This window comes from Motacilla alba, chromosome 2 (assembly GCF_015832195.1).
Source record: "Motacilla alba alba isolate MOTALB_02 chromosome 2, Motacilla_alba_V1.0_pri, whole genome shotgun sequence".
Lineage (NCBI taxonomy): Eukaryota > Metazoa > Chordata > Aves > Passeriformes > Motacillidae > Motacilla > Motacilla alba.
Genome location: NC_052017.1, coordinates 67,748,129 through 67,809,076, shown reverse-complemented (window position 1 = coordinate 67,809,076; position 60,948 = coordinate 67,748,129). Strand labels below are relative to the sequence as shown.

The following is a 60,948-nucleotide window of genomic DNA, read 5'->3' as shown; positions in this document are numbered from 1 at the left end:
AACACCCTATTTTCTGAAGCTTGGTGCTGGTATCTTGCCTTTGGTATTCATGTGGTCCATTTGATTATTTACCTGTGATTCTATACAAACACAGAGGCAGATAGTAGGTGTGTGTGTATCACTCTGCCAAGCAGGACCCGAATCCAATTGTACATTGCACCCCCAATTAGGAAAATGGGCACCATCCAACAGTGATACCTTGGAAGGGAACATTCAGGAACACTTATGTAATTCTCACAATCTAATTACAACAGATATAATTAATAAGTGGCTGTAATTCAGAAGAAATTATCCAAAGTTGCTGCTTTGTTGTATGGAGTAAATAGAAATTAAGAGATTCGTCAGACTTCATTTTTCTCAATACCAGACACCTATAAAATGTGTATAAATTACTAAAGATGCTAATTTAAAACAAACATTTTGTGAACATGAAAGTTATGAACTTTCTAAGTGATCTGCAACACTGATTTAGCTTTTCTAAAAGTTAACCAAAACCACACAGGAGTCATTCCCTAGAGGTAATGCTGATTTACTCTCATTACTCACAGAGAGCAGTGGTTTATCTCCCATTGCTGTAAGAGGTTTGCTGGCATCTACTGATCAAGGCATCCCTGTTTCTGCTGTTTCATCCATCAACAGGTTACCACGGGCTGCATTTTCCCATGAGGAAAGCAAACACGTCACACTTTTCCATAGAAAAGGAGTCATATGAAGCCATTAATGGAAAAAGACATTGGGGATTAGACCCACAAAGCTCAAAACAAACATCTTTTGAGCTGAATGTGAAGTCAAGTGAATGCTTTTTTGTAGGATTACATTAACAGGGCTCCCAGGAACTACTTGCCCTCTCACTCAGGATGTTTCACAGAAAGAATAAGAATCACCACAACAGTAATTAAATATTTCTATTTATTTTTTCATTGATACAGTATTTCCTTTCCCCCAAATAAAAAGAATAATTCATAAGATATTTATTGAAGAGCTATCAAAATGAGTGCTGTAGAATCTCTTGCTTCCTTTAGAAGACAACCTGCTTTAGTATTATTCAGAAACATCACTGATGCCTACAGAATAATGAGCCTTTTTCCCCAACCCAAACATCCATAATGGATCCAAGGCACATAACAGTGTATTAATTCTGGGAACCAGGTTTAACCTAGTACTCAGAACAGAGACATACCACATGAAAAGGTATAAGAATTACTATTTGAAGAGAAGTTTATTAATGATGAGGGCAGATTAGGCTACTTCCAGATGGTGAATTACTCTACTGGTGAAGGTCAGAGTTTTGATTTCTTCTGGAAGAAGCTGACAATAGCATTCATACATTCATCAGACAACCACCTCTCTGTCAGCACTTCACACTCTCTACTGTTTACTGCATGGAGCTTCTCCTTTTCCATACTTCGTAACAGCTGCTTGGACACTGCCAAGGACTGGAGGAGAAAGAGAGGAACATTAGGAAGGTAAGTTTTCTTTTCTACACTTTAATGCTTCAGGAAATAATACAAAACCCACACTGGAATCCTAATCCAAATGCATTAACATCAGATCTCTTAGCTTTTAGTCAACCTTTTTGCTGGAAGTATTTATTGCATTTTATTCCCCAGACTGCTTAATAAGGTGGAGAAGGTTCACAGGAAGCAAACCAGCAGTTTGCTGATAAGTGCTCATAATCAGAGTAGATGGGCAAAAGAAACAAAACCCACTGAACTGTCTGCAGTGTCAAATGCCACTCACATTACCAGCAACTGGCACAGCTGTCTCCCCCTGCCCAAAGAAACACAAGACCACCATGACTTCAGTAGTCTTGCAAATCCTAAACTAGGCAGCAGGAACACTGAGTTCAGCAAAAATTAAAGCTGAATAAAATAATAAAAGCAGTGCTTAATAAAAGCAGTGTTATCTTGAGTACCCAGAGTGCACACACTACAGTAACATTGCAGAACCAGTGGTAAGATTCTTAAATATAAAATATTGCCAAAATAAAAACATGAAAGAAGTCACCCAAGGCACTCACAGAGGCACTGCACAGGTGGATTAACCAGTTAATTTGTAAAGCTTTTCAGCCACTGCATCTCTGTTGGCAGTGCACTGTCTTAGATGCAGACAGAGTAGAAGAGAAGGATCTGATTCCCAGCAGCAGAGGGACAGATCTGTGCTTGAAGGAAAATATATTGAGCCTCATTATTTCAATTAAGGATGAAGTGAAACCAAGCAACAGGATAGGTTTGGCAGAAGAACTGGGAATGCTACAGGCTTACAAGGTGGAGAAAAAAAAAATTAAAAATACTGACATTTTTGGGGAGGCTTGCATAAGCTTCTAATCTTGCCCAAACTTCCTTCTGAAAACTGCTGTCAGGGAAGACTTCAGTCACAAGTCCCTGGGCACAGGCTTCTGCTGCAGTCAGCTTTTTATTGAAAAGCAACATTTCACTTGCCTATATAAAAAAATAAAGTGTGATTCAACAAGACACAAGACTTGAGTTATCTGACAGAGAAGCTGCATGCTTCCACATCATATTCTTTTTACTCTCTTGTTTGTTAGTATCTGCCCTCTGAACAGAACACAGAATAGATGATGATTATTATTATTGTAATTATTAAGGAACCTCCAGATATTGTCTACTTCAAAGGCCCTGCTTCAGCAAGGTACTCAGTCTCATCATCCAGGCCATAAGGAAGAGGTTAATCAAGTTTCACGTCCAGAATCAACCCTTGGGCTTCATCACTAGGGACTGGCCTACAGTTCCTACTGTTCACTAGGACTGTACACGTCTTTTTGAGCAGAGCTCCAAGGTTGCAATCTGAAATTACCTCATCATAAATGTGTTTGCTCACTTTTGCAGTGATTCCAAGATTTCTAGAACATGTACTGGAAGGCTGTGTCTCACTGAACAGACTACTCTTGGTACTTGGATGTCTATGAAGCACTTGCTCTTTATAGATTTAAACCCTGCTCAAAAAATACATTATATTAATGCATGAAATATAAGTATTTAAAAGTACCTAGATTTTTTCTGAGGGATATCAAAAGAAGCAAAAAGGATTTATGCTGTTCCAAGAAAAAAAAATTCTGCTATCTCTTCATTTTTCAGGTTTCTTCCTTTGTTTTATTATTTTTTTTCTTTTTACTATAAATTAGTTTCCTTATTTCTAGAACAGACAGAGAAATTAAGAGTATGGACAAAAGACCACACTTGCTGTCTTGGTCGGAGGATACCAACACACAAAGGTACGTGATGATCCCACAGGCGGTGCAGACATTCTTACCTTGGCTAAGCCCATAATTTTTGGAAACAGGTAAGAGGAACATCCTTCTGGGCTCTGCCCAAGTTGACTAAATGGGCTGTGAAACGTAGCCTGGAAAAGAAAAAGGATAACAAAATAAAGGAAACCTTAGATCAGAGCATGGAATTGGAATGCTAGGACTTCATTTACATTTTAAATCTTCTACTGAGACAGAGTTCACCAAACACAGCTGAACTATTGCCATAATGGCCTTCAAATACCATCTGGTAACATTGCTTCATCCTCTCAATGCACCCCAGAGCCAACTTTCCATTTCCACATCCTTGATGAAGTTACATTAATTGAATACAGCACTTAAAGAAACTAAAGTGTAAGTGCAAAACTTTTACAGAAAGGATGTTCATGCACATTTCCCTTAAATGTTATAAATACATATTCCAAATAACTTATGAGGCAAAAAGCATTTCTGCTCTTCAGAAGGCATACCAAGTTTATTCTTCTCCTGAAAAATTCAAGTCACTGAATCTTTTTTCACCAAATGTTAAGCAAATCTAAAAAGAGCCTGTGCCAGAAATGCAGCAAGGACTCATACAAAATAATACCATAATTGCAAGTTAGAACTGAACAGTGAACAATCTGTTAGAACAGAGAACAATCAACTTTGAGAAGGCTTCAATAAACTTGAAGGTAACAGGAAAATTGTCATGAAGGATAATCTAAGTGAAAGGCTAGGTTAGATCCTATAGAAATCCTCCAAGAACTGTTACCAAGGGTTCAAGCGAAAGCTGTCCCAGTGCAGGTAGGAAGGTACTAGCAGACTCTAAATAATCTGCTTGCCATGGACTTTAAACACAAATATATAGAAAGTGAAAACTATGTTAGATAATAATCATGCAACTAATATAATTAGTTTTAAACTAATTAGAGATTTTTCAAAAATACAAGGCAAAAATAAGATGCATTTATCAATGATTATATGTACAAAGTAAAAGGAAGTTCAAATATGAACTTCAAGCCATTCAAGAAAGAAGGATAATGTTAACAGGACAAAATATTTCATGCATATTTGGATTAAACTTCAACTAACTCATGGCTATAAGGAGATGATATGTTGAGGGCAAGTGACTAGACTTCTAAATAGTGTTGATAAAATTGAGAGGTATGAGTAAGAAGATACTACTGACAGACAAGTTAAAGTTTGTTGGGAACAACTTGGTATGTAGCATGTGATACACAATAGGGAAAACTGTTTTACTGGCAACTTTGCAGTAAGGGATCCAGGTGTTAGATCAGATCACAAATATGTAAATCAAATAACACAGTGGGATGTCAAATCAGAAATACAGCCTGCAGAATGTGGAGAAGTTCTTCTGCTCAATTTCACATCAGTAAGATACGAGTTGGAGCGATGTGTCCAGCTTGTACCACTATGCTTAAACAGACTCAGAGCAATTGGAAGGAGTCCTGAGGAATATGACTGCAGGCCACATGAGGAAAATCTGAACAAATGGCAGCTGTTCAGCTCAAAAAAAGGAAAAGACTCAGAAGAGAAGGTAAACCTGAGATATATCTAATAGGCTAAGTACACTGATGGCTAAGGTTATTCCAAGGGAGGATGAATATAGACTGTTCTTTAAACTGAGAAACCAGGAAAAATAGGTTCACCCTGTAGCACAGAAAGATCAGATGAGCAGGGTGAAAGAGAGAGAAGCCAACATTTTTTCTAGTAAAAAAAGAGATGTATGTGCCATAATTGACTGAATAAATCATACACATTATACAAGCATATGTCAGGAGTGACACAGTCTTCAGTGATCTGTAATTAATTACTTCATCGAGTTACTGAACTTCCGTTAGATAATGAACTTTTGCTCCCTGTTTCACACCTAAAAGGGGCCTCAAAAACATCATTTCACACCAGCTTAGAAGAAGGGCTCTTAGAAAAGAGCCTCTAAGCTGGAGTCAGTAACTTGATAAGCATAACTACAGCACGGGAAATTCCATGCATGTTAACCACTGGCTGATGCTGGTTATTAATATAGGTAGGTGTCCCTTGATGTGATATATAAAGCCTTTAGACTTTTCTGAAGTGTTCTTTTTTTTTCAGATTACCCCAAATCAAATAGTATTTAATACAGAAAGAGGCTTTAAAACTGCCTTGGGATAGGCCATGCAATATACTTACCCTGTCAGAAGCATAGACAAGGTCACACAAACCAAGGAGCGTTACACAGATTCCAATAGCTGGGCCATTTACCACTGCAATCAGTGGTTTAGGAAAATCGATAAAATGACCCACAAACTCTCTAGAGAGAAGGGAAAACAGAAGATGCAAGATGTCAGAGACACACCTCAAGTGTTTTTCATCCAATATAAACAAATTGCAAAACACGTAATTAGACACTGCATAACAAAACCCATGAGCTAGAGGGAAACTATGTAATGTATGGTTTTTGAGCATTTCAGAAATGAATTATGACAAAATAAGAACTATTTGAAACAGCTGCATTTCCTTAGCAACTAAGAATCAAACATGTACATGTCAGCAGAGCTTTCCCAGTTCCTGTGATCAAGTTATGGAAGTGTTTTCCTCTTCAGCTACAGTTGCTGAATACAGCACACTGACAAGAGCCCTCTGCCTACACATCCATCCCAACTCCACCCATGGGACAGCAATTCCCTCCACAGACTCTGTTCTGCAGTGAAGCCCCAACAGGCACCAACACTGTGATGCTACCTCAACACAGAATTCCCTAGTGCTCTTCTGCACACATTTGAGAAACAGCATTTTGTTTCACCTGACAGCTGCTTCTCCATCCAAAAGGTGCAAAACGCATTCTCAAAATAAAACATTTTCCAAAAGTGAACAGTGTTGTAAGAACTCCATTTCTCTGGCCTCTCTGTGCATTGGTTGTAGTGAAGCACTGTGCCTGTGTAATAGTAACAGCCCAACAAACACAGGCTTCTCACAAGAGCAAGGTTAAAGACCATAAAGCACACAAGACCCTGCATTGTGCTGAACACCCTACAAAACACGGCAGGCTGGAACACTTGCCAAGTACCACCCAGTAACATCTTCACAACAGGCTCACACTGCATCATTATCACTCTGAGGGGCAACTGTGATCCACAGACAGCTCACCTAACTAAAAGATGCAAAACTGAGTACTTGCAGTTCATCTTTAAAACATAAACCAAAACCACTGATTTTCTGTGTATTTTAGCTTTTTCACCAATTGCAAGTGCCTAAGGAAACAATCCAATTAGCAAGCATCTCTCAGATGCAATTATCACATACAGAAGTAAAAGAGAAGACAAGATCTGCTAAAGTAAGGGAAAAAAAAAGTGAGATGATATCCCAGATCTAGGCCTCATAAAATAAATTAATTTAACAGGTAAATTAAAACTTAAAGGCAGAACTAAGATCCCAGAATTACTGGACAATTTTCAACAAGCTCATTACATCTGTCTCTGTCCAAAGAGACAGCCAGAGAAGGTGTTCTGGCATTTCCTGCAAGTGTAGACACTGCTGGCTATCAAAAACCCCACAATTTTTTCATATACAGTTAAAACAACCTTTTTGTCATTCTACCTGTATGTACTTTGGGGACAAAACAAGGAAATCAAGTCTTTAGCATTACTGTACTTAAAAAGACTTCTAATATTAATCTATTTATTTTATACAACTAATACCACTTCCTCCCACACGATCTTTGTGTTTATGCACGTGGTGAGCCCTTAGACACAGTCACCTAAATAGATGAATCTGGGTCTCTGCTCTTGTTTTCTAACAATGTCTGCAAATTGTATTTTTCCCATTACAGTAACTTATGTACATATGAAACCGAGATGTCCTACTTGAGTAACACTGCTCCATCTTTTGCCATCTTCTCCATTTCACTAGGCTGGACATTAGTGAAATTATTCAGATCATTTCCACTACTGTAGTAGTCTCCATTTCCTGCAAAGAACACATAGGAGTAAATGCACCAATGGTTTCTGAGTAGGAAAAAGAAGAGAAGCTTTCATTTATCACATTTACAAAAGAATTTCATCCCGAGTGTCTAATAACATTAAGTAATTAGAGGGATTTTCTCAAAATATACACAATATCTTAAAGGACATCTAGGGTTTAAATGTATGTTTTGACTGTCAATTTGTTGCAAAAAACAATCAGTAAAAGCCAAAGAATGCTAGCTGTGAAATATTTGATGAGGAAAATTAATTTTCTTTTTTTTTCTGTCTCTGTCAGATGGAAAAAATATTTTATTTCTTTCCCTGCACACTTCCTTAGGGTTTTGTTATTTTTTCTGTCAATTTGCAACCATTCAAACAAATAGATGCAAGAATTTTTTTTAAACAGGACAATGGAAATGTAAGTTGATGCATCTCCCTTCACTCACCTCCAAACTGATAAAGAAATCAAAAGGAGACAGAATAACCTATTTAATATATGGCAGAGTTTCACATTTCTATGATCTATTTAGAAAAAGGCACAGCAGTCTAAGGATAAGACTGACAGCACTGCATTGACAGCACTGCACTGGAAGATGGATTCTTCAGTAAGAAACAGATAAGCTGGTGTTCAATGTATAAGTCAATTTGAGGCACCACCAAAAAAGCAAGAAGCATTTAAAAGCTGACTACTGCATGACTCAATTGCCCAAATCATCCTATGTTTCATGAGGACATTCACAGGATGGGACCTACTTTACACTGCAGTGCTCTTATTCACTGTGTGAAAAGGAACAGGAAGGTTTTGCAGAGGTGTTTGCTGTTGACTCACAGCTATTTAATGTGTTAGACTTTTCAGCTTCAGTTGTGTGAACCGTCTTTCTTATCTTGTAAGGGCTGTGGTGCACAGTCATTGCTACAGAAAGGAAATCCAGCATCCTGGGAATGGGAACCAGGTGCTGGTAAAGCAGACAGCAGAGAAGAATTTGCAAGCAATTCCCTTAGAATAAACAGGTTCAAGCCCAAATTTGCCTCGAATTTACACTACTTGGCTGCCAGCCAAAACTCAAGTTTTGGCTAATTTCCTAAAAAGACATTTTCCTGCAATGAGGACGGGCCAGCCAGGCAGCAACTCAAAAGTAATAAAGCCTTTAGGAGTATTCCACATCCATCTTCTCAGGTGAGAAAAATGTTTTGATGTAACAGCAAGCTTGCTTGAGAATTTAAAACACCAGCTTAAAGAAAATTTGCCAAAACACTTTGGAAAACCTTTAGTCATTAACAGAGGAAAGGATTTCCTCACTTAATTTTACCTTAGTCTAAACACAGGTAGGTATTTCATGTCAGTACTATACTTTGGTACAATACAAAACATACCAGTAATAACTGCTATGGTGGAATCATTTTTTCCAGCTTCTTCAAGCGCTTTGATGAGTTCTCTGTACATCTGCATAAAAGGAAAATCAACAAAGTACAAATGGGATGCTGCAAAAGAATGTAAAAATGAGATTGACACTGACAACAAGGAACTCAAGAGACAGATTAGCTATAATCCTTTTAACTACTGAAAAAATTGTCATGCACAGAAAGTTTGGTATTACATGTGAAGTACTTCAGACCATAAAGACACACGCTTGCAATACTGAAAACCTGCAGTGCAAATCTAAAGGACAAAATAAGGTCCTTTGGAAAAACAAGCACTGACGTGAAAGAGCTGATTTCAATACAGCAGTTTAAGTGGACAAAATAACATACTAAAGAATCAGCAGCAGCGGGCTGAAGACCCTGCTCTTGTATTTCTGCAGCTGTGAACCAGGATGATTGTGATGCTTCCAACAGGATGGACTTACTCATGAAGATAACTGTGAGAAACAGAAGATCACCTACACATATGTGCAGCAGCGCTGAGCCAAAGGCTGCACAAATGCTTTGTTCTACTCAACATGGCAGTCAAATTTTGCATCCCAAACACAGGCCAGTCTTCCCACAGTTTGCTATTTTAATTTAGTCTAGACCAAAATCATATATTAAGTTTGAAAGAAATCAAGAGACACAGAAAAAACTAATCTGTAAAATTTTAGCTGAATGATTTCATTTTGTACTGGATATTTATTCCTTAGGCTGTTGTTGGATCCCTCACAAAGGTCAGACCACCATGCTTTAGTCAGTTCTGTTGAACCCGTAGTAAGGACCCTTTAAAGATTAAAGTAGCTTCTTCAGAAAGAACAAAATCATTAATTAATCCTCACAAGTTCACTTTTTTTACCTGATGGTTGATGGCATTTTTCCTATCAGGTCGGTTAAACATTATCTTTGTGATATTGTTTTTGGTAGTAACTATCAATGTTTCATAGCCATCGTGTCTGCCCTCTTCTGGAGAAGCCTCTTTCTTCTGGCGAGCAGATTCTGCAGAGACCAGACTTGAGACAAGTTCAGCGTATTTCTGTCTGGCATCATCCTGCAATAAAAGAAAAGAAATTAAAAAATAAGGTAGAAAAAAAAAAAAGGAGAAAAAAAAACTTGAAAAAGAAGAAAATACACACAAGATTATGGGAAGGGACAACTGAAATCAGTTACAGTACTAATAAAAGGGGTACCTGGGGGGAGGGGGAGGGAAAGGTGACTGCTTCAGGCAAAAGAAAATGAAATCTCCATTATAACATATTCCAGTCAGGGGGGAGAGGAGGGCAACATGTTGTATTTGAGCACTGCAGAACATGCTACAGGTCACCTTAAAGGCAGCAGCAATAGATTCACAGAATGAAAGTGCATAGATGCTGGAGTGATGATATTTATTTTGCTGGAAAGTGCTCCCATCCATGATTAAGATTACCAGAGAGACCTTTGTCATATTCCCTTTGTTTCTGCTTTCCAGTCAGACATTTCTTCAACAAAATTTTTTATTTTAGAATATGTGTGGCTGAAAATAAGATCATTGAAATGATCTTATGGCATTTTAAAATTGCTTGAAGACAATAGTTTTCATTTAGCACTAACATGACACACAGAAGCCTAAAGAAGCCTGTCTCCTTATTTCTAAAGTAAGCAATGATTTAGAAGAATTTTAAGTACTTCGTTGTTACAACCTATTGGTTTGAAAGGATACCATACTTTGAACAGTTCTATAATCCAGAATGAGTAGCACATGAAATTGTCTATCCACTCTCCACTCTAACTTGAGGACCCAATTCTTTTACTTAAGTATTTCTTGACTACTCCTAAAAGCTGCAGGGCCATCTCAAAAATAACCCTAAAACCCCAAACTAAACAAAAGATCAAAATGCACCCCAAAAAACCCAAAGCAGAACAATATCTTATATTCATGAGATTATGCAACCATATTTTCTTTTAAAAAAAAAAAGAAAAATACAAAACTCCTCTTTTTGACTGAGCAGAAGGCCTAATGCAGCACTGACACATATGATTTGAAAAGCTTGTTTCCTTCATTTAATAGCAGCTGAGGAAACCATGGCAGCTCTATGCAATCAGACTTACCAAAGCCTGCATGAAAAAGGAATGCTTATGTATGTATTGCATCTTTATTCTCCCTGCTCGCTTCACTTGACTTCACTAAAGGTTATGAAAGATACTAAAAATATCAAGATATATTGAGAAAGAAAGAATGAAGAGAGGCTCTCAATACACCAATTTTTTCTACTCTTTTAGCCAACAGCATAAGAGTCTGACTTTTTAAAATGGTGAAGTTATGAATATGCTGAATTCAGAGATTTGTGTTTTGTTGTGAGAGCTGAGAAGCTCAATCCATCTTTCTTAAAAAGAAGAGCAGAATGAACCATAATGCAAAAAACCACTATTTTCATTGGAAGTCACCACATAAGATCACTTAAACAGACACAAGCTGGCAGTAATAATGTAGAACTAGGCTTACACACTAAAAAAAAAAAAAAATCTCCAAACACTAAAGTAGTGAAGTGATTGAGGAATACAGTAGGAAACATTTTGATGGCTGAAGCAGAGATGCCCAACTAGCACGTAATATTTTTAGTCATCAGCCACTCTCTTAAAGACCAGATACTTTAAGTAGAGTAATCTACAAAGTATCTAAGTGAAATTATGAGTTTTGTCACCTGAGACAAATTGCCAAGAGAGTTCCATGCATCCCATTTGGCTTTCTTGACGAAGTCCAGCATACCTGGTTTTGGAGCATTGCAGGGACCTTCAGTAGCCTGAAAAGAGAGAGAAACAGATTTATTAAAACCTTTGATTAAATTTCAGATGATTTGGTAGAAAATATGATGACTGTTCTGAATACTTATCTGATCAGGATACAGAATTCAAATCTGAGAGAGCAGATTGGACAATATTCTGACAGTTCACATACTGTGAGGTTTTCAGTATCTGCTATTTCTAATATTGTATTGGGCATCCAGAAGCACCTAACCAATATGAGAGACTGCTCTCCAAAACTCCCACGCATGTTAAGATCTTCTGCCACAAAACCTGTGAAAATTTTATACTTATAAAGAATGTTAAAAACTTGTTACCTGTGTGAAGAGACCTTTGAATAGGAACTATTAATTTGCATCTTACTTCAAAGTATGCCCTGCTATAAGCAAGGGCATTGGACCAGTTGAACTACAGGAGTCTGAGCTATCCTGAAGTATTCTATAATCAGTTTTCCTGAAGAAAAATAAACTATTGGAAAGAAATATTTCAAGTGTGAAGCAGGAAAAAGAGAGAGAAAGAGGAAGGAAGGAAGGAAGTGTCGGAAGGAAGTGTCGGAAGGAAGTGTCGGAAGGAAGTGTCGGAAGGAAGGAAGGGGCGGGAGGAAGGAAGGAAGGAAGGGGCGGGAGGAAGAAAGAAAGGGAGGAAGAAAGAAGATTTATGAGCTCACTATTATTAATCAATAAAGCTACCTAGAACCATCAGCAGTCTTTAAGGTTTTTTAAATGACTTACTGATTGTCTTCCTCAACATAACAAGCCACAGCCTCTATTGACCCTGCAGTCAATCCTGATCCACAAATACTTCACGAAATACCAATATAAGCCCTGCTATGGGCATAAAGTTATTTCTGCAAAGGTCTCCTTTCATGCTGTGGTAAAGAAAAACCTTCACTCGAACTGTGAAGGAACAGTTCCTTGAATTAAAAATAAACAAACAAAAAGCCCCAAACAAAACCTACAATGACCATACTAAAAGAAAAAAGAGGAAAAAACCACAGAAATCAACTTTCAAATGTCAACACCATTATATTATAGGCCCAGATGACTGTAGATACAAGAAATTTAAGAGGAAGCATTCAGCCTACTCTTTCTTTTCCTAGGCATAAGCCATTTTCCAAAGCTGAATCAATATTACTATATGGAAGGCATCACACAATGGATGTAATTTTGCTCTATTTCTTTGAATAAAGGTTCTACTGAAAGCATGAAAAAACAGGTTTGGTTTCCCTCAGAATTTAGGTTTTAAGGGGCTGACATTTCAGGAACACAATATGAGCACATAAAATGAAGAGCCTGTTAACACACAATACATTTGAACAGCCAGGATTTTAAATAAATTTTACAGGTCCATCCCCTCAGGTTATAAATGCTCCTTACCAAACAAAATAAGTCAAGTCATGCCTACCTGTTTAAACAGGGCATAGAGTTTCAACTTCATTTCATTCCCAGGATCCTTTTTCAAAAGCTTCAGCTGTTCTTGAGCCTTCTGGAAGTCCTTCTGGCTGACCTGCATGGTGGCTGCAGTCATGTGCAGGTGAATCGCTGGAACGCAAACAGCTTGTGTTGGCCTGGGAGTAAGCAGGGGAAAAAAAAAACCCATTACTTGATTTTTGTGAAAGACTAAAGGAGAAACAAACACACTGCTTTTTAAGACATTTAAATTAAATGTGAAACATTACATACAACACTAATCAAAACAACAACAACAAGAAAGATATCAAAAGTCTCAAGAAAGTTGCTTTAGAAGTTTGCTTGTGCTGTGCTATAATTAACCTTTGGAAATGACTAATTTTTATTAATTATTTAAATCTCATTCCCTCGTACTCAGCACCTCGAATAATGCATTCAATTATGAGCCCTTCACTACAAGACAGACGTTTTGGTGCTGGAATGTGTCCAAAGAAGGGAACAAAGCTGGTGAAGGGTCTGGAGCACAAGTCCTGTGAGGATGAGCTGAGGGAGCTGGGGGTGTTTGGCTTGGAGGAAAGGATGCCCAGAGGCACCTTATCACTCTCTTCAACTCCCTGAAAGGAGGCTGTAGCCACGTGGGGGTCGGCCTCTTCTCACAAGTAACAACTGACAGGATGAGAAGGAACAGCTTTAAGTTGCACCAGTGGAAGTTTAGACTAATATCCAGACAGGTGGTCAGGTGTTGGAAGAGGCTGCCCAGGGAAGCGGTGGTGCCACCATGCCAGAAGGTATTTAAAAGATGTGGCATCTATGTGGCATCTGGTGACATGGTTTAGTGGTGGACATAGCAGTACTGGGTTAATGGTTGGACTTGATGATCTCAAAGGCCCTTTCCAACCTAAATGGTTCTATGATTAGCAGCTTTATATGTCCATTAATTAAGATAAGTATGCAGCCTGTCTGCTCTTTGTGATCTTTTCCAGTGTGTGTGCTTCTAACTAGAAACACTCGAATTTGAAAGTGGTTCTCCTTTCAGGGCAGCACAAGTGAAGACTAATTTCAATATGTACTTTGGAAAAGCACTGTAAGTAAACCAGCTTGTACACACTTGAGAAAAAGAAAGGCAGTCAAACTATTCTGAGAGAACAACTACCCACCAGAAAAAGGCAGTTCCATCAAAACCTCCCCCAAAAGTAGCAAACCTAACCCAATTCTATAGTACTTTATAAAAGCAGATTTACTTCAGTAAAGTTTGGACTCAAAAGCCAGGAAGTCTTACAATTTTGATTTATTTCAAGAGGACAAAATCATGTTGTCACACCTTTTTTTTTTTTTTTTGGTTAAATTGCAATATACATTAAGCATTTTGATTATTTTTAAAATGTTAAAATGTTTGCAGTTTATGCATGTATGAACCTTCCTTCTCTATTCTAGTAAAAAGGGAAAAGGCCCAACTTTCCCTATTCTAACTTACAGACACACCTCTCATGTCAGAACATCATATACGATCGATTTTATAATCATTCTCATTTGAAAAATTAATGAGTATCTCAAACAGAGACTGACAGAATGCTTAATCAATTTAATGTTAATATTTCAGTTACAGGACAATCATTTAAAAATCATGGAATTGCTGCCTTTTTATACACACCTAATGAGAATTTAAAGGATGTTCTACTGCCTACCTCAAAAATGTCCTCATTGCTCTTATTCCTTAAAGAAAATTTATTTTCTGCTGAAAGCCTAAAAGTTGCAGGAAGAAAGTGTGAAGAATATAAACTGCTCCCGATTAATTTTATTTCTCTTTAATTTTATGTAGCTAGATGATGTCTTGTAAAAATATTTGTAAGACCTACTGTTTTTATGTCCTTTTACAGCCCTCCTTTGTTAATAAAATCAAAGTTCTGTTATTTTGGAGATACCAATTTTGAATGACAGACATGGAAAGAATATTTTTTGTTATACATAGATTTTCTTTCAAAGTGAAAGGATTTCAAAATTTGCTTCAAAACCTTATGCCAGTAGCAAGAAACCTATCTGAACAATACAAAATGGAACAGGCTATCAGAAAAGGCTGCAAGAACAGAAAGTCCTTTTACTTAAGCTGATCAGCTGTAAGCTTTTATTAAGATAGCAGTGCACCCAGACAAACACAGGATAAACAACTCTCACTGTAACCAACATTCAAGCTGGTGTGTTCAGAAGACTCTGTCAGAGTTTGACAAATTCATCCCTTAAATAGCCAGGAGGTAATTTAGCCAACTTGTGGACTCCATTTCCAGCATCAAAAAAATACCTTCCACAGGAAAAAAAGTGCATCTAAATGGATACAGATACAAGATTTTTAACACTGCATCTCTTTCATCAGTCTGTCCTGGAGTCCCAGAACATGACACTTTCAGTTCTTATTATTCCCAAACGTGTTTTTAAAGCCACATTAACAGGAAGAAGAGATGAGAGTGCTGGAAGAGTAGTTGCTGGTTTGGGTTTGGCTTTCTTTTCCTCCAATTTTGCTAGCCATCTTTGGAATTACTGGAATGCTACTGTCCCCAAGATGATCTGTGTATCTGCTACAAATTTTCTTGTCAGTCTAGGAAGTGACTGAGGTAGATCCTGTGTTTAAAAATGGAGATTTGGGATAACACCATGTTTGACAATCTGGATTTCACTGCAGCCTGGCTGTGGTCAGTATCATAAAAAGGCTTTAAGGATCTCTTTTATATACAATTTGATAATGATCATAAATTAACAAAAGTTGAGGATGAGCAGCTGGGGAGAGGAGGATGCCACAGCAGCTGGTCTGAAGGTATGAACACACATATTTATGGTTAAGGTAGGTTTGGTTTGAGTTTCTTTCTATTTAGCGCATCACAGTTCTCTTCCTTATTAAGGATGCAAAGTAGAGAAGTTAGAAGATGACGAGAAAACAATTAGGTGAATCAAAAAAGTTTGGCTGGGGAAAAGTGGAATGATTTTTCAGTAAATCCAGGCTCAGAGGAACTTTACTGGTTGGTTATATTCACTTTTTGCTACTTAGTTAAATGTTTGGGTAAAATTGTTATCTATCCACTTCAAATACTTCATCTTTCCTTCTTCTTTTCCTCCTTACCTACTGATTTGTAATAGGAAATTGTGCAACCTAGGTGTTCATTAAAGTCTGTTTATAAGAAAAGGCCTTTTATCTTTCATTCTTCCTTGATGCTTGTAGCTCAGTTCTCTGCAGGACATTGATGATTCACCCCATTCCTTCTGCCTTCTGATCTCTACAGACATTTCCTACACATCAGAGATGCTCCTCAATTCTCAACACACTAAGGCTAAGCTGATTACCATGATTTCTCTATTAAAATAACAACAAAGGATGAAAACACAAAGGAAGAATTAATTTATTTCACAATTAATTCATCTTGGGCAGGATTTGATTCTTCAGAGGCACACACAAACAGCTGTAAGAAAGCCCCTCCATCCCAAGTAGATCACACAGAGTGAGGAGATGACACCTCTCAGCATGCACAGCAGCACTGCCACCTCTGGCACTGCACAGGGGTGCCATGCCACAGTCCCAAGGACAAAGGAACAGGAGAGGGCTGCTGCAGTATGGTGTGCAACAGCTTGCTCTCTCCATCTGCTGCTCCCTTGCTGTGACACTGAGTCCTTCCTAGTCACTCACCGAGCAAATCCATGCCCCACTTCAGCAGCCACACAAGACTTTGTGGAAACCATGCAAGGCAGGCATAGAGCCTGGAACCTGACATACAGGCTTTTAATCCAAGCAGAAAAAGAAGCCTAGAAAAGGCAACCAAAAACCCCTCTGTATTCCTCTTTCTCATCTACTCACTGAAACAAAAGGAAATAATTTTCTTCGCAAAGCTTCCTGTTTATTGCCCTGCACCCAGTGCCTAGCTAGCTGCCACTGCCCCACTGCTACAAATTACCTTCACTGTAGAGGCACCCACAGAAGAGTGGTGAGGGCTGGGCAACCTCCCCCAGCTGGGTAAAAAGCCAGCTCCCACCAGAGAGACAGAAGCAAGATGAGTCACAACTTGGCAGTGCAGTCAGAGTCCATGACAAACGCCTGTGCTCTCCTGCAAGACCAGACACTGGGGACTTCGCAAGTTGTACACTCTGAAAAAAGAAATAAATCCTGGGCATCACTGTCTGAACCTGAAACATGCAGGCTGACAACCATTTTGTATCTATTCCCCTGGTTCAGACATCTCTTTGCTGCCATTCAGTCATTCAGGGTACCTTGGAGGCTCATCATTCATCCTATTCACTCTACCTGCTCACTTAAATGTCCCTTATCGCTATAAACATGCAAATGTCTCTTAAATTTAGGACTGCAGTTACACTGAAAGTAATTTCTCACTGTTTATATTATTCACAAAAATACTGCAAAGCCTGTTAAATGCAGACCTCTCACTTCTGTGTAGTTCTGTCCCTTGCATAAGGACTTCAGAAGAGCTAAAAATGCCAATATTTTGTAAAATATTGACTGGTCACTTTCTAACTTTTAAAGCAACACAGCACTTTCCTCAAAGATTAAACAGAAGACAAAAGATCTCTTTGCACAGGAATCAGACACACTCAGCAAAAGAAAGGGATGTATATACCTGAAATCTATCTTCCATTTACTTAGCACAAGTTTTCTTTTAAACATTAGTAGATCCTGGGGAAATAAAGCACATAGAAAAGCAGTTAAAAATCCTATTAGGATTAAAAGCAGCGGGTGGTGCTAGATACACATGGGTTAAAAACTCCTGACAGAAATGGAAAACACTCATTTTACATTATTTTAAGTAGCTTTAGACAGACAAGCAGGAAAAAGAACAGGAAGTTTGTTAGAAGCAAGAATCACATTAAATTGTCACTTGGATAAATCCTGTATCATCTTTTGTCCATTACATACAAAACTTCAGATCATGTGTACAACATCCCTTCTATGCCATGATCTCAAGGTGCTGTCATTTTTTCCATTGCTCTTTCCATGTGTTCCTCATGCAGAACAGCAAAGGGCATGGCAACCACTCCTTGCCATTTCCCACACAGTTTTGCAGCATCATAAAGTGGCACTGTTTCTGCTCATGTTCTTTCCATCTCAAGAGAAAATTACTTGAAATACTGGTTTGCTGGTGCTGTTTAAAGAGTTATATGAGTTAGTTTTTGTTGGGTTTTTTTGAGGGTTTTTTTAGTAACCACACAAAGCAATCAATTCCCACAAACCCCATGGTGCTCAGTGTTTGGTTATAACCCAAAACAAGCTTCTGATTGCATGCCTCTCCTGAATCCCTGCAAAGAAGAGACAACACATGTTTCCCAGCCCAACCCACACCTGATTTACAGGTGCCAGCCAGACCTCAAATTTGTATACAAGGTTCAGGAGCCTAAAACCTATCCCAAGAGCTTCACCTGCCCCAGCACCAGCAAGTGCTGCTCTTAGAGACTGCTGTGAAGTCACACAGGAGGAGAGCAACCAAATCAGACCTCCTTGCTCCCTGTCCTGCTGTGGGGACACATCCATCCAACAGTGAGGAACCACACGTGCTCCCTGCCAAGGTCACTGGGGCAGTCCTTGCCCACTGGTGCCTGGACAGCATTCCAACCAGTTTCAGGCTTCATTCCCCTTCATTCAGCAGCAGCTTTTCTCACTTTGATCCTCCCTTAAAATTATCCTGATTTTTCTCCCTGGAGGGGAAAGGGGATCTGGAGATGGAATAGCAACTTCGGATCATTAGTTCAGCTAAATCCCGGAGTGCAGGAGCAGAGCTGGTGGGAAAGCTTGTCACCACCGGCAATTGTAGCAACTGTTAGGAAATGAGGAGTGTGAGGGGAATAGAAGCCTGTATTTATACTGTAACCATGAGAAAATAAGTGAACCATCTGAAAAAGTCTGACCTGACACACCAACTTCTCTCATTCCCCCCCCTAAGCTTTCATATCAGAATCTCTAACAAGATTTTAAAAAAGAAAGTTTAATTACCAAATAATCATGACAATGAGCAAAGCATTAGCAGTATCACGCTTCCTTGGTAACCAGGAAAAAATATTTATCATTTTCCATATTCACTTGCAGTATTTTCTGCACACAGTAAATTTAGGGTTGTACTTCACTTTATTTTGCTGACAAGAGGAAGCTATTGTCTATGCTGTTAACATAAAAATGATTAGAAAATTTTAATCTGCAGGTTCCCCAAGTTATCATTCATCATGTCATTGATTACATTCTACTGAAACCAAACAGATAATAATGTAACATTAAGGACTCATAAATTTTTTACATAGCCCAAGGACTTGTACAGCATTAGAAGAGCTTTTCCCATACTGCTTAAAGTGAAGAAGGCTCATTTCTGCCTGATCTCTCCAGTTACTCTCCCCCTACAAGCTACCTATACCTGAGCTGGGAAAAAGAAGAGGCACCTGAAAATGCTGAAGCAAAATGAGCATCCTGTGGCATATTTGGAACACTCATTGCTCCTTTGCTGTTGGAAAAATAAAGGAGAGCTAGGGAGAGTGCAGATGGTATATCTACAGATAAATTCTGGGTAGTTTCTTCTGGCTGTAGAAGAAAGGCAAATCTTTCTTTCTTTATGCCATCTTATTACAGGCTGTTCCCAAAGAAATTCATATCATTTAACTATACACACTTCTCACCATATACTCTTTTCAGATTTTTTTTTTCTTTTCTTGCTATTGAATTACTTTATCGTGAGTGCCTATCAAATCAACAATGCCTGCTGCTGCTGTTAAACTTTCAGCTGCAAAGTACCCTTCGTTTAAGTTGTATAGACAGATTTTCTTACTAACAGGAGTTGTCTATAATGTTGAAAGAAACCTCAGCTTGACAATTTTTACACTAATAAAGGCAAATTGCTTCAGGCTTTTATTTCTAGGTCTGTCCTTTCAAGTTTCTTCTCTTATACTGGGAAATGTGGAGTAAACACTTGGAGAAGAGAGGTGGTGAGCAAGTGGCTGCATGGTACTCTAGCTGGGGTTAAACCACAACAGGCCTTTTTGACGCCCAAAAGTGGGGCACAAAGGGTTGAGATAACAACAGATCTGACCACGGCATGTTAGAACAAATTTGTTAAAAGCATTTAATAAATTAGCTTAATAGTTGCCGGTTACAACGCTGTTCCGTTTGCTCAGAGTTCTTGCAGGTGTGCTCACAGTCTCTGTTCCATCCATGGGGTTTTAGCAGCATCAAAGTTATTCTCTAGAAATCAATTCATTTGGTTCACTTGGGGAAATACCAAGTTTTATTAATCATGGCAACACCATGAAGGAGTTGATGACTCAGTAGACAGAACTCCAGCCTTCCTAAAAAATCCCCAAGATGCAAGGAAACAACTATACATCAGCACAGTCCCTGGCAGTACCCCACTATACTGCAGCATGGGGTAACTAAAATTTATTGCTATTAGGTAATAAGAATCTTTCTAGTTCTCTCATATTTCCAATGTATCTCACTAGTAGAAAACATCAGTTCAAATACTCTATAAACAATTTACTTACTGCTACTTTAACAAACAGAAAGAAATGAAAGCCAAATTATTTTCCCTTTTACATTCGAATGTTTCAAGAGCTGCTCTAAACACAAGTTTGGTGTATAAATCCTTATCAGCCTTTACTATTTTACACTCCTACACTGTTTTGACGTATAAAAACTAGATGATAATTATGTGTCTGTTGGCAAATTGAAGTGCTGAATCACTGTTGTTTAGTGCAAGCGGCTCAGCTGTGCTTGATAGTTTCTTTTTCAATATTAAAGAATAGCTAAGAATGAAGGCTCTAGGTTACCATTCACTGAGATATGAAATTATCTGATCTTTGTGCTCTATACATGCACAGTTTTGTTTTATTTTATTTATGCTCTCATCACAGCTGCTGGGAGGGACACTAGGGTCATCTCCTGAAATTTCCACAAGAACTCTCTCCTTCCAGCAGACTTAAGTTGACTGGACATGATGAACTACTAAATCGTGAGAGAACCTCCTGTATATGCTCAGTCCATGTAAGACATCTCTAAAATCAGGAAGATTTACAGACAGAAACACACTTCAAAGTTAAAAATAAGAACATCAGCAGAAAAAATAGCAATGAGCTGCAATACTCATATATGCGACAACTGCTGAGAATCACTCGGTTTATTGCAGCACTTGGAGAGCAGCAAACTCAAATACATTCCTAACACATCGTTATCCAAGGTGACTTAACAAAAAGTTATGAACAAATACTCAATATCTGTGGAGAAAGGAAAGTACCATTTTGATTTAGCTTGCAGGGACAAATCATGTTGGCTGTATGGAGAGCAAGAAAATGTATACTTTAATATTAATGGCTTTTGGGCAACATAGGTAGGCTTCTTGACAATGATACAACCAGCTCCTGCAGCTTCCACCCACATCACAACACCCACTGACACTCCTCACGGTGCAGCTGAATCAGTGAAAGGAAACAAAAATTCTGTCTGAGGCTTACTTTCTCTCCTGAATCCATGACACCTAGATACAGTAAGGGTGGACAAAAAGAATTCTGAACAAAACAGTAACCAAGTATTTCCCAATGGCTTACCCTACCTAGATCTCTTTCAGATAGCTTAGAATTAAACACTTTAGGTCTAAACACAAAGTAGCACACTGCCCTTGGTTTTATCTATGCAAGGATTCCCTGACACAGAAATAACGTGCTCTGACTCCATGATTTCAGAAGGCTGAACAAGTGCTTTATTAATCTATACTATTACTATACGACACTAAAGAGATAGTATGCTAAAAAGATACTACAAAAAAAACCCCATGATTGTCTGGAGACAGTCATGACACAGCTTTGACCCAATCGGCCAATCAATCCAAAAAACCATCAGCAGAATCAAATTAACAAATCACTCTCAGTAAACAATCTCCATAACACATTCCACATGTGCCAAACAACAGGTGCAGCAAGTAGAGATAAGAATTGTTTTCTTGTCTTTTCTCATCCTGGGAGAGAGAATTGTATCTCCTTCTGTTCAAAGAATGTGAATACCACACAGTTTTGTCAGTATTTCCAGCACCGACAATCAAACAGACCAACAGGTTATCTTTAAAGATCTGGGGCAATTTATTCAACAAAAATCTGATAATCTGAAATGGAAATTACATATATACCAAGGGACTTCACGTCATGTCTTAGTAAGACAGTGTAAAAAGCTTAAATTATAGTATTTAGAAGGCTGCAACCTAAAGCAGCAGCTCCCAAGAAAGAGGTCAGAGGATTGTATTGAATTGTGCCAGTTCTAAGTGGGGATGCAACACAGGCAGAGTCAAACTGGCTTCTGCTGTCATTGTAGAGATCATAAAGAATTATTGATCTAGGAAAGAGGCAGACAACTCATATAACTTGGAAGTTCTTCCTCTGAATAAAAGGGTGTTTCATCTGGCTTTGTACTGGCAATTAAGAAAATCAACACAGAACCAAACAGATTCTTTTGTTTCAGAAACAGGCTGACTATACTGACATGTTTGAAGCAGTAAGAATATTACAAGCATGTGTATCATGGTATGGAATCACAGCATATTTGAAACTTAAAATTTACCCTGTTTAATGGTTAGCTTATAAGGACCAAATTATCCAAGAATTGTTGGCCATTCTATAAGCTACATACCTCTTACACCAGACCTTATGCCAGAAAAATATTATTATATTTTGAATATTATGAATATTAATTGAATAATTATTAATAATAGAATAATAATTCTAATTTGACTATTATTAATATTAATATTGAATTTTGAATATTAATGAATATTATCAGAATACTGTACCACAAAAACAGTAGCCGCTCTTTTGGAGGGCCAAAGAATCAGCAAAGAATCCATACAACACAATATTTTTAATCCTCAATAAATAATTTTTATTCATAATTAAGAATGGAATCTCTTCTACTCAACACTGGTGAGGCCACACCTGGATTACTGCATTCAGTCCTGAGTTCCACAGTACCAGAGACATGGTCATACTGGAAAGAGACCAGAAAAGAACCAAAAAGATAGAGCATCTCATATATGAAGAAAGTCCTAGAGAACTGGGATTGTTCAGAAAGCTGTGTTCCACGACAATCCATCCTCAGGATTTCCAGACACCTTGGCTTGATATTAACTAGAAACTGTGAAATCCAGCTCAATTACATACAGCTTGCTGCTCTGGATTACATTTTGTTGATTTTAACTGCTGTCTGTATTTCCATTTAAAACAGCTTAAGGGTGTGCTTACATAAGGACAGAAGTTTATCAAGACACTTTTCTGGAAAACTATCCAGTCATCTCACCATTACCTTTTGTCTTTTAAGTTGTATTGGTAAACCAGCATGAGCAAACGAGACGTAGTAACCCCTGCAATTAACATGAATATTTGCAAAGAAAGCCTCCCATTACGAGATTTAGTTGTTCACTTTGTTGTTCATTCCTTTGACTAGTTAAGCCAAATATTCAAAACACAGCGGATTAGTTTAGTCCAGTGGCTATATTTCAGAATCCTGGCTCTTAAAAAAAAAAGAGAAATTCAAGATCCACCTGTGGTATGAAGAACCTTTCTGAAAGACTCCAAAAGTTACCTTACAAATGCTAGGGGAAGTTGATTTTACCAGTATTTTGCAAAAACTTACTGCAAAAGTCAAATGGCACAAGGTTGCAAGAAAGGAAAGAAGGTGATTTCTTTAATATATAAACAAAACAAAAAAAACCCCCACCATTTAAAAGGTAAGAAAAGTATGATGAGCTCTCTAAACTTCCTATTGACTTGCACCAAGACAGAAAAGACTAAGCTTAAGGAAAATAATAGGTTTAAAATCAAGGCAGATATGTGCTCTGCTTGCTTTTCTGGTGGCCAGGCAAGGGTCTGTGACCCACCTAACTTAGATCACAAACACCAACTATAACTACAGACCTGACCTACCAAAAGGAAGTTTGCAAAGATAAGCATGGTTATCTTGAGCAGGCGGAGCAGAGCAGACCACCTGAGCATTACAGAACCCAGCACAAGCCAAGGAGAGCGGATAAATGGAAATCTGTCACAGAAAAATATGTTGGTTGATAGGGAATAGCAAAGAGCTGGGCAAGGCGTACTAGTGCAACCTGAAACACAGCACCAAGAAGCACAACTTCAGAGAGTCAGAAACCAAAATGCAACAGCCTGTGTAAGACAGCATCAGTGAGTAAAAAACATATTCCACAGGACTTTCCTAGTGTAGGATCAGGGTCTGTGTTTTGTGGGTAAGATAAGATACAACCTGTGTATGTGAACACATTTCCCGTGTCAGTGAGCCAGGATGCATTCCCATTCAACTGCTAGTGAGCGGGGAAGTTGGCAGCCAGGTGTTCGGGAGGCTGCAGGACATCTGCTGCCTACACCCCACTGAGATCAGGAGGGGAACAAGACCCCACTCGCCTGCATCTGGGGAAAAGTTTCAGGCATAAAAGCAACTTCTACTGCCAGCACCAGAGGTTTTGGTACAGACCCCCAGGAGACTCAGGAGTGTTTGCAAAGGATAAAGTTTGGGTTTTTAAGGATATAGCCTGATTTATTACTTGATAGCAACACTGCAAGAATCCAGTCTTCCTCCTTGTAAAGGGAATTGGATTAGGGATGTCAGCAGACAGTAGGAAAGAAAAGGAAAGCTGCTACAATACAGAAATAGGGCCTGGTGAGGGAGAAAGTAGGTGGAGAGGCAATAGTGTCCTTTTTGCTCAGCCAGCATGAGAACATCAGAACAAAGCTCATAAAATTTGTATGTCCATATCCAACCACAACGATCTGAATAGGGTTAGCAGAAAGGACTAGACATTTCCCACCAGGGACAGAAGGCAGACTCTCTGAGGCCAATTAGGTCCTCACTGCCAAGCCTGGGAAAAAGAAATAGAACAGAAAAGGGGACCACACTTACTGGTCACCTCCAGGATGGCAGTAGCCTCAAAGAGGTTTTCCACAAGGCAAGGCTTACATGTCCTCTGGGTGTGCTGGCATCCACAGTTCTCCTCAAATGCAGAAAATTGTATTGCATGTCTGTAGCAGTGGAAAAATGTATTTACGTGCTCCTCACATATTAAAAAGAAGCAAACAAAAACCTGTGATGCAGGTGATACATCATTAACAGCAATCAAGAAGCTTTTTCAGGGAATGACCTGAAATACTGAACTACTTCTAAGAAGGAGGCCCCTGAGCACAAATCAATTGATGAGACAAGAAATAGTCTCAGCTGCAAGAGATCAGATCTTTCTCTGCCCTCAGTGGAGCAACTTCCTTATAAAAGCACAGTTTCATGGCAAAGCAAAGCCTCTGGGCCCTAAAGACCCAGGACTTCATACCTCACTGGCTTAGTGGGATACAAGGCAGAAAAGAGCCATAGCTCTTTTCTCTGGGTATGTAGGTCTGCAGTCAAAGAGAGGTAAAGGAAAAGATGGAAGGGTTATAATGTCCTGCTTTGCCATAAACCTGTTAAAGGATGCTTGAGATAATGACCAACAAATGCAACTGCACTACCAAGTAAAGAGTAAGCAATTCAGGGAGCAGGACCAATTAACGCCCAGGCAGGAGTACAAGAAGGCTGTGGAGACTGAATAAGGACTGTTGTGCATTGTGCTGGAACACCTGAGTTCCTGCCATGTGGGTGGGCTGTAAACATCCAGACGTTTTGTCATGAGATGATAAGCGAATGCCAAGAAGCGATTTGGAATTCTGCTCAAGAGACAGATGGAAGTGAACTTGAACTCTTAAGACTGCTGCCTCCCAAGCTGAAAACCAGATAGTTAGCAGAGATTTACTGAGAGCAGGAAGTATTCCAGGCACAAGGAGAGATCAACAGAAGCAAGGAGAAGCCAACAGGCTAGGAGAAAATTAACTGGCTTTCAATTGACTTTACTTAAAGACCAGCATTTAATAGTGCTCCTATGAAAAAGCCTTTTCTGAGAAATAAAAGAATAGCTCATGGGAAATTGGTCTTTGACAAGATCTGACCTCCTTTAAAGTTGCAGAAACACCAAGGAACACACTAGGAAGTTTGGGTGTGACTATGGTACTGTCTTGGTTTGACCAGGAGAGTGCTCTTGGAGAAAGCCTCTGCACTGCTGCCAACTCCACTCCCCAAGGTTGTGCTTGGCACATACAAGTCAGATCCTTTCTAAACTACATAAAACTGGGAGATGTCCCCCAGCCATGGACAGGCATTCAGTGCTGGGATTGCACTACAACTAGCCCAAAGGAAACCCCCAAAACAAGGACAGCACAGATGGAGGTTTCCCAGCAGCAAGCATTCGGTGCCCACTGGTCTGTCTGACCTGCCCTAAGTGCAGATATGGCTTCATAGCAGTGGTGTTGTGGGGCCCCCAAGCTCAAAGATCTGAGAGCAAAGACTGTCAAATTCATACAGCCCCAGTAAGACTCTTCTGAATGTGCGTCTGTGTCAGCATCCCCCCTCCTCAGATGAATTTAAACTTGAAATATTATATATTGCAACAGGGCAGCACAAGAAGAGCCTGTGGAACCCACAGTTCCATGTCTGAAAGAATTATGAATGTCTTGCTTGGAAACACAAACAAAGCAAAATAAAGCAAGAGCAACTCTTGCATTTTGCCTTTATATTTATAGAAGTCTCTCTCTTTCAGTGTTCCAAAGATATGACTCTTTTTTCCAAGATTAGACTGCAAAAAATGCTTCCTAAATTCACTGGCACAGCAATGTTGCCACTGTCTTTGATAAAATTCTGCTTGCATACTGCTAAGACAGAAAATAAGGCTCACTTTTCTGGTGCTCCAGCATTAGAAAAATTGTACTATTTTTCTTTATTATATCTGATTAAATACTAAAAACATGAGCCCATTATTAATACTGACTGATGAACTGCTGTCTCATATAGAATCTTGCCATTTCAAATACATCTGACTCCACCAGCCTAATGATGATCAGCAGGCCAGTCTTTTATGTGCTTTCCCAATTTAGAACTGCTTTTCTTTATGCTCATTGTAACAACTTAGCTACATTAAATTAATATTATTTAGCTGAGAAAGCATGCCTAGAGAGTTCTTTTTTTGAAATGAGGGCAGAAGTCACACAATTCTCTTTGTTTCTCCCTCTGTCTTAGAATGTTCATGTAGTTACTTCAAATAAGTTCTTATAAAGCTTTGGGTGAAAAATATTGCAATTTAATGCATAAATGTCTTACAGTCTTCTTCTGGCTAAGTTGTGCTCATGTCTAACAGACATACTTGGATACTTGAGTAAAAGCATTTCATTTATGAAAGTGTGCATTTTAACAGTCAAATCTGAATGTTGTTACCAGAGTATCACACATCTTTATTGGTATGACAATGTCTGCTTCACCATTCTATTTAGGAACTTGTTTACCAAATATACTTAACACACTTTGCTTTTCCTCGAGTATTAAGCTATTTTTGATTGGAAGAGAAAATTCTATGAATTGGCATACTTTGTGATTCTTATTCATATACAAGCAACTTCATAGTGGAATTTCCAATACAGCCATTTTCAAGAAAAATGTATATCACACAATTCCAAGTGTAATTGCAACTCAAGCCATCCTGTGAGATACAAAGCTGTGTTTCATGTCAGGTACATACAGGCAGCATGTGTGCTTGTGATTGTGATATGTGTGGAAACTGATCATGGGACAATTAAAGGATGAATTCTAAAAAAATAACTGAGGGAGTAAAGCATGGAAGAAGGCCTTTAAACTTGTCCTTTGTTTGCAATTAACTTTTATAGCATCTGAATTAAAGCTTTAAGGATGTTGCTGCTGGACAGGAACTTTCTGCACATAGCTAAGCATTAAACAGCTTTGCAATAATAACCTTTTGAAGTATAATTTTAGAATATTGCTTGTAGTAAGGAACTTTGAAAATATAAGTTTAGAATATATGTAAAGGAAACATACCTTATCTCAACACCTTAGCAAAACAGTAAAAAGCAGCTTGAGAAAGGAAGATGAACATCAACCCAAGGATTGATAGTTTTGACCAAGGGAAGCTGGACATCACTGTTACGAGATTTATAGTCTTTGCAATTAAAAGGTGGGCCCACATCTGGAGCCTGGACCGCACCAGCTGGAAGACCTCTTTCTTCTTTCGCAAGTCAGACCCCACCATCTGGGAATACTCCTTTCTGGGGTACATCCTGAGAAAAACTAACTCACAATAGTGTATAGAATTGTGACGTAAAAATTGGGAATAGAAACTGCTGAAAAAAGCTTATGTGTACCCCTGTAAATATCTCTATGCCCCAACCATCGGTGTGCAGCTGGAGGGAAAACTTCCCCCACTGTACCCAGCGCTGTTTTGCTCATACTTTACCACATTAATTAATAAATTGATTGCTGCTTGAATATTGGCCTAGTCAAGCTTCTTATTTATAACAATCCCTTCTGCTTTCCACTGCCCAGCTAACTCTGAAGGTGCACAGCAGCTGCAGTGCATGCTCTAGCATGTGACACTTTATTTGGAAACAGCTTAAAGGCAATATGTAATAAATAAAGGTGTAGAAGATACTGTGTGATTATCTGGAAAGCCAGAACAGTCTTAGCAAGGAGCCCTGGACATACAATTAAGCTTGATTTTGTCAAGGCCAGGCTAGATGGGGGTCTGAGTAACCTGGTCCAGTGGAAGGGTCCCTGTCCCTGGTAGGAGAGTTGGAGCTAGATTAACTTTAACCTAACCTTCTAACTCAAACCATTTATAATTACATTATCTATGGGACTGATAAAACAAAATATAGAAAATAAGAAAAGGCCCAAACACACACTCTTTTACACATTTCAGTACGGTTTTGGACACCTCACCCCAAGCCTAACCAACAATTTTTCTGGTGGTGAAATATTCTCCTCAGGAAGGCATCAAACACAGGTTTCCCACTTCCACGCTGTGTGCAAACACTTTAAGCTGGTTGGCACGGCCGGAGGGGTCCCCCAACTTCAGCAGAGAGCGACCTGCCCCGTTTTTGGGATGAGAGCGGCGCCCGGCCCGGTGCACTAACGCCGGGGCCATACAGCCCGGTTCATCCAGCGGCACGGGCAGGACAGCACCGCTCTGCACGCCGAGCCCCGGCGGGAGGAGCTGGAGCTGCCCAGCTCCCGGCACGGACGCCCCCAGCACGGACACCCCCTGGCCCCGCCGTGCAGCCCCGGAGCGATCGGCACCCACCTTGTCCCGCAGGGCAGCCGCCAGCACAGGCTCCGGACAAAGGTCAGGGCCGCGGACGCCATAACCAGGGGAAATGAAGGCGGGATGGGGGAGGAGACGGCAAACCCCGCCCCGGGCATGGATCGCCGCCTCCACGGCCGCGGAGAGGGCGGCCTGAGGGCGGAGCTGCGCCGGGGCCGGGGCCGGGGCCGGGGCCGGGGCCGGGGCCGGGGCCGGGGCCGGGGCCGGGGCCGGGGCCGGGGCCGGGGCCGGGGCCGGGGCCGGGGCCGGGGCCGGGGCCGAGCTCGGCCCTGTCGCTAAAAGGGGGTGGGAGCTGCCTGTGTGGTAGCGATTTAAAGCCGTGTCCGGGAATCACAGAATCATTTAGGTTGGAAAAGATCTCTGAGATCACCGAGTCCAACCTATGACCGAACACCACCTTGTCAGCTAAACCATGGCACTAAGTGAACTAGCTGAACTTCGTGCAGTTGTTTCTTGAACGTCTCCAAGGATGGTGATGCCACCACCTTCTTGGACAGCCCGTTCCAATGTCTTCACTTTTTCCGTGAAGAAATTCTTCTCAATGTCCAGCCTGAAGCTTTCCTAATGCAGCTTGAGGCTACGACCTCTCATTCTGTTGCTGCCTGCCTGGGAGAAAAGGCTGATCCCACCTGGCTTCAACCTCCTTTCAGGCAGTTGTAGAGAGGGATCAGGTCACCCTTGAGTTTCCTCCTCTCCAGCTCCTCCTCTCTAGCACTCAAAGTACTGATAAAAAATGATGGAGAACAACTTAGTGTGCCAGCTCCCTCAGTACCCTTGGATAAAATCGCATCTGGTCCCTTAAACTTGTGAGTCTAAAGGTGCTTTAGGAGCTGCTCAAGACCCTAAACTCACCCACAGCAAGGGTAGCAAGAAGACCAGGCAGTTCCACATGCTGCAGATTCTGCAGGGTCAGAAACGGAACCAGCTGTGGCGCAAACCTGGTGGTCGGCCAAGGTCACCAGAGCAGTCAATGGAAAACAAAATGACAGGAAACTGGAGCCCTTTCATGGGCAAAAGTCGTAAGCTTGTCTCAGTCTCCCCAACAGCAACTTGTAGTGGGCATTGCATTATTAATTACAGCCACTTGTTGTACTAAGTTTCTGTTTAGGAAGCTCCTAAAATGTTTGTGTTCTAGTTTGTATGCACAAATCACCTGGCAGGCTGCTGGTTGGCTTGGTGTTTGTACATCAGTGGCACTGGCACTGTGTAAGGGCAGAATAAACACTAGTGTCTGCCCCATCTCATTTAAAAGATATCGCTGTTTATTGCTTAGCTTTTGCTCTTTCATCTTCAGCTCCTGAAGGTGTATTTAATTTTCCCTTGCTAGTGTTACTTGCTCTGTGAAAGATGTTTCTGCGTTTGCTTAGGTGCTCTGAAGATCCTCACAATTCAAGTACTCAGCTCTGTTAATTTCCTTTCAAAAGACATCTAATAAAATCACCCTTTAGTCTGGGGGCTTTCCCCACCTTCTCCCCAAAATTAAATGTGTTTAAGACTCTCCTCAAGGATAAATGTTTTGAAGATGCTAATGATCTGCAGAGTTCTCCTTTCTTAAGTGTTTGATTACGGTTTTCCAAATAGTATGTGACTGTTAGAGACTAACAAGCAGGATGGCACATTTTTTCCCTCATACTGTGGAGGTCACAATGTGTGACCTGAGTCAAATCACATGTAGCTGACTTTTGCTAACAGAGCCTTGGGTTTCAAGTATGGATGTTCTTTGAACTTGATACATGACTTTTACTCATGATTACAGATCCAAAAGCCTAGCATTTCTCAATTTCAGAAACAACCTTTATTGGTTTACAGTTCTAGCAGACCTACTTAAAGCAGGTATTTATTTGTGTTTTAGCCTCTCAGTAGCAATTTCCATCTCTGCTACACTGGACTGTGATGTGAAATTATTTCACATTTGCAGAAGACTTTAAAAGCACTCTCCTGAAGATGCTGTAGTAAATATTTCTGTTGATTTGTATCTTTATTTTCACCTAATCAAGCAAAACTCATGGCTTAAAAGTATATAACTTGTTAGAGACAGTGTTTTGAACATATAAAGACAAACTGTGAGCTAAGTTTTGCTCTGAGATATAGCATCAAAGCTTATGCTGTGACTAAGGAGAATTTGGCTTTAAAATGCTAGCATTTGTTTTGTCAAGTTATAGGAACAGTTTTTTAAAACTGAAACCTTATGAACACAAAAATTTTAGTGTTGTTATTTGTAAAGGCCAGAAAAATCACTACAGAAATGTAATGTAATGAATATCAATTGAAAGTTTACTGTGGTAGTATTGCTAGCACTAAGTAATGAATCTAGAGAGGGCTCCCTAGAGGACTCATTTAGTAGCTTGCTTCAGATTTATTGTTTGACAAACAAGTCCCTCATGGCAATGCTCTCTCTAGCATTTTATTATTAATGGTAAGATGAAGATTTTTTTCCTGACTGCACTTTTATCCTTGGGTAAAATTCTCATGTTCTTTCCTTTAGCTCATATTCATATTTTCTGCTACTGCCTGGAAGTTTAATTTTGCCTAATTTCTTTATGCTGAATGTATGTCAGTTTAAATAGGCCAGGCTTTTTAATAAAGTCACATTGGAACTTCTGAAAAATCCATGAACATTTTTCAGTTTTGCCTGAAGATGGCAAAAAGGCATCTTTGCATTCAAAGATAGATTGCATACTATAAGATTAAATACAGACACCAGCAGTATTCTGTACTTACAGAGAGTGGCATAGAGAAATCATAACCTCAGTGACTTCTTTTTCTCATCACCTCTCTAAGATACAGATCACAATCCATGTATTGTGTCTATAAGAGTGCAATTTTCTCTGTCTGTCTCTAGAAACCTATACCCCCAGGTGTCCTCCTTCCTTTTTTTCTTTTCTCTTTTTCCTTCTCTAGTTTTTCTCTCAACTTCTTAGCATTCATCTCAGTGCTCAGGTGAGCTAAGACATAACCACTCCCCCCTTTTATGAAAAGCTCATCACATAAACCTCTTTCTGTCCTCTTTCTGCTGGTGTTATGTTTTCCTTACATATGCAATATGGCTCATTTTCTTACCATGTCTTTAACTGTTTCTACTTTGTGATGTATTCTTATTCTTGGAATTGTGATCTTGGGGGATCAAGGTCACAAACCTTACAGCTTTGCTGTTATGCACTTTTGTTCTGCCCCTTTATATGTGGGCACATATATATGTGCTAGAAAAAACACTGGGCCCTTCTTATGAAAAACCAGATCATGCACTAAGTTTTCAGACCAGCAGATCCCCATGTTTTGTTTGCAGAATGATTGCCTGTTGTAATCTGTACTTACGTGCTGTGTGTTTCAGCATAATTGCAGGTTCTCTGATGTGTTACAAGCCTGAACAAGAAGTGTTTTGTGTAACTTTGTGGTGGAAGGGAGGAATGGTGTTGCCACAATCAAAGCTGATTTTGATGTACTGAGGTGATCACTCTATCATTTGTATCACCAGTTTCTTCAGGAAATTTGCATCACCAGTTTCTTCTTCAGTTGTGCAACATTCTACAGTCTGACCAGGACAATAATTTTTTTTTATTTTTCTGTGATGATCATTCTTGCATCTTTGTAATAATTTCTGTAGTCTTTGTGTTGGGTGTTTGATTGTTTTTCCTAGAAATTTTCTAAAATAAGCTTTTTGTAATGTTACTGGACTGAACTCAGTATTAAGGAGTTGAACATTTGCAGTTCTTTACCATGACAAGGTAGCTGTTCTCTCTTTGATGGAAATGTTTATCCAGAAAGCGGATGTGTTGTGTACTTTATTATTCAGAACTTGATTTCCATGACAAATGGTTTTCCCCTTGAAAACAAGTCCAATAAATCCTGCAAGACTTACTTTGTGATGATTTTAGAATGGTTTTTGCATTGATGATGGCAACCTGTTTCAGACATACGGGAGAGGGATTTTCATAGCTTTGCTGCTACAGTGTAGAAAACTACAATATTAGCAAAGGGCATTAATCACTGATGTCTTTGAAATCTCCTGTTTACATGGGGCCTGTTTTTTTCTCAGCATGAAAGGTATGCTCAGTTCCTGACACTCAAGAAGGAATTAGACTTGGACCTATTTACTTTAGCAGAGTTTTTTACCAACAGAGAAATATAAACATGAGGCTTAATCAGGAGCTGACAAATTATACTCCACTTTTCTTGGCTGGATTGCTGGTTCATTTTCATGTGATCATTAATTCTGGAGGAATAGCCTTTTTGCAGCATTGTGCTTACTTTGGATCTAAAATACCAAGTTCTTGGTCCACAGTTCTCAGTAGTCACCTCCACTGACCACCTGGTGCATGCCTTGAGCTGCCTCTGTCTTCTTACACTTTGCCCTAATGCTCCATTCAAAAGCATCCCTGTTACTCCAAACCATTGCAGTTCTTTTACCATGAATGTAAATTAATGTATCACATCTAATTAAAATATAATCTCTTCTATCTTGAATTATGAATCTTTCCAGAACTCTCAGCATTCAGTAAGGTTGGACAATACATGTAAGTTTTATCAAGATATTATGTACTGGACTATAAGTTTAGGCCTATCTCACTGAAATATTTTCACAAAGGAATATCTGAGGGGCTAAGTCTCCTGTCTGGAAAATACTGTAATTAGTTAGGCACTATACTGCTACTGAAGGACTTACCTCAAGCGCACCATAAAGTTAGCTGTCACACTGTAATTTATTGCTTAGTTCTCTCTGTGTGCTGAAATGTCTCTCAATATTTTCTTCCAGAATTTCACTGTAGTGTCTTTCTGATCCCTTTGCAATACAGTTGGAGGAGGTGCCTGTGTTGTGCAGGGTCTAGTACAATTTTCCGTAGGTAGAACGTGGGCAGATTCCTGTTTACTTTGGTCATCCACTATTTACTTACAGTATTCAGACACTGGAGAAGGCTGTTTACTCTGTAGTCATCACCACCATGATTTTGTGCTTCTTATCACCAGCACTTAGCTACTCTTACAAGTCACAGTTTCAGGTTTTAACAAACTACTTGGTAATCTTGTTTTGAGGCCTCTCTCTCTAACCAGTGTATTAATGTTCAGAGATTGCTACGCTTTCCTCCTCTTGCTTGGTTAAATGAATGAATATTTAAACTGCATAGGAATATTATTCTAAAGATGTTTAACCAGAACAGAAACAAAAGTGCAATTGCAAATAACTTTTGTTAAGGAAATAACATGGAAAGCAATCTCAAAGATATTTTGTGGAGCTTTACATAGTAACTAGCAGATCTATGTATTTAGCTTTTGCAAGCTTTTGAATGTTTTCAAATATATTATTCAAATAATAGATTTGCAACCCCTATTCATAATCTGTGGAACATGTACATTCTCATCCTCCTGTTCTGAAATGCTACAAGTATTTGTGAAAGGTTACATATCATATTTCATTTGGCAAGATATCCATTGAAATTAATCTGCAAATGCAGGAAATGAGAAAATCCTGTTTGAATGCAACTAAAATGGCATGTTGGGTTTCACTGGTTTTTCACACTAAAAGCACCTGGTAAAGAAACATTATTGCCTGGAATTCAATCAGGAGATGTAGTTACAGGAGTCTTATTTTACATATGAATCAAAAAGTGGCAGAATTATTGTTAATTAAAGGAATTGAAATCTTCTTAAGCTGGAGTCCCTTTTAGTTTCCTGAACCCTTAAGTGATGCAGGTGTTCGTTGTGGGCTCATCAGACCCTTTTGCCAAATAACTGGCATTCCTCTTTTTGTGCTTTCATTTGAAATAAAAAAAAAAAAAAAAAAAAAAAAAGTGTTTTGGGCTATCATTTTACAGCTGAAGCTTTCAGCCAGAATAAGCAAACACACTACTGAAAGGAGCAGTTTTTCTGTTTTCCTCAGTCCCTCCCAGTTAACTCCCAAGCCTTGTTTTCTGCTGACAGGGCTGTTTTCATGGCCGCGCATTGACCTGGCTCAGGGAATCAATCTGAGTTACAATTAACCAGGTAAAACCCAGTAAGTAAATGAATAATGGTTAATTGTGACCCAGATCAAACACCTTATCCTTTTTGTCACACACATGAATGCAAGCTCATGCTAGTGCCAAGGAGGGGCCTGACAGGCAGTGGGATTGCTTCTTTCAGCAGCAGTTACGTCAGCTTATGATATTAAAGCATTAAAGCACTGCCTCTGGGGGATTTGTTTCGGTTTCTGTCATAGCCTTGAGGGATTTGATATGCTTTCTGTCTTGGGCTGTTTATATTCCTAAAATGTTTTATTTTGCAGGAAGCACTCTACCTATAAGTAGGTACAAATGTGACCGTTACCTGGCTCCTCTAGAGGAAGCATATTATAAAGTGACAGCAACCTGCATCAATTAGCATGTTAAAATGAAACTTGACAGAGAGCTAGGGGAAGACATTAAATCCCTACACATTTTTTTTTTTTGTTGACAGAAGAAAGTGAAACTATTAATGGTTCCAGTAAGCAAAGATTGCATCACAAGCTTTGTACTCTATCAAACAATTGTTGTAGTAAACATTTTTCTCATGTGTGAGATTTTCTGGGCCTTGAGGTATTGTAACTGGCAGCATTCTCTGCTTCTACTTGTTTGTAATCACCCTTGCACAGCCCACAGTGCTGACACTGATATTTGTGTGGGCATTCAGTAAACCAGATCAGAGAACTGATGCACTTAAAAAATAACCCACACAAGAAAACCCATTAGCTGGACCAGTTTCCCATTTTGATTTACTCTCTCTACAAAAATAGTGGAGCTGACACAACTTGGAGCACAGTCACTCTTTGAGATGGCATGATTGCTGAAACATTTACATTTGGACTACATCACCGTGTTTAGTAATACTTAGTTCCTTCATTATTTCACCTTTCCACGTGGTGACCAGTGTCAGCAAAAGAGTTTTAGCAGTATATCATAGTTGGGTTGGAGTTAAGTACAGCAGGGCATTCTGCTTGTACCCAGTGTAATTTGAAGACTGGGCCCTGCTAATTCATTTCCTCCCACAGCCCAGGGCTTGGATGACTTAGCAGACTCCAGTCCACCATGAATCTTTTGACAAGGGTATGGTGTAGGTCCATCACAGAGCTTTGCTTGAACTGCTTGCACAACTCAGGTGTCAGAGGCTGGTGATTCCTCTTTAAATTTGAGCTAGTGATTTTGTGGGGTGTTGATGATATTCTTGGCATAATAGACTCTAATAGATAACATTTTTCCTTTGTATTTCTTATTTGCATTGTTTCTGCTTTTAGGCAACTTTAGTTTTGAAATTGTGGTCAGTTTTAGTCAGTATGTATGTCTTGGTTTAAACCCTGCTGGCAACTAGGTAACACATAGCCTCTCACTCAGCACACACACAGAGAAACTGATGGGATGACAAGGAGAATTAGAAAGAAGGTGAAACCCTTGGGTTGAGGTAAGAACAGCTTAATAACTGAAGTTAATAATTGATGATGATGACAATGATGATAAGGGAGAAAACAAAAAGAGAGTCAAAACCCATGAACCAGAACAGAACACATTTGCTCATCCCCCACTGACCAATACCCAGTCCTAAGCAGCGACTGGTCTCTCCCAGACAATTTCCCCCAGTTTATATTCTCAGCATGATTCTGTAGTATGAAATATCCCTTTGGTCACCTCAGGTCAGCTGTCCTGGCCGTACTTCTTCCCAGTTTGTTGTACACCTCCTCCCTAGCAGAGCATGGGAAACTGAAAAATCCTTAACTTGGGGTAAGCATTACTTAGCAACAAACATCAGTGTGTTATAAAAATTTGTCTCAACCTCAGTCCAAACCACAGCATTGTGCCAGTTCCAAGGAAGAAAATCAACTCTATCCCAGTTGAAACCAGGACAATATATTTCATGCACTGTCCTTTCCTTTTCCACTGGCCTAACAACTCTTGATGAGTAGGAACAGTAGGAACACAGAAGGAATAATACATGCCAATGGCAAAGATGTGCATAAGGACATCATGATATTGAGTGACTGGATGATAAAAAGTCAGATAAATTTGGCCTAGAAAATTTTATATTATATCCATTCTATTTTTAATAGATCTGCTAAAGGATTGAGCTGTAATAGTTTGCTTAATAATTAATTAATAATATCAGTTTTGTGCTCAATAGCCATCAAAACAGAGCTGAATCTTTCTATCTTTGTCCACATCTGTATGAATTGGATCAAAATGCCTCTATATCGTATAAATCTTATAAGTTAAGGAAGTAAACCTGCTTCATGGATGCTTTGATACTATAGATAATAGAGAGGTATATTGCTTTGATAATATAGAGGTATATTACTTTGAAATGATGTGAACTAACCTCACTGATTTATTTAATTTGTTTAAAAGTTATAATTTTTGTTTTAAATTGGATTTATAGGCAGGTGATATAAAGAAATCTATTAATCATTAGAATAATAGGAGTACTTTCCTAAGGGAAATCACCCCCACACACATTGCCACACATCCCATAAAGAGTCCTGTAACTTGAGAGTAAATTTAAGTAAAACCTTATTTATTTTACTTAGTCAAAATTTTGAAATCCTTATACCTAAAATCTAGTGTCCCTTGTTTTTTCCTAAGTAAATTATCTCTTTTCTTCCTGTAAGTTTTTCTTATCTACCTCCTATTTCCTTTTCTCAAATTACCCCCTCAGTCTCTATTCTCCTGCCTCTTCCCTACTCCCCACCAACCCAGCCTCAGACTTCCTCCTGTGGTACTGTTTGTTTTAAATAATTTCATTCAATGTTTATCTAAGGCACGTTAATCCACATAGCTGAGATGCATCTCTTAGGGTAGAGTGTTTATAGAAATACCTTTTCCCAATTGATTTTAGAATGTTTTTGTTTTCATGCAAGTCCCTAGCCATTTAACTCACAGAGAAAACCTTTAAATTATGTCACTGTAATGGAGACCATGGCATTTTCAATTCTGTTGCATGGAATCACCACTAAGGAAATCAGGAATCTTATGACTATGAATGAAGTGAGAACTTGGGCTCTGGCTTGATTACTGAATGAACTGGGGCCCTATACTGCCCTGTGGAAGTATGCTCTCCTTATGGAGAGCACCTGAGCATAACCAGTAAATGGCCCTAAATTGTAGCTGAAATGAAAGTCACAACTGTTTCTGCTCAAAAAAGAAACACAAGCTGCTTAAAATGGAATTGGCATAGCCAAGAGTAGAAGTTGTTATCATCCTTCAGTCTAACAGCACCCATTTTGTACCAAGAAGTAAAATTGTTTCTTGAACAAGGTAAAGTTTATTGTAAAACATGAGGTCTCCTTCCTGCACATACACACTTAATCTGTGCATCCCAGCAGTGCTAGAAGCCCTGTGAGCCACAAGTGTTGCCTCATGCTTAAAGGGGCAAATTGTGCCTGACAAAGAATTTTTTGTTGCTGCAGTAAGTCCATAGAATTTTTATTCTCTCTGTTGTGGTGGAAATGTTTGGTTGAGGAGAGGATAATGGTCCTCTTCCTGCAGTGTGCAATTAATACCCTTTAATTGTCCAGTGCTTTTAGTCATGTGTGGAGAGTGCTTCGCAGATATTTCCCTTAACATTAAAATATGAATTATGTGGAAGATGCAGAGCTGTAGTTTTCCTCTCAGAAGATTTAAACTGGTTTATCTTTGAAGACTCTAAATATGTGTGTTGTTGATTTTGTATCTGTTTTGGCAGTACACAAAGATAATAGAGAGTTATTTTATGGAGAGAGTACCTGATATATGCAGTTACGGCCATGACTGTAGCTTTTTATGTATGACTCCAATTCCTACAATGGCCTTGAGACCCTCAGCAATGACAACAATTCATGGCTTTCAGTGATGAAAGCTGTTAGTAGAACATCTCAGGGCTCCAAATTATCCTAATTATTATATCACTGAAAGCAAAATTGTGAAGTTCTTGCAATTAAAATAACACTTTAGCTTTGACTGAATATACTGGGATGATATTTTTGAACATGTTTAGTTGGGAAATAGGAATTGATTTGGAAGATTAAATGCAGTCCTAAAGAGGCATGCAATGAAATTGTACCAAGCTCATTTTTAATTCCTAGCAAGAAGGTGTCCAGATCATACCAGTCACTGGCACCAGTATTTGTGCTGGTAGACAGCAGCAGGCAGCAGAGAAGCAAAAGTATGAACAGACATGAAGAGTGAGCTGATTTCTACTGCTCATATATTGGGAAAAAGACAATGAGAGAAAAGGTAGGGAGAGAAGAGGTATCAGGATATTACTGAGGTATCTCATTCTATGAAAGAGAAGGCTAAATGATGAAACACAGAAATAAAATGAAAATAAGAAGGATATCATGGCATTATTATATATCCTATATATTATTATATATATCCTGTTAACAGATGAAAAAATGGTGGTAATTTTCTCATCCATTTCTGCTTCATAAAGAAATGTGCCATTAATCTGGATTAGGAATTAAAGTTAAAGCATTTCAGAGCATGTTTGGCGTGTAAAATATTTGTCATGAGTATTGCTTTGAAGAGCATGTTCACAGTATGCTGTTGGTGTTTTACATCTCTATAACTAAATAGTAAAGCTGCTGTAAAACTGAGCAGGAAATAACATAAAATTCTATAGCCTTCAAATTAAATTCTTTACTAATTTCTCCCTTGGGATTTATAAATAATGTGTACACTAAATTTTTAGAGGACACTGGAGTGTAATACATGCTAATTCATCTTTTCCTTCTTCTCTAGAGGGAACTCAGCCAGTTCAAATATAGATTTCAGCTCCTGGTAGACTTTCCTGCTAGGAAAAAAATCCCACCTCCCACACAGAAGGGCCCTTTGCATGTGCACACATGTGACTATGCATGAATTCCGACAATAACAATTAGTTTCATTCATCCTGCATTTGGGAGAAAGAGTAAAAGCTAGGAAAAATAGCTAAATCTATTTTTTAGTACCCTAAAATTGTTGGCCTTTTTTTTTTTTTTTAATAGAAATCACATTGAATAATTTCAGAGGACAAGAGTCTAGTGCAGCCTTTATCCTGATCATTAGAGTTGTTGTAAGCGGTTGTCTGAAATACTTGTACCAGCAGTGTCCGAGTCTGGAGCAAATGCTTGCTGTGGGCGTGTACAAAGATAAATTTTCCAGGAGTTTTCTGTCTCGTTACAAGGCTCCCTACAGCTCCTCCTCGTGGTGGAAAACGAGGACAAGGAAGACATTAAGGTGGCATCCTTTGTACTGGACCAGCACAGATAATCAAATACAATAAAAACCCAAATAAAACCAACCTAATCAAAGGATTCATGCTCTGTCAAATAATTAAGCTGAGTACAGACAAACGGGAGTGTTGTAGACGCTTACTTTCCTATGGAATAGTTTTCGGATTGCAAGGTGCAGTGCAATCCAAGTAAGTAAATGAAGCAAGATCAGAAACATTAGCAATTGGTCACATTTGAAGCATAAATTCTAATGATGCTTAACTTTACATCCAGGGTTTAGTAGTCTTTGGTAACCTGGAACATAGCAACATCGATGTGTATTTGTAATATCATTCTCCTTATCCCTACTGACAAACACAAGCTGTAATCCTTAAGCCACGCTTCTTTAGTAACCGAAGACTCTTAACACAATTTAAGAAATATAACACATAGCTATTGTTTTATAAATAAACACGGTAGCTGCCTTCTTGGAGTAAGGCCACTAGGTGTACACTAAGTTAATTATAAGGAATTAAATGTAAACTTGAGACAACCTACTAATTTTCTTTCCACTAGTCAACCTTAAAATTATTTTTAGCACCCTTACTTCACTGTTTATTTGAACAGAGTAAATGTATAGCTAATACAGCTCTATGTTCTAGTAATTTACTGCAAGGCAGCCAGTTGCCTAAAACTGTTACCGTGGACCAATATTGCAGAAATGACACAAGTCCAGCTTTACTTTTGCATAGGATGCAAGCTGATATAGATGCTTTTGCAGAGCAGGAGCTGTCCGGATTGAACTGGAAAATTTCTGGAGCAGAAGAATTGCTAATGGCTTTCACTTATATCTGTTGTTGCACTTGTAGTGAAATGGGTTTGGACAGAAAAAGGCTGCATTGAGATTACACTTTAGGGAGAAATTCTTTATTATGAGGGTGTGAGGCCCTGGAACATGTTTCTCAGTGAAGTTCCACAACTTCTGCCTTATTCCTGGAAGTATTCAAGGCCAGATTGGAGGGACTCTGAGCAACCTAGCCTAGTGGGAGGTGTCCCTGCCCATGGCAGGGGGGTTGGATGATCTAGATGATCTGCAAGGCCCCTTCCAACCTCAAGTATTCTATGACCCAACAATATAGATGCCATGGTAATTCCTGCAAATTTTGAGGCAAAACTGAGAAAGCTCCAGATGTGCTTAAGGCCAGAAGAGGTCTGCTTAAAAATTCACATGCTTGCCAAGACTAGAGTGCTTTCATTTTTTCCCTTGCACTACTGATGCAATTTGTAAACAAGAATGCTGCAAAGGCTGGTCACTGCTTTGTAAGTATTGATTACAAGCAAGCACACTTTCTGACTAAACTTTGGTCTTGTTTTTCCCTTGCTCTATTTTTTTTCTGGTATTCTAAATGGGATTTCATTCCTATACTCCTCTTGATGGAGTCTCTTCAGAAGTGACTGGTTTTTTTATACCTACTGAGAGCAAATTAACAGGCATACATCTCTCTTCCACAGATAATTAGAGGAGTTAGGCTTTCTTATGGTGTTCTTGGACTACCATAAAGCACAGAAACTGCTTTAAGTATCATAGAAGTGTTATGGATACCTTTGTCATGCTTATGCTTGTAGTATCTTTTTAATTATCCTTTTTGGTCAAGCATTTAATGAAATGCAGTTTATTGATGAAGGTCTGCAAAAATGTTTTCATCTATCATATTGTGATCTGCAGGTGTGTTCTTAAAACAAACACTTTCATAAGTCTCTGTTGTACTTGTCAGCACATTTTATTGCTGTTTCCCAGCAAGTATGGATTACCACATTAATTCTAGGTTTTTGCACTGTTTTGATTTGCCAATGACCTCTCCATAAACTCTGCAATTTACTATTAACAATATTTGTTCTTTGGCTCAAACTTAGGCCAGCAATAATACCAACCTGGCCAGGGGCTGGGTTTAGCATAACTTGTATTCTTTGCTGCTCCTTTTCCTGAGGCTGCTTCATTCTGGGTCTTTAATCACAGTCTGTAGAAATTGAGCCTACTATGGGAGGAGGAGAGCAGCTCTTGAAGCAATAAAAAGGACATTAGAGCAACACTTAACATGGTACAAACAAATCTGTCTTGTTTGAGGATAACAATATTTCCTGACAGTCCCTTTTCTTTCAGATGAAGTCCAAACCCTAGTAACTCTCTAGCAGGTGTTTTACTATGACATTTTTCTTTTCTTTCTAGGCAGATCTGGAAGCTGTCTTCTCCTTGCTCCAAATAAAAATGGCAGTAATAGTATCACAGGCTGTCAACTACCTAATCACTTCTTGCTGGATCCATCCAGTTGTTCTTGAATATTTTGAGCAAGATCCCCAAATCCTCTTGATCTATTTGATCCCAAACCTCTGTCGTCTGCAAGAGTTCAGAATAATTATCCAGTTGCCTTGTGTTTATCCAAATGTCTATATACAAATACTCTGGTGTCAGCAATTCTGTGATGCTTATCCTCTTATAAAACTAAACCGTTTTAAAACCCCTAAAGTCTGAGAAACATTATTTACCACCAGGACTAAGAAAGTACTTTCAAAAGAGCTTTGAAATATAGTCTGCACCAAAATCTTTTATTTCAATACATGTAGGCAACTGGATGTCAAGCTGACAAAGTTATTATATGCACATTGTAGACAAACATATTCTTGGTAGTTCAGCTTGTCTGGCCCTCTCAGTAATTACACTTGTAGCACCCAGCTCCTTTTATTAAATGCCTCTACTCATATGGTCATGATGGGCATTATAGCAATAAGAAACATCAAAAATATTAGGTTTCCTTGCCACAATCTCATGAGTAAACAGAGAATGCTTCAGTAAACATGGTCTGTGAAAATGAGTAATTCTGAAAGGTGGTATTACATTTTTCTTGGTAGATGTCATCATAAGTACTGCTGATTCACTGAAGTGCCCACTTTGGGAAGACAGTATTGGTGAAGTAATTAATCCTTCATGATTCCTTTGTGCCTTGAAGCTTTTGTTTCTTGTCTGATAAAAGAAACATTCTGTCTCTGTGTTGTTGTTTCACATGAAATTTGTCACTTCTTGGAAATTTATTCTTAGCTGGAATTGTAGCTGCCTTGCTCTTTTGACACAATGATATTTGAACATCTTTTCACAGAGAACAGGGGTGCAGCACTTTATTGAATCTGTTTTATTTAAGTCTAGTTCAGATGTTCAGACTACATATGAATTTGCAATGCGATTAAAGCTCTGCGAGCTCTTCGGAGGCTGTCCCATAAATTAATGCTTTGGAGAAACACTAGGTGGACACCTGGATCTTCTGAAGCTGTGTGAATTTTATGTTACATGTTCTCAGTTAGAATGGCATGCACTAGGTCTTTCTTTGTTTCTATTTCCATACCTTTGGCACTTACCCTACAAACCTGCATTCAGTACTATTGTAAACAGCATCAATTACTTGTTAGTGTTATGGAAATAACTGCAGCACTCGTAGGTGCAGGAAAAACACTGACTTTACCAATGTTGGTGACCATCTCACAGAGGCTGCTCATATGGAAAAGCCACTCTGTACAGCGTGAGCCTCTGATCACCCTTATAAATAGACTCGTCACCACTGATGATTTTTATCTCTCTAAGGGACTTGATATTGGCTGTGAAAAGGCAGCACAGTCTTCTGCCTCACATGATGTCCTGGTACAGCCAGGACTGAGGGGCGAGGTAAAAAATTGTTGATCCATTAGTCTCTTTCCCCTTGTGAGGCCTCAGTTGCAATAGCTAGAGTACTGCAAAACAGTAGAGATGTGAGGGACTCTATTTGCAGTGCAAAACAAACACAAAAAGCCAGCCTTGTTAGATGATGCACAATAATCTTTTGCTGTTTGCAGAATCTTCTAAAAATGAACTCAAATTATTTATTTTTTTTTCACATGCAGTGAAAAGAAGTCATGTCCTAAAGTGTTTTCTATGAGCATCTCAGTAAAACCAGCAGACCTGGGAACAAAATACTAAATTATGTAAATAAATTCTGAGAGGCACACCTTAAATATTTTGCATGTGCAAGCTACAAGAACTTTATAGCTGCTTTTCAGATATAATACTTGTTTCTCTAGTTCTTAGATCTTTGATAGAGTGTGTGGTGTAAAGTAAATGTGGTGGATTTTCTTCAGGAGTTTATTACACGCATATTTAATAGAGGACCAAATTGTTTAAATTTTGATAGAGTCATGTGGAACACATCCAGGTTTCAGAGCATTAGAGATTCTCTCAAGAGAAATACACACCAAGTACAAAATACTATGCAAGTCAGACTTCACGAAAGGTAATTTTTCTTATTATTTATTTGCAGATGCTTAAAAGTGTTGGCAAATTTATTCACATAGGTGAAAGGAGAAACTAATTTATTCAAATCTTGCTCAGGATACTGCTGGAACAAAAAGATGTTCCATTCAACATACCCCCACAACAAAACAGGTCTGACATATAGACACAGATGAGAACATGGAGTCATTCATCAGTGTTCCTGTAATCCTGCTCTATTTTGATTATACTTGAATAGATTACATAGCTATAGACCATTTTCTTAAACACTGAAGCATTTGGGATGAGAGGGACTGTCAGTACTGTTGGACCACCTCTCTGGTGACCTGAGTAGTCTCATCTCCAGAGGCAAGAATTATTTTGTTGCTTCTCTTCTTAATGTAGTGGCATTTTAAGTAGAACGTGCCAAGCTCTGGAAGGGACTCAACATACCAAATAATTGTAAAAGAAACAGTTTGTGAAAAGCTGTGAAAAGAGGAACTGATGCCTTTGGAGACAAACTGTTTTTACTTTCTTCATCATTCATGAAATTGTGCACCTACGCTTGTGGAAAGTGTGTAATTTTTTTAAAGGTGAGGTTTGTTCTACATGACTATGTACCACTGAAGGCGGTACACTGGTATTCTGGTGTTCCAAAGTTTTCAAAAATGAAAAGTAATCTTTCTCTGGGTCCAAGCACCTACTGTAAAAACTGAAGTACAAGTATGTCAGTTCTTCAGCAGAGATTAATAAGAATCATCTTTGTCTGTCATGAAAAACAACATCATGTTCTTTCCCATTTGTTTTTCTGTTATTTTTGAACAAAACCACTCAGTATAACAAAGATCAGTTTACTTTCTCTGTCAAAAGCAGCCTGTAACATGGTCATGTTTTTGTGCTTCTGTCTCTCTTCAGAAAGCTGATTATATCTGTAAATTACATTATTGGGCAGTATTTGCATCACAAACATTTGAAGAAGATTATTTGGATCAATCTTTTGCTTACTGCAGCTGAAACCACTATCTTTGAGAAGATGTGAATGGAGCAACTTCTGTAGTCTAGTTGAGCTGGGTAAAAAGGGTCTAAAATGTCACCTAGAGATATAAAAATAGAAAAAAAAATATGAGTATGTGTTGCTTAGTATTATGGTAAAGCTTAGGAGCCTCATTCCTTGTTTTTCTGGGTGCTGTCCAGGAAAACCCACCCCAAAACAATGAACAAAGAGCTTTCTTGCCACAAAGAGCTTACAATTCAAGAGACAACAGGGTGGAGAAAGACAATGAGGCATAAAGAAATAAACAGCTGCCAGTGAATTCATGGTGGATTGGTACAGTTGTCATTTCTGGGTATTTAAAGGGAAGTGGATAAGAGCATGGCTTCAAATCCTCCAGTGCCCTGTTCTATCAAGAATAAATATATTTATGTGACATGCCAAAATTTATAACTCTTTCTTGCAAGAGCTGATATAAAGTCCCCTAAATAATGAAATCCATACAAACATTCGGTACAGCCTTTGCTATTTTTTCCATTTTTTAGGAAGGAAAGGAAAATGTACACATTTTCTGCTGCATAGTGAACCTTCCTCTGCAAGTATTCTGAGCCCTGGGACTTCAGCCTTACAGGAGCAATCTTTACTACCGGTGTTGTAGGACTGAGTATCTCAGCCCTTTGAATACTATGACCTGACATGATGTAGTTTCTTGATGGGGTCAGTGGTAGCTTTGTCCCCAGTGACCACAGAGCAGCAATGTTCAAGATCCTGAGTGGGGTGAGGTAGGCAAAGAACAAGGAGAGATTCAACTTCAGTAGGGAAGACTTTGGCTTATGCATGGAGAGCTGGTGGGTGAGATCCTGTAGAAAGCATCACTGAAGAGCAAAGGAGCTCAAGTTATTACTCATAAGGAGCAAAATGTTGTCCATGCCAGGACTCAGGAAAATGAGTACATGTACCATGGCTTGACAAAACAGGGAACATGTAGCTCAGTTCCAAGGCAAAACAAATGTATGTAAGAGGCAGAAGAAGACTACAAAGAAAGAATATAGAGGCTGCCCACAATGGCATGGGTGGCAGCAGGGAGGAAAAAGTTCAGCTAGAGCTGAAACAGACAATAAACATTAAGGGCATGCTTACTGTTAGTTTAGCAGCAAAAAGAACAAATGATGAAAATGGCCCATGGCTGAAGTGTTGGGTAAATTAGTGGCAGAAGATTTAAAAATGCCTCTGTCTTTATCAGCATTTCCCAAGCTTTGTGCCCACAGACGTGTTCAAATAGGAGATAGTGTTGAATGGCCAGTTGAGAGTTCACTTGAGAAATCTCAACCCGTAAAAATACATGGGACCAGGTGGTCAACCTTGCTTCCATCTTTTGGAAATTATGGCTCAAGTCCCCTTGGTAGCCAGTCCTCACCACAAGAAGGAGAAGAAGGTCACTGAGAGGAGACAGTGTGGATTTGTCAAGGGTGATGTGCTTGACCAACCCAATTAATGTTATAATGAAATTACTAGATCTGTGAATGAGAAAGGAGCAATGGATGTTGTCAGCTTTGACTTCAGCAGGATGACAAAGCCTTGCACAGCACTTTTCTGTCCAGGTCATGGTGTTACAGTCTAGGTGGTAGAAAACCCGAAAATTCTTATGGTTTCAGTTCATTCTTCAGTCAATTTTTGGGTGTTTCCAGTAGTACACCTTCTGCAAATGGCCTTTATACTGTTCCATATTCCAGTTATTCCTACCTCTACAATTAACATCAGGAATTAATTTTTTTTCTCTAAAAGTTCCATTTCAGATGTAATGATACAAAGTAGCCTACTCTGCCCTGGCAAACACATCTCTCCTTGTCTCCCTTACTATAGATAGCTATGGGGCTTTTGTTGCTTTTTTTAAACCACTGTTGCCTTCCTTCTGAGTTAAATGTCATTCTTATATACTCTGGTTCCACTCCATGTTTTGTGCAACACATTGGTAGCATGCTCTTCTGTGAGCTGCTGTGTTGCTTAAGCAGTAATTAAACTCTTGCTCCCTGAGGTTAATTTTTCCCTACACCAGTTTTTCCATTGGTGTCATCCTGAGGTAGACACCTTGATCCTGGTGAATGCAAGTTTGTGTCATCTGTATTGGCAGAAAGATCTATTAGAAAAGAAGCTGCAGTTTCTCCATGCCCTCTCTGCAAAGAAGTACTGACCAAGTGTTTTGGAGTATGTAAAATTCATATCACAAAAAGATGATTCCATGTCTAAGTCAGCTTGGAGGGGAGCTTCAAGAGCATGGTCTTAGAGGCTGGCCATGGGGGTCTACACAGTTTGTAACACAGAACCTAAAATATCTTAAACATAAAGGCTTAAACATAGGTTTGTATTTATTACAATTCCTTACATATTCAAGATTTGGTGGAATGGTAGATCTTTTTCCTTTTATCTACTCAATAAATGCATCTAAAAATTCCTTTAGTTTGCAATTTTCCTTGATCTTAATTCACATAGAATAAAGGAAGAAAGTATTCATGAATATCTTATTAAAGCTGATTATAAATTAAGATTAACTTACATTGTAGTGTACAGTGGACCTTTATAATCATTTATGCATTATGTAACAGGATTATTTTTGAAGAAAACAGTTCTCTTCTGATGGCCTTTCACTGTAAAGAAAACACAGTTTTCATATAGTTCAGAAATGCCTCTTTAGATGCTTCACCTTTAAAGGGTTTTCACATTTCATTTTCAGGCTGAACTGTAGCAGCATCCACGTTTATAAATGTCAGCACGAATTTGTCTTCTAAATTAATTTAATTATCTAAATATCAAAAGTAATTTCACACCTGCAACTCTTTCCTAATTCGCAAAAGGCAACATAACTATCCTGGCTACTGTCTTCCAAACAATCTGTGGCTCTTGGATCCAGTATTATGGACCCAAGTATTAAGTACCCTAGAGTCTTAGTTTTCCTTTTCTTGTCTTAGCGATTTGGAGGCTATATAATAATGTTACTTTAATATCCAAAAAATGTGTTTAAAAAATACCCATATCACAACATCTAAAGGAAAAAATACTTTAGCATCTCAAAGTATATGAGTACCCGATTTGAAGAATTGGTTGATAGACAGAACAAAAAATTGCACTATTTCTTTTTCTGCATCCTGAAAGACCAAATGCAGAGATGTATCACATCACTGTCACAATGGATCATTTTAATTGTGGTGCTCAACAGTGATGTGGTACTGTTATGATTGCACTATAAAAGGCTTTTCTGATACCTTCCTATTTTTAACTTTCAGTGACATTTGAAGAAAATTCTATTTTTTTTTTTAAATCAACATTTTTAACAAAATGAAAGTGAAAAGAAGGTCTTGACTGTATTGGTTTTGTCAAAAGATTTTGGGGGAGGTAGAAAAAAACCACATGAACTGGATTTAATTAGATAAAAGGGTTGCTTAAATAAGAATGAAACAGACATCTTTTTCTGCCTTTATTATCAACAAGCAACCACTGAGTTTTAAATAAGGGAGAGGCAATGCATCTTCCCAGTCTTGCCCAATGAACAAGTGAGCATAAATTTGCCATCAATAGAATAACCTTGAGGTTAGCAGAAGTACCTTAGCAGGGCACTTGAACACATTAACTTATGATGTTCCATCTGGTCCTGTGTTTCTCTGCTAAAGGAGATGAGAGTTTATTATCCTCCTCCTATCTCAAAAAACAGTGCTTCTCCCTCTTAATTTCCTTCCTTCTCTCCCTCCCTCCCTCCCTCCCTCCCTTCATATGTGCCCTGAAGCCTCTCTGCTGCTCTAGCTGGTGCAGCAAGAACTTGCCCTTCTTGTCTCAATCTATCTCAACCATTGTGCAAAGGAGTAAATCACAGCAGAAACTGACTACCTCCGAACTCATTGTGGGTGGCTCAATGTTTTATTTAAATTAAATTTGCAGGACTTTAAGTACTTAAAAAATTTTACTTCATGTGGGAAGGTCCTTGTGAGCAGACCAAAACCTTATTTTTCCTGAAAGCTGTTTTTAGAATTATGAAAGTTAAGAAGATGCAGAAGACTTATAGGAATCTGAGATGCAGTAAAGTAAGGCTCGATACATGAATAAGTAAGATCTATAGTGGGAGGAGATGCTAAAAAAGCTGTGGGACATGTGTTGCAAATAGATCAATGTAAGGACAGTCCTATTTTCTCCTGAATTCTCTTAAAGTTTCCTGGAAAAAACTGCTGTTGTCAACTGACTACCACTGTGGTAGGAAAATGCTGTTTCAAAATTCATCTGGACCTGTAGCTTGCTGATATCACAGATAATAACACAGCAATCTTCAAATTAGTCCCTTGAGCCACTCTTTTCTGCAGGCTGCAGCTAGCGTACAGACATTAGCTGTGTAGCTGCACCAACTGAGGTTCTGTGCCAGGTTTTCCTGCTGTCTTGCGTGGATTTTGGCTCGGGTTTTTACAGACCAAAGTTAAAAATGTCCTTTCTAAATTTACTCACTCTCCTTTGACATTTTCTGTAAAATTGTTGAGGCTGTTCTCATGACAGTAGTAATTGCTAGTTTCTGGAATGACAAGGAGGTCTCCTTAACACACCAATGCAAACTGATGCTGTTCTTGAATGTGGGATTCATCCTCTTTTACATCAGGTACAGTTTGATGATGGAGCTGTGTCTGACAGGCACAAAGGAAACAATGGGGTAAGGGATCCAGTCCAGCTTTCTGAGTGGTGATGAGGCAAAAGGCTGGGCTCAGATGGTTTGTACTTTATTATAATCAGTATTTCTCCAGACACTCATGCTGACTTTACCGGTCAGTAACGCAGCGTTACCAAGACTGAAGGTGCTCTGTGTTGTATAGAGGTCACAGACACTTTCCCTATTTCTTTGTTTCTGGCCATGGTTCTCTGTTGAGCCTGCCTGGAATCCAGCAGGCTGGCCTCTAATACACCCTTGTCCTCTTTGCAGCCTACTGATTCCTGGGGGCTCTTGTTCTACTCTACAGCCTGTACATGAGAAGGCAGGAGGCAGAAACAAGGAGTCAGTCTGAGGGGTAGTAATCCAATCAGTGCAAGTTTGGAAGTAAATCCCACAGAATCACTGCATGGTGGAAGGGACACCTCCCACAGAGAGATCCAGGAGGAGCGAAAGATGTAAATATTCAGTTCCCTGTCTTGTTTTCTAAGATTTGAAACTCTTTCTGAGGGCTTTTGGTGAGTTTCAAGGCTGAAATATTTCCCAGAAGGTTAACTCTTTGCATTCATACCAGCTTCCTCCTGCTGTAGCTTTGACATGGTATATTGGTGTGTCCTTCACTCGCACATGCCAAAGATCATTTGATCATTCCTGCAGTACATCAAGGCTGGTTATGAAATGCATGAAATATGGCACTTGTTATGACACTTAGAGCTGAACTGTCCTTGGCAGCTTCTTCATGTGCTGTATCATTTCCATATACCTCTGAAGAAGAAAAAAGTAAAAGAGAGAGACTGGTTTTCTGCCAGTATATCTAGGAAGAAAAGTGTAATATGAATCAAGAGGAAAAAACTTTGTTTCAAATAAAAGCGTGGAGAGGTTGATACTGGACTCAAAAGACATGATTGTGGTCTCACCTGCTCATTTTACATTGTCTCCAGTTGAATTACATATCACTGCTGCTGGGAGAAATGTAATCAGAGCCAAGACTGTGAGAGCCAGAAGACTTTATAGTAGATTGTCCCATGGTTGCAGTCAAATTATCATTTAGCTTTCCAGGAGTGTTAATATTTTTGAAGTCAATTTAAGGCCGAAATCTTTAGCTTCCCCAGTTCTTTGACTTGCCCTCCAAAAAGATTATATAAATGCAACTAAATAGAACAGCTTGTACTCAGCTCAGCTATTGAAACCTCTAATAACTGTATTTTATATGAATAGTTTTATGAACAAAACATAAACCAATTTGTGCCCTTGCATCCTTTTTGAGAAAGCAAGAAATGGAATATTGCAGATGTTAAGCATTTGTGCCTTCCCCTAAGTCAACTGCAACATGTTTAAAGTATGGTAAATTTCAAATGCATGTTACTTTGTCTCCTTGGTCACTAGTTGGCAGTGAATGCCTTTAAGAAAAGCATAGTGAAAATCAGTCACTAAAAGTCAAGTGTACTAATGTTTTGTAAACTGCAGGACTAATTTGAGAGGGCATTGCTCTGAAAACAAACTTCAGAGGCTGAAAGAAATCTCCCACGTATAATAATAAAGCCTGATGTTCATTAATAAGGAGGGGACTTCAGTCAGTCCATTGAGTATTTTGTAAAGATAAATCCACAGCCTTGTACAGGATCCACAATTTGATACTCCTCAGTTTTATTGGAAATTTTTCTCTGCCAGTTGAAGTCTAGGTGATCTTTTTTAAGGAACCTCACTAGTCATAAGATATTTTTTGTCATAAGATATTGTTTACATGGATAAAAATGGATCATATTTTGAGGGGAACTCTCAAAAATTGTTATGTTAATATATGTTGTTAAGATATATTGTTGTGTAACCATTTGTATTTCCACTTAGTATTTACTCAGAAAATAACAAAAAAGGAACAAATTATGCTTTCTTTTCTTTGGATTAGAAATTCAGTGCATTGTTTCTGGTCTAGATGTATTCATGCTGTTAAAAGACAATTGGTACACTTGCTTAGATGTGCTTCTTTTTGTCCTGATTACACTTCCTCTGAAGTCAATGGATGTTAGTGGTATTAGCAACTGCTTTTGACAGTCCTTAAGAGGGATCTGGAAATTCATTGCACAAGCTTGGTAATCTGTAGTTTACTGTATATGTATTACTCAGTATACCACAAGGGTGGTATAATTGGTTTTTTTAGGCAGTTGACTTCTGCTTTGGCTTTTTACTGTTAGTGGTAAGTTGCAAATAATAGTCTTTTATTTGCACTAACAATGATCAGACTCAATTCCTTCCTGTAAGAATGAATTCAAATTAAAACAAGATAGGAATATTATGAAGGTTGCTATTTTATAGTTTATGGGAGCTCCATTCCAGTAGAATCCAGCAGCAGATGCTTTAGGGTTTGTGTCCAAGGTTTTACTCATCAATAAGGGCATAAGTGCATACCTGTGATACAAAGTCAGCAAGCAGACCTAAACCTGGATATGAATGCCATACTTCTCTTCCACAGTGCCCTCCATAGTAGTCTCCCATCAGTCTCAAAAGCTATTTGTTCTGTTATAGTAGATGATTGTATGTGGTGTGAAGGAGATCTTTAGGATGAGTTGCACACACCTCAAGGCTGCCTGGGTACCTGTAGCATAGAGAAGCTGCTAATCCAATGCTCACAGTGTGTTTTTTTGTGGGCTTAGGGCCGATACAAAGAGAACAAACAAAGCCTGCAGTGCTCCTGCACCACCAAACAGACGTACACAAATTAATAGGCTACAAGCCCTTGTAGGTCTCTTACAGTTGTCAGAGTCTGAAGAGGTATATGTCAAGAGGGATGCCCAACACCATAAGTCATGCAGGAATGTCTCATACAACTTCTATTCAGTCATGACAGACACTAGCAGGAGGCATGAAGTCTCTTTTTGGATTGTTTGTTTTTTTATAAATGCTTTATTCTTCCCTAAGAGTAATGAAGAGTAATTCCCAGACCAACTGTTTTCTAGTTTTTAAAATAGAACTTTGTTAAAGAGATTTCCTTCCCAATACTTCCATTAATATTTGACAGGCTATCTTAGGATACTATTCACATATTTAAATAAATGGAAAAATGGCAATAAATCCTTCACATTTTCATATATATTTTCATAGGCACACTATACATTCTTAGTCAAATGTGTTTGGTCACTTGAAAATGGAGAAGTTCCAAAAACTAAATATGATGCCCTGACTTGCACAGCGCAGTGCCAACTCATATTTAGAAAATACTCAGGACAACTATAGTTATCCAAATGACTGGAACAGAGAAAGGAAGACAAAAGAAAAGTGATGATTTTCATCTAGCCTATTCAGGGTTTACTTCTGCAACAGAAACATGTCAAAACAGTGCATTAAATCCATGAAAATTAAATGGCATATTATGAATTTGAGAGATCTGAAATATTTTGGATGAGCCTGCCTAGCCATAAAGAATTCCATCCTGGACTTCTAATCTTAAATCAAGGAGGCCATTTCATGAAAATGAGAAAGGATTCCTGATTTGTGGCTGTAAGTACTTCAACATGCTCCAGGTACTTCCCTGAGATCTCAGTCACAACAGACACTTGCTGCTGGTTTTCAAAAACCTAGAAAGTAGATTTGTTCCCTGCTCTGATGTATCTAGGCAGATGAAAATAAAATAAATTGAGGTCAATATGAAATAAGTTCTGCATATTGGATGTGTGCTGTTATGTTTCTTTATGCAATTATTGTATATGCCTTCTAGTGGCACCAGTCAACAGCATTATATTCAGATGGTGTCAATCTCCATGGAGCCTTGAGACTCTTTGGCCAAGATTATTCCTACTGCCAGCAGTGTGTTGGTAGCAGACAGTGACTGGTTGTGCCCTGTTTCGATGAACACTTGGAAGCTTTGCTAGTAACTGACTACACTTTGATTTTGAGCTCTTTGAGGCTGGCAGTCCAACTAGTTTTCCATGCACATAAGCCATACCTTTCCAGATAGGATGAAAAGATTCTCTGGGAGACTGTGTCAAGAGCCTTACTAAAGGCAAGGCAAATGACATCTACTTTCATACCCATATTTAATGAAGGAGTAAATCTCATCACCTTTGTCTTCCTCATTTGTCCAAAAATGATGTTCAGGAAGATTTGCTGCATTTTCTTCTCAGGGACTGAGACAAGACTGGCAAGCCTGTAGCTTCCCCAAATCTTTCTTCATCAAAGCATTTGCCAAAGCAGCCTCCTACCATGCCTACCCAGCTTAATGCACATTGGAAATGACTTCTGTGTATGTTTTGAGTTTGTCCTGGGAGGCCAATAATTCTTCTGTTCTCTGTCTTGTTAAAAGACATACAAGATACTGTTGAGATCAATAACACTGTTCACCTGTTTAAAAATGGATAGCATATTTAATATGTGTTCAGTTGATGTGCTGAAGCACTCCCATTTTAAATTACAGCACAACAGGTCTTAGCTAGAAAATATCATATTAAAAAATTTTGTATCTAATTTTCAGAAAACATATCAGAAAAACAAACTGAAATGTTTGCCATGTTTTGAGGAAAATTGATCTTTGGAGCCTGGCTTTGTTCCTTAGAAATATCTCTAGTCAAAGCTGGGAATACTTCATTTCTGAAAGCTATAGCAGAGGGAAAATTTGTTTCAGGCAGTTTCAGACAATTCACCAAGCTTTTCCTAAATGGATTATTTGTATCAGTGGGAGCCAGGCCTTCTTGAAATCATGCAGCCGATATTTCACCACAAGAAATTTCAGTGGGAATAGTATAAAGTTTCATCTAATTCAGATTTAATGCATTCTTCTTATTCTTCTTCTTCTTCTTCATTGCTGAAAATACTTCCTAATGTTGCTAAATGCTTAAAGAGCAAATATTTGTAGCTACATGAATCTCCTGAATGTTCTTTAAAAACATCAACACTACTCCTTAGCAAAGAAGAATAAATTTATTTAATCTTGTAAAATCTCATCCTTTCAAAACTTAGAGAATCAAAAGAAAATGGAAATGAAGGAGTTCCTAACTGATAAGGGAAGCAGGTATACTCTTAAGGATGAGCACTGCATATTTTGCATGAGTTTATTTAAAGTATATACTGTTATTGGTCTTTTCCCTGGGAACTGTCTAATGCATGTGGGATTAAAATGCCATCAGGAATTTTTATTTGTGTCTGGTTAGCTTTTTCCTTCTGCTTCCTATATTGATCACAGATTTCACACTTGGCTGCCTTTTAACTTCAAAGGCAACATTCCCTGAGCCATATGTAAGGTATCATTGTTCTGGAGGTTTGCCATTTGCAAAATTGTTTCCGTCTTTCCTGGATTTGGTCAAAAAAGGTTTGGCAACGAGCATTTGATTTATGTACTTATCCCATTTATTTCAGCTTAGTTGGTCTTTCTCCTCTTTTATCACCCTTTTTGGTGTATTGCACAAGTTTCTGTTGCAATCCCCTGCACTGTGATAGAGGCTGGCTGTGTGCTGCCGGAGAGGTCTTTCACAGTCTTACAGCCTCCTGATCCTGTTGCATGAGAGGTCACATTTGGGGACTTAACTGCAAAACAAGATAGCTTAAATGCATAATTTTCAATATATGGGCTGAAGATGCAGAGTTTTGTACATTCTGTATAGAGTCAAACCTGCCATAGATGACAGTTTTCATCAAAACCTGGAACTATGAAGTTTATCTGATTATCTGGAATGCAGTCATGGACGAACAAATTGATTCAGCTATATTGAAGTCATTCCACATTGCGATTTTTTAAAATTTAAAATAGGAAAACAATTTTATACCTAAGAATACTATCATTTAGAAAGCACAGTTCTTGATAAGTCTTGCAAAAAGTTGGTTCTCCTTGAAAATTTTTATCTAGTTTCCTCAATATTATTGCTTTGACCAATTAGAGTACATAAACTTTGCTCCCAAATATGTACTTTCAGCTTTTATAGTTTTATTTTCATTTCTCTTCAGATATCTGTAATAGAATAGGAATAGTCTTGTGAAGTAGATGATTCCTTGTAAAGAAAGACAATTTTCTGTGAGAAAATTTTAAGGAAGGAAAATTATATTTTAAATTTCTGTCTGTTTTGGTCTTGGGATATTATTCATGCTTCTGCAGTAATATTTTGTGCATCTCTAATATAGTTACCACTTTAACTTTAGCCTGCATACCTCTCTTTCTTTCAAAGATATTTGGAAGAGTGGGAACCATTTTTCTACATCATATTACAAAAGATTAGGTGATTTTTGTCACAAAAAAAAACCCTTGAATTTTTTGTTAAAATTAATGAGAAATTTTCCAGTGGTGCAGTTGTTTTCCTGTAGAAAACACCAATTCTGTGACTCCAAACACTTCATTTGGTAGAGACTGGGTTCATCCAGTGTTTTTAATGTTGCCCAAGTATCCTGGGCATGGGAACAAAGCAGAAAGTCTCATGTGGAAGTCTATATGAATGGCAGACTGTGTAGAACTCCCAAAGACCATTCAGTGGCACAAACTTTGTGTCCTCCCTACATGCATTTGCAGGGATCTGTGTGGTGATGATCCAAGCAAGAGGCCCCTCCAGCAGCAGATGGAGCTCTACGTTACACTTTCTGTGCATGGCCCAAAGCGGGTGCATGTCGACATCAGCAAGTCATTGCAGGCACATGCTGAAATGATTGGGAGCTTGGTATTTCACCCACAAACATGTATGTAAATACAGATGACACTTTCGCAAATCAGGAAGATATTTGTGGGGCCCTGATGAAGAAATTGTCTCTAGAAGAATGCTTAGAGGAAATAATGTTAGAAATTTGGTTGAAAGAAGAAATAGGAAGGAGTAATGAAATTGGTGAGATGTAACAAACAGAACGGAGAGAAATACTAACATTTATATCTGTATCTATCTATATCTATATCTATAGCTATAGCTACATCTACATCTCAACGCAGTTGCCAGTGTAATAGCTTGGTAAGCAAGGAGCTGCATAATTCTGTCACACTGGGGGAAGATTTTCATGCTTTTCCCTCTGCACTGTTTGTTTGTATTCCTCTTCTTCAGAGGATTTGTATATTTTCCTTCCCATAAAGTAGTGCCATATTGAGTGCAGATGGATCTCTGCCATCCAAATCCACCAGCAGATCAAACAGTTGTATAGTATTCCTTTATTACTCCAAAGAGTAGCTGCTGTCAAACACACACAACCAATCCAAACTATCTCTTTACTGTCCAGAAATACTTTCCAGAGGTATTTCTCATATTCCTTTATTTTCTGGATCATCTGGGAACTTTGTTGTCAGTACCTAAAGTATCTTTCAATTAAGAAATTTCTTATTTTGTTTTGGTTTGTTTGTTTTGTTTGTTTTAATTTCAGTTTTCATTCTGCCTCCAAACTTATTTTATGCCCTTTTCTTCTTCCCAGACACACTAAGATACATTTTACATCAAAGAAAAACCCAGTGTGATACAGCTTCATTACATGTCATACTCCATGACAATATGATTTTCTTCATGGTTGTGTGTATAGAAAACAGGAAAAAAAATAAAGAAGAAATTTTTGATGTTCAGAATGTGAATCCCATTCTGAGAGGGGTGAATCTGTGCAGCTCCTCAGAAGTTAGTGGAGATTCACTGTCCATTTACTTTTGAATGAAGTCTGTTCCCTCTAGCATTGGGTGTTACAGACTGATCTATTTCATTGCCTTCGCTATGTTATCAAGTTGTCTTCTTGATAAATTAATAATGTGGTTTTTAAAGAGCTAATTGATATTACTGTAAAAGACCCACAATTTAATTACGGATACTGTAACTGCTTCAAGAAAGATATTAGTTCATGTAATTAAACATAAACTTAGGAACTATTGTACTTAAAGTATTAAATTTCAACGTTATATATTTTTAATTCCATTTGAAAATTGTTTTGTTATTTGTTTTTTTCTTAAATACACTACTTCTTTTTCTGCAAAATCCATAGTCCTATGGTTCTTTCTTCTTGGTCCTCCTCTCTTTTCCTTGAAGTATTTTTGGTTTTATACTGAGGCCTCCTCAAGTGGGCTGTGAGATGAAGGCTGATATTGTTGCGCTTCCATTCCTCAGTATCTTTAAAAGACAGAATGGTTTTGAGATTACAGCCGATCAAAAACCTTACTTTTGATTTTAAATTCTTGATTGCAAAAATGTGTTGACTAACATATCTTAGAAGTTTGGTACAGATGAAGAACTCATGCTTAACATGCATTTAATTGCCCAAAGTGAGCTCTCGGGATCCGTCTTTCACCCGTGTCTTGTGAGTCCTCCAGATAAAGACCTCTGTCTCTGCTTCCTAATTGTGACTTCCCCTGTTACATACAAGGTATTCCCTGATCTATTTGCAGAGCTGAAAGCTCTTAAAATAGCTCAGTATGCAGAAGGAATAATTTACTACAGTCACTTACTGTAGTGTGTGTCAAGGGAGAAGGGAAACATCTTTTCTTTAATTTTGCATTGACATCCAAGGTGGCTGCACTAAGGAACCACAGCCCACTGTAGACTCCCCATCCATATCTATTTGCAGTCCTTTTGGGCATAACAATGGATTATAACAGAGCTTCTCAGCAGGCTTAAATGTCTGATTAAAATGTTACCACTGTTGTCTGTGTTATAACATAAATTGGGGACTCCCCCCTGGCCAGAGTGCCAGGAGCCTTTGCAAATTGTGCTTGACAACTGGCCCGTTGGAATCGTTCAGCCCGAATAATCAGAAATGCCAACTTCTGTGCAACTTTCGAGTGCTTCCTAACTGACCTATTTTGGTTGGACAAAATATAGAATCAGTAGCTGAGCTATGCAATATAGTTTGTTTGTAAAAAAATGTGCAAAGCCTTTTCTTACTTTTTTTTTTCTTTTTTAAAGGAGGGACAGGATGAGCTTTGGTTTTCACTTGTTAGGAACAATGCTAAGTAGACACAGTCAGAATTTCAATGTACTGGAACAATGCAAGTTACATGCAGATCTATTCTTGGCTTCAGCACTTGTGACAAGACCTGGGGACTGAAACCGAGTGCCTCAATATAACCACACATAAAATGAACATGCTTGAAACTGTGCTTTCAATAAGACAGTAGAATTAAAGTAATTAAATATTAATTTTCTTATTGTTGGAATGCTTCATGGATTAATGCATTTGGGAGTTTGGGGAAAAGGTCTTCTTTTTCAAATGAAAATGTAAGAAAAACAGAAGAATAGAAGAATTTGGGATGTCAGATGGCCTATGACTAATTAGTACAGTGATGTTGTTCAACCAGCATTACCCAATATCATTTTTGTCCTCTTCACTAGTAGTTTCAGATGAGGGACAGAAAAAAAAATAAAGAGCTGGCATGGGGAATGAACTGTGTTCTCATCCCTATAAGGAGGGAAGAGGAGACAATTTCTCAGAGGGAAAGAAGGGGTAAGATGTTGAATGACAGACTTAAAAGGACCAGCTGATATGTAGACATGTAGGTGTTGAAAGAGGAAGAAAGAGGACAACAAGCAAATAAGCAACAATAACGGTAACAGTTAAATCACATTTCAGGTTATGAAACTGAACAGGTTCAAGGACTGACAGTAGGACAGTCTTGACTTCTCATGTTGGTTATCTGTAACCCCGTTATGGTCTGTCACAGAAAACAGTCATCTTTTTCCTGATAATGAATTGCAGATTGTTATGGGTGCAGCCTGTAACAGAAGTCCATGATTTTTCTATGGCACTACATAGCATAGGGGATACAATGATTAACATGTCTTAAGAGAAAAAGAACCTATCCTGTCAAGGTCAAAAGCAACTCAGGTTTGCTATAGGCAATAGTCCATCTTCCAGGTCCTTGCTCAGGTTGCCAGTAGAGCATTCCTGTAAGAAACTGTCATTACAGGAGGTGTGTTAACCCCTGCAAAATGTAGACATAACATTGACAATCTGTGTTCGGTCTGGACTGCAAAAGCATTGCTGTCAGAGGTGTGATTGCCATTAACTAGGAGGGATCATAATGATACCCTTTAGTATCCACTCGCTTGGGAGGGCAACATGGAGCCATGACATGGTTGTGATGCAGAAGTCTCCAGACCTCTCACACTTCCAAAGATGCATTTTGAGATTATTCTTAATTTCTGGGGGTTTCAGTTCAGCATGTCTCTTGGACACTACTTTTTTATTTTTTCAACACAGCAACCACTAGTTTGTGAAGTCTTCTCAGCAACTAAGCATAATACACTTGAATATTTTATATCTGCAGCCTCAGCCTAAATGACATTGCCCAGAACATGCCCATGCTATTTCCCTGTGTGGATGCACTAATAATTTATGCTAACTCTCCTCCTGAAGCAATAACCTTGAAGGTACTGCTGTTATCTCCTCCCAATGTCTTGGCATAGCACATTTGTGTTTTTTCTTTCCATTTGCAAAATTTTGGAAGACAGTTTTCTGTTTTGTTACTGTTTTAAGGCAGGTAGAGCTGACTGTGCCACACCAGCAAGAGGTACTGCACAAGTGTGTTTCTGGTCCTGTCTCTGGTGAGACGCTTTGCCTTCGGGTGCTGGGTGCCGTTGATGTTGTCACCTGCCAGCTCATGCCATAGTCCGGCTGGCTGTGAGCTCCAAAGGGTTAACAGCAAGCCAGCGGTGATGCTGTAATCCTCCAGGGCTGCCAGCACGCTGCACTGTTGTTGTGTCGGATCAGGGGGGTTTGAAGGAGGCTGTGCTGGTTCCAGCAGCTGCCTCAGTCATTTTGGATCTCTGCTCCTACGCAACATGGATGGCGTAGCGGGTAAAAAGAATGACTGAAACCCACACTGGGAAGGAATCTGTGTCCTTCCCCTCCCTACTGCATCCAGAAAATTCACGGCCTCTGAGAA

The 60,948-nt window shown here is 38.8% G+C and overlaps 1 protein-coding gene across 3 annotated transcripts; it reads right to left on the bottom strand.

The window, feature by feature from the left end:
- Positions 1-891: 891 nt before the first annotated feature.
- ECI2 (enoyl-CoA delta isomerase 2) lies at positions 892-29,115 on the bottom strand. 3 transcript variants are annotated; one of them, XM_038128901.1, is made up of 12 exons: positions 28,988-29,069; positions 17,417-17,472; positions 16,739-16,928; positions 12,799-12,961; positions 11,295-11,393; positions 9,473-9,664; positions 8,584-8,653; positions 7,111-7,213; positions 5,438-5,558; positions 3,274-3,363; positions 2,298-2,441; positions 892-1,436 (listed from the first exon to the last, which is right to left on the bottom strand). In XM_038128901.1, the coding sequence occupies exons 4-12, from the start codon at positions 12,919-12,921 to the stop codon at positions 1,281-1,283; spliced, it is 1,098 nt and encodes a 365-aa protein (XP_037984829.1). In that variant the 5' UTR covers positions 12,922-12,961; positions 16,739-16,928; positions 17,417-17,472; positions 28,988-29,069; the 3' UTR covers positions 892-1,280. The 3 variants fall into 3 exon arrangements, with proteins under 3 accessions (XP_037984829.1, XP_037984830.1, XP_037984828.1); XM_038128902.1 differs by lacking the exon at positions 17,417-17,472 and having other exon boundaries at positions 28,988-29,095; XM_038128900.1 differs by lacking the exons at positions 16,739-16,928; positions 17,417-17,472 and having other exon boundaries at positions 28,988-29,115.
- Between the last annotated feature and the right edge of the window lie 31,833 nt (positions 29,116-60,948).

Bases quoted from the DNA above. Each gene is read 5' to 3' on its own strand.
- ECI2 (XM_038128900.1), bottom strand. From the start codon at position 29,106: ATGCCCGGGGCGGGGTTTGCCGTCTCCTCCCCCATCCCGCCTTCATTT. The intron at 9,665-11,294 runs GTGACAAAACTC...CTTTTATTGCAG, and splicing joins CTCTTGGCAATTTGTCTCAG to GATGATGCCAGACAGAAATA. The intron at 7,214-8,583 runs GTATGTTTTGTA...TGTTCTTTGCAG, and splicing joins CACCATAGCAGTTATTACTG to GAAATGGAGACTACTACAGT.